The sequence below is a fragment of the Rhincodon typus genome, chromosome 9, assembly GCF_021869965.1.
Source record: "Rhincodon typus isolate 14 chromosome 9, sRhiTyp1.1, whole genome shotgun sequence".
NCBI classification, from domain to species: Eukaryota; Metazoa; Chordata; class Chondrichthyes; order Orectolobiformes; family Rhincodontidae; genus Rhincodon; species Rhincodon typus.
Window position 1 is genome coordinate 75,990,658 of NC_063340.1, and position 72,089 is coordinate 76,062,746.

Below are 72,089 nucleotides of genomic sequence, written 5' to 3' on the forward strand. Positions count from 1 at the left end.
CTCCTTTGTCAGGTACTGATGAGGTAGCAACACTCTGAATGTTTGTGATTTCAAAGTTGATGAGGAACAAGTGTTAGATGTGTTATTGACAGGCCTGAAATGGCAACTCTCCTGTTCCTCTGATACTGCCTGACCTGCTGTGTTCCTCCAGCTCCACACTATATGGACTCTGACTCCAGCATCTGCAGTTCTTGCTGTCTCCATATTGACAGTTAAAGTCAATTAGACACTAGGACTAGATGAGATAAAATCAAGGATATTGAGCAAAGTGAAAGGAGAAATTGTGGTGGTAGTGGCCATAATCTATCAGTCGTGCCCATACTCTGGAGAAGTGCCAGAGAATTGAAGAATTGCAGGCATTGTGCTCTTGTTCTAAAATGGTTGTCTGGATAACGCTAGTAATTGCAGACCAGTTTGACTGAGGAAGCTTTTAGAAACAATTAGTTGGGATAGAAGTAGTAGTCACTTGGGGTGGGGGGGGAAAAGATGGGTTGTTTAGCAAGAGCCAGCGTGGATTCTAAAGAGAAAAGTTTGACTAATTTTCTAGATCCTTTCTTGACAAGGAAACAGAAAGGACTGATGGGGGTAATGCTGTTGATGTCGTGTGCATGTGCTTTGGAAAGGCATTTGATACAGCAGAATTGTGAAAAAAGTTATAGCTCATGGATTAAAAGGGACAGTATCAACATTGAAACAAAATTGGCAAAGTAATAGGAAACAGTAGTGGTCAGTAGATATTTTTTAGGCTGTAGGAAAGCTTGTATTGGAGTTCTCCGGAGGTCTGTATTGGAATCCTGGCATTTTCTGATAAATATCCCTGATCTAGTGTGCTGGAGGCAATTTCAAAGTTTGTGGGTGACACAGAACTTAAGTGTTGTTAACTGTGCAGAGGATGGCGTAGAACTCCAAAAGGGCAAAGGCAAGTGGGTGAAATGGGCAGTTAGGTGGCAGATGAAGTTGAATGCACAGAAGTGCAAGGCCATGCATGTTGATCGGAAGAGCGTGAACAGAATTTAAAAAGGGAATACAGTACTTCAGGGAGAGTAAAAGCAGAAGGATCTGGGTGTACCATGCATAAATGATTTCAGGACTTGTGAAGAAAACAGTTAATAAAGCATATTAACAGAGTCTAAGAGTACAGGAGCAATGTGGTGATCCTGAACTTATTCATGACACTTGTTAAACCTTAAATGGAGTATTGGTGCCACATTGCAGGAAGCATATGAATGCATTGGAGAGAATGCAGATCGTTTTTACAAGAATAGTCTGGTGAGGATAGATTGTTGAGGCTGGGTCTGTTTTCCTTGGAGAAAAGAATGGTAAGAGAAGATATGATAGAAATTTCCAAAATCATGGGAGATCTGGATAGAATAATTGAGCAGAAAATGTACCAGCACGTGAAAGGTTGGAGAATGAGGGGTCACATATTTAAAGTGATTTGCAAATGTGGAAGTGCTGTCTCCCAACAAATGGAATGCACTGCCTGGAAGTGTGATGGAGGCAAAGTCAAATAAGACCTTCAAGGGGCAGTGGCTGATCATAGGAGTGGAAGCAATATTCAAAAGTGTGCGAAAAAGCCAGGTGAATGACATCAAGCAATAATGCTCTTTGAGGAGCCGATACCGACACAATGGGCTAAATGACCACCTCTTGCACTGCAACAATTCTGTGATTCAGTTAGGCTTGTGTCCCCTCCAGGGTCGGAAGCACATAATTTGGGTTGTCGCTTCAGTTCACTGCAGTGTTGAGAGGTGCTACCTTTAGGATGAGACATTGTCCACAGCACATCAACTTCTAAAGGGGCACAGAAGTTCCTGCCACTCTTTTCAGAGCAGGACAGCAGAGTCGTGCTGTGGTTTACTGAACAAAAATTGGCTCCCACATTTACCTACAGTGACTTGATTATGAAGAAATTTCAGGTGAGGAAGACTTTTTAGATAAATTGATTGCCAGATTGAACCCAAAGTCCTATCATCTACTTCACTTTTAAAATGATTCTGGTCTTGCCTCGTTCGTCCTCCAGGGATTCAGTGACATTGTTGATCACTGAAGAATTACTTTTTATCAATTCTAAGATTGCTTTTTAATAGCTTCAGCCTAGGATCCTTTTAGTTAAATGGCAAGAATGGGATAATTTTCAGAATTATCTGTCCCATACAGTTTGCTATCTTGTATATCTCTAAGATTGCTTCCTGGATGCATCTTGTGGAGCTGATGAACACTGGAATCTTCGGACTTTGTTTAATGCAGACCTTTAAGCCATGCCAGATCAACTGTTTTTATTGCTGTTTGCAATCCTGAATGCCTATCTTGTATCTGAGTGTCCATTGCTTAGCTGTGGTGTGACTAGAAATGTAGAGTTCAGTCACTACTTTCTCTTTTATTCTGTGTTTTGGGCTCTGTGGCAACATCCTATTGATTTTGCTGATTCTATCCTACACTGGTTAGCTATTTGAGTATTGAATTTGCGAAGATTCCCAGATCTCTCTCACTTCATTACTACCTGCTTCAACACCATTCATGAATGACATGTACTACTAATTTTTCCTTCCTTAAAGCAATCCTTTGTATGTCATATCAATTACCTATCTTTCAAACTGTGCAATTTCTAAATGGTTTCACTGATTACATTGCCCTTCTTACTAAGTTTATCTGAAAATTTGAGCAGTTTTTGGGTGGGTCATTCATCTAATTCATGGATGTTAACATCAATTATTGGACCACACCACTAATTTCCATGACTACTCTCACTAGCAGATATAGTTCCTTTGACGATTGCCTTCAACAGCGCATAGCTTCAACGAGATCACAGAGCCGCTTAATGCATGGTCTTACACAAGCATAATGTTTACATTACATTTTTATTGAGGTATAATCTCTCTGCATTTTGATTAGTTAACTTCTCAAAAAAAATTGACTGTCATAATGTAACACACAGTTGAATTGAGTTATTGGCTAATTTATCCATTTGAATTTTATCATATTGCCATTACTGACAAATTATAACCAGTTTAGCAGAGCACGGTGACTTGTCTGGAACAGTAAAATGTGCAAGATAAAATAATTTTGATGTTTTAGTACCATATTGGCATGTGATTTATAGATATTAAATATATTTTCAAAAAGTTGATTTTTTTTAACCATTTGCCTTGTCTTTATTTTGCTACTTTCGTTCCTCGTAACCAATTGCTGAGAATCCATGTATTGAAGACAAATTTTGAGAAATTATGTACATATTTCCTGTTTGGATGCCAAAGTTTATCTTAAACTGTGTTCTCAAGTTTCAAGCGATATATTCATTTTTATAGGTCATGCTGTTGTTTGTAGTTCCCCGACACTTTAGTATCAGACATTTTTTCACCTGCTAGTATTTTGTTTTGCACTTGCTGTGTGATAGGCAGCAATCAGTGTAATGCCCATTTACTGTATTAGTTTGTTATAAAATTCCTTTGACACAATTGAAAGCAGGTGTCACACATTCAGTGTAAGTTATTTAATCAGATGCCGAAATATTGATTTTTCTGAGGATAGATAACGCTTATTTGAGCATACCTTGTATTGAGCAGTTACATTCTGAAGAACTTTTTGGTAATAGCTTATTGCTTTCTCACCAGTTTGTGAGCTTTCAGAATGTCGTATAGATATATACAAAAATGATCACAAGCAGATTTAGAATTGTTCCTATTATTCCCAGCAGAGCAAGAACAGATTCTTCTCTGTCTTCTTTCTCTCCTTGGATTCTCACTTCCTCTACTTCGGTGATGGCAGAGATGCCCATTTTTGTTGTGAATGTTTTCAGCAGTATTCTGGCAGCTGTCTGCTGAAGAAAAGTATATAAAGCATAATTTTATTGCAGAATTTAATGAATGCTCAGTACTGTGTTAAGAGGACATAGTTCAAGGAGATGTGCGCCACATCTTCCCCACCCCATCCCCAGTCAATTGTATATGCTGTCCTTTTCAAAATGACAACTCCTGCAAGAATCTGCATGTTTCCATTGATAGTAGCTTACTCTTCTTGATTGTTAATCTTGCTGCAGGTTTGAAATGCTTAAGGATTTTATGGTATTTCTAGTGCTTATAAATTTTACAAGACAGTTATTAAGTAATCTTCACTCCTGCAGCAAATATATTATCTGTTCGTATTTGAGAATGCACAGATTGTAAATGTTACTAGCAATGAGGTTTCATTGTCCTGCAGAAAGATATTTAAAAGTGATCGTTGATCATTCAAATATTTCTTTCTTTTCCTCGTATCTTGCAGTATCTATTAAATTAGTCTCATCTGTAGTTTCCAATAGTTTGGTTTTATGAATACCCAAATCATATAAGGGAAAATCTAGCTAGTACTACATTACTTTTAAAACATCAGTTTAATAAAGACAGCATGTTGTCTTTGAGAATGGAGGCATATTCAGCATTTTGCTATTACAAGATGCAAGCCACAATAATTGATAATTTATAGATTTAAATGAACAACACAATGATCCTTTTAGAAAAAGGAAACCTTACCCGATACTTCATCAGGAACAAAAATGCATCAACATGCTCTCTGAGCTCCCTTTAGCTTCTTTGTAGAGGTAGGTGGAAAACAAATTGACTTGCCAATTGTAGAAACGGTTTAAAGGGCTTCAGAAACAGCATTAGGCATCGTTAATCCCCTTTTGAGGCCAAATGATGCAGAAAAGATGATGCCTTACTGCTTTGATTCTCAGCGCAATTTTTCTTCGAGTCAAGTTTTTTTACCATAGTCCAAACAGTTATTTAGTAGCAAGAAGCTGGTGGATCACACACAGCAGCTGCAGTCAGTGAGCAAAGTGCTGAGAGCTCTATCCATTTTTTTCATTAGTGTTCTGAAGAATTTCTTCCAAATGAGCATTCTGAAATTGTCTCTTGCCAGCCATCTGAAGGGAGGTCTGGGTTTCATGCTGTGACTTCAAATGCAGTAAACCATAGATTGAATTACAGCTGAACAGCAGAGCTTTTGCTCTGAAATGAAAAGGCATTTGCTGTTCTCTGAGCAGGGCACCTGAACACACATACTACAGAAAGCTATGCATCTAAGAACATTTTTCAGTACTCCCTAACATTGAATTGCATTCGATGATCATAAATGAGTGGCTTCGTTCCATACACTGGTGCGGTCTGACACTGATTACACTGATTACATAGATATACACTTGGCACTGAATGAACAAGAGCTGCAAACCACCATGGCAGACTCCATGCACAGCATTACAGTGAAAGCTGCTGTTTTCATGAAAAGCTCCCATTTGGTGAAGAAATAAATGTTAGTAATTTCTTAAATAAGTCTGAGGTAGCTATAGTTTTTTTTTTTGCTAATAAATGACTCCCTATAGGCACAAGCTGATGACTGTCCCTGAATATTTTTTTTTATTTGTTGTTTTCTAATTAACAGTCCGCTGAAATATTTCTGCAGATCTCTACAAGCGTGTGGCTTAACAAACCAAGTTTCTAACCTGCTTGAAAATGATTATACACTAATGATTTTTTTTTTTTTTGCTGTAATTTAGACATTTTAAGGGTTGACTTGCATTGAGGAAAGCAGTAAAGAAGGAATTATAAATTATTGACTAGATATCATGATGTTCCCTGGTGATCGTAGATTTGGTGGAAGGAAACTATTTCAGGGGCCAGGTTTATATTGGTAAAGACAGTCGAGGTAGGTACTTAGCCAGCATTGTCCAAAGGATGTGACAGTGAGAAAGTATTTGTTGAACAGTATGTTATATGATTAAGATCCTGTTACAGTAACCGTACATTTGATGGGAGAAATGCAGAGTTGAAATTGGTTACTCATTGCATGTAAGCATTATTCTTATCCAACTGAATAAAAACATAACTGTCAGATTTCAGGCAGATTTTTTTTTTGATTCAACCTATATAAACCTAGGTTGAAGCTGTATTTGTATTTTAAGAAGGAATACTCACATAGAAATAATGCAATCAATCAGAGGATTACATCCTAAAAGACAATTTCGTTGCCATTTCTGTAAATATCATAATTCAGTGGTAGGTGCACTAAATTTATAGTAAATACAAACTTTCTGACCATATTCAACACATCATTGTAATTTAGTAGGGTATTTAATCAAAGTTCAGGTGCATTCCGTACTCTTTTAGTGCCTGAGACTTGATAGCTTGATTTCTATTTGAGCCTAAACTTCATAGTTTTTCAAAGAAGTTTCTGTCTTCAGCATGCTTTATTATAACCAGTGGCAAACAAACTTGTAATGCGTTCTTTTAAGAGAAAGTTGTGTGCAGAGCGCAACTATTGGATTGTATCTTTTTAAAGCCACGTTCAGTTAGATACTTCATACTAAAAAGGCAAGAGAAAGCTGCTCCAAATGGATTGGGGTGTGGGTCTTGGGTAAAATGAGCATGTATTAATTGATCTCAATAAATGTTTCAAGTACTTCTCAATTTTAATGCAATTATCAGTGCGTTGTCTTGCAGGTTTTATGCAAAATTCAAGTACAGTAGATTTTCATGTTCAGTTTACAACATTTTTTTGTGGACTCCAAGTTGATTGAATATTGAAGTTTTATCTCAGCACACGGTGACATAGTGATGATGTCACTGAACTAGTAATCTAGAGGCCTAAGTTTAATGATCTGAAGGCATGGTTCAGATCCTAACACTAAATTTGGTGGAATTTAAATTTGAGTAATAACATTTGGAATTGATAGCTAGTGTCAGTTTTGTGACCACCATTACAATCATTGATTGTAAAAAGCTATTTGTATCAGTAATGTCCTTTTAGGAAGGAAATCTGCCACCCTCACTTGCTCTGGCGACATGTGACTCCAGATCCACAGAAATATGGTTAACACTTAAATATCCTCTGAGAGAGTTTACAAGCTGCTCAGTTCAAAGGCAGTTAGGGATAGAAGACAAAGACTGACCTTGCCAATGTAGTTCACGTTCCATGTCATAATATGGACAAAATGTTCAATTCAAAGTTTTGTATTCTAGCCATTAAAAGCATTATGAAGGTATTTTAAATACTTTTGAGTGATCCCTTTTCACTTTTTTAAACTTCTGAACCACTTATTATTTTGACTTTTAATTTAACAAATATGTTATAAAAATGATGTAAACTTCAAACAAGTGCTTGCTATTGGAATTCAAAATCGATTTTATAGTCTATAGAAAATAACTTGGGCAGCCAAAGAATAGTGGACAGCTGGACCAACAGTACCTGTTCATTACTGGTCGACTCAACTAGTTTCATTCCCCATGGGAGAAATGGACCTCCACATCATTTGGGAATTACACCTGCTCGAAACAACATGACATTAAAACAACAGCTGTTACTGTACAACTCCCCTGAAGAATACCATGGTGCAAACCGAAACTGACGTTACAGGACACTTGACAAAGGTCAAAAATGTCTTAAAAATCTTTAGTTATATTTTATATTGAAATATTGGACTGATTGCAACACATTGATTCATTTTGGGTCCATGAATTGCTTCATGTTGCAAAGGATAATGGTTTTGAAAGGTTTAGTGTTAGAAACTGCATCACCAAACCTGATGATATTATTTGTGTGGGGAAAAGACTCAGGGTAAGATCTTGTGCAGAGAAGACCTATGTCCCAGGGCTGCTTTGTAACAATGTCTTGTCTTACTAAAGTGTCTCTTACATGATTGCTATCATTGCAATAATCTACGTCATGTTTAAGACAAAAGCTTCGCCTTGTTAAGACTCAGTTGACAGTAAATTTCTTTACTCAAAGGATAAATAAACCTTTAGATTTTACAGGTATTGAGGGGTATGGGGAGAAAGTGGGAATATGACATTAAGACAGAGAATTAACCATGATCACCTTGAATAATGGAGCCAGCTCGAAGGGCCGAATGGCCTACTCCTGGTTTCTATGTTTTTACTGTAACCACAGGCTGGTAATACATCATATCGCAATGCTTACAACATTGCACTGAACTATTAATTGTGCTTGTGTGCAACTTTGAAATGTTGTGAGGATGTGAGACGGACAAATAAACTGAAAATGCTCGTAATGTTGAAGATGGTGTCTGGGTGAGTTAATAACTTTCAGGTGAGGATGTTAAAAGTTAATGACTCACTCCATGAATTTTCAACTCTACCATTCCTCTATTTTTGTCAGTACACTAATTTATACTGGGGATTGGTTAACTCAGTTGGCTGCATGGTTTGTTATCAATGCAGAGTAAAGCCAACAGCAGGGATTTGGTTTCCACACCAACTGAAGTTACCGTAAAAGACACTCCTTTTCGACCTCTTCCCTTGCCCCATGTGTGGTGATCCTCGGATTAAAAGTGACCAATTTCTCTGTCTAATGAGAGAACAGCCCTATGGTCCACTAAGACTACAGCAAGTTTACCTTTTTTTTTATTTGATATTTGCTGTTTAGGCACAAATTTCAAAGAAATCCTCAGGGATTTTGTTTGAGTGTTTTGGTTTTAAATGCCTAGCGTGAATATTTCTCGAACATTTGGATTAAAAAGGATTTGCAGGCAAAGACTGACAGAGAAAATTTGATATGACATTTGTACTAGATTGAACTGTAGCCATTTTAAAAAATACAGACTAGGGTCCATCAGCTAGGTCAACCCATAAACCTCTATCATCCATTGGCCAGGCTACCAAACTTACTGCATATCATTGTCAGTGGGCCAAATCTGAATGGAATGTGCCAAATTGCTCAACATTTCCATTCACCACTTAGAAGCCTTTTAAATGAGCACGTCAGAATAGAGTAGGCTTTTAGCCCCTCAAGCCTGTTTTTGGCATTTCTTCATATCTATGACCTAACTTCACATCCTCCCAACCCCAACCCCGTATCCATTAATACATTTGAACAAAAATCTGTCACTCCATTTTAACATGTACAATTGATATAACCACTTTCAGAAGAATTCTACAGTTCTATCTTTTTTTTTTAAGAAAGAGAAATGTAGAGAGATTTAACATGGGAATCTCAGTATGGGCTTGAACAGCTAAAGACAAGATACCAATAATAGAACAACAAAAATTGGGGATGCCAGCCAGACTGAGAACTGAGGAGATCTAAGAATGTTGAGGATCTAGAGGATATTGCGCAGATAAGAAGGGATGGAGGATGGAGGAATTTAAAAATGAAGTTGCCAGTTTAAAACTCAAGCCATCATTAGACCAGGAATCGACATAGATCAGCAAGCACACGTGATAGGTTACAGGGCCTTGGTATAGGTTAGAATAGGGGCCAGCAGAATTTAGAAAGGAAGGACTGTGGCGGTTCAAGATAAGTAAATGATTGCTGGTTACTGTGTAAATGCACTGTGGTCTTAATGAGTACCTCAGAAGGGGAACAAATTGGAGGAAAATAGAAAAATTTCCAAGTGTAAAATTCAGCATAGTTTCTAAGATGGTGATCCTTTAGGGGGAAATAATGTTATACCTCTGCTACTTCAAATACGGGTAAAGATGTTACTGGCTCATTGTAAACCTGCATTGGTCTGTAAAACCTGCAGTTAATGATGCACAATCATATTACTGCACCCAAGGGAAAGCGTTTGTTTATGGGAGGTCACTTATTGAAATAAACATCTGCAGAAGAACATCTTGCAATCTGTATCTTTGGTTTATATGATCTTGTTGGTTGGTACAACTTTTTTTGATTTTCTTGGTCTCATGCCTTGAGGTAATATAAGCAAAGTCTGCAGAGGCACGGTGAAAATCATTAACTTTTTATTTAAGGAAGTAATTTAACATTAACAGCATCTAACTGGGACTTCATCTTGTCACAAGAATGCAAGAGAACATGACCATTTCATGTGACACTGCATCACTTCATGTGACATAGTTATTTTAATTAACCTGTTTGGATATTTTGACATACTTCTGGGACAGGTGGAACTTGTTATGTCTTCTGGTCCAGAGGTAGGGGCACTAACACTGCACCACAAGACCCTAGTTCATGTGATGTGTGCTATGTCTCACTTGAATATCATGCAGTCACCCTTTAAATGACATTTTAGTGTAAATCAGAAATAATGTGTTAGGTTCAGACTTCACATTCATGTTTGCTGAGATTGAGGAGATATTTCCGCTAAACTGGAATGGATTGACAAAGGAAAATAATGGCAAAATTAGAACCTTTTAAGGGCATCCTTCCTGGTTTGGTTTGTGTAAAATAAGCAGGTTTAAAGCATCTTTAAGATTGATGCAGTGAAAGCTCAAAAGAAAAGACATGCTCAGCTATTGTGTTTGCATGTCTTCTGCATGTCCAATATTGATAAATTAGTGTTTAGCTTTTCATTACGCTATAGTTGTGGCAGAATAGCCATTTTCACTCAATTAAGTTGTATTGAAGGTGTTAAATGACTTGGAAAGGGAATTTAGTGCTGCTCAATATTACCTATTTAATGCGCCATTAGGTGTAGCTATTCTTGCATTGAGCATCTCTGTATATCAAAGGGGGAGAATTGGAAATATTAAGCAACATTAAATCGTGCCTGCTGCTCCTCACTTTGAAGAAAGTACATAAGAATCATATGAATTCATACCAGATTATGGGCAGTTGGTTCAACAACAGCCGGTATGATTTTGCAAGTATTCTGAAAGAATCCACATGTGATGCCATAAAGTATGTTCATGCCCACGTGAGATTAGCTGTGTAATGGTGCATAAAATGTTCTTGTAGCCTGCAATTATTCATTCATTTTGTAATGGCCCTCAGCGGCTTTCATGGAAATCCTTGCCTTTGTGAGCCAACCTGATCTACATATTAAATTGTCAGAATTTTTAAAAAATTCTCCTGGTTGTGGAAATGTCCCAAGACTAATTTAAAATCGATGTTTTTTTTTTCTGAAGAAAGTGTTTCGATGTCAGGAAGCAAACCCAAGGCTGATTTTGTAGTATACCAGGTGAATAGGGTCAGGAACACTGGAGAAAATAATATTGCAGTGTAGTGCAGTACATGTGTGTTTTTATACTTGCTTGCTTCACCGCTGTGCCTTGAGAAAAGTAATTAAATTTAACGCTGTTTGTAAATCCTATTTGCCTTTGTTATACATTATCAAGGGCGTTAAGCATAAGATGAGTGGGTGCAAGAACAAAAGGACAAAATTATAATGGTGTTAAAATAAGGAAGTCTTGCCAAATCAATTCAAGGCACCAGTCAGACCACACGAGAAATACTGAGAGCAGTTTTGGTCCCCTTGTCAAAGAAAGGTATACTGGCATTAGAGGCAGTCCAGAGAAGGATCAGTAGGTTGATCCTGGGCATGAAGGGATTTTCTCATGAGGGGAGGCTGAGCACATTGGGGTTCTGTATACTAGATGGAGTTTAGAAGAACAAGAGATGACTTTATCAAAACATGCAAGATTCTTAGAAGGCTTGAAAGGATAGAAGTGGAGAGGTTGTTTCCCCTATGGGAGAGTCCAGAGCCAGATAGCATTATTGATTAAATAATATCATCTATTTTTTTGAGTGTGTTCTGATATATTCTGTTCTAAGCTTTCAGCATTGGTACTAAATATTAGGATTGGAATAACTTTTGTTACTAAGTGGTAAAGGATGGTCATCGTACTACATGTCACATGAACAGAATCAGACAGCTTCATTCTAACTATTAATTCTTTGAGGTGGACTGACCAAATGAGAGAGGCATTTGAGATGGCATTATTTGAAAGGTTAATAATGACATCTTCTAGCATTGAAGCATGCTTTAGAAATAGCTCAACTCACCCATTATGTGTTTCAGACAATTCTTGACACTACTGCCAGATTATCTAGTTCAGACTATGAGTTATAATTTATCTGTTGAAAAGCAAATGTCATTCTTTGCTAACTTATGGCCATAAGTTCAGGATAAATAATTTTTAAATTCACTGGGTTCATTGATGTGCCACTAATGTGGGATTATAATGTAGGAAACTGAAGAGTCTGGTGCATCTCTTGATTCACCCGATTATGTGTCTCTTTCACTTGGCATAAGCTGGTATATATGATAGCTTTTAAGATACTTTGCATACTGAACCAGAGAGTGAGGGATAACTTCAAATTCTCAGTGGGTTATCAGAGATGTCCATGGACCTCCTTGTTAGAAACTTCCAGATGAGTTAATAATCAATTATTAATACTGGCTGGTATTCTTTCTTGTCAATCTGATAGGAATGCCTAAAATAAATTATAAAAAATAAATTTTTCTATGGGTGCATAACTTGGTTAGCAGAATGTGTATGGCTTCTGGCATCCTATCAGACTAGATAATTCAATGCAATTTTCAAGCTTTGGACAGAACAAGTTCTGGGAATTGCTCACTGGAGTTCATTTTAAAATTTTTTGCACTTTGCCTCTTTTAAATTATTAATGATACTTGTGATGAGAAGCAAGATGAAATCTGCCGTAGGTGAAGACTGGAAGGTCTGTCTTTTCTAAAAATAAACTTGATGACTTCTTTAAAAAAGACCCATCCTATTTTTCTCTCACTCCCCTTAATGATCTATGTCCGCAGGATTAAATAACAGAAGCATATAGGAAACAATGGTCACAATTACTTGATGTCATGTTTATAGTGAGCAGGGAAGGTGCTTCTGAAGTCAAATGACCCCCAAAAAAAAAAAGACAAGGCCCAAAAGTGGAGACACTGTTCAGTCTGATTGGCAGGACTTTAAAAGAATTTTGTAGTTCTGCTTCCCCCCTGGTCGGTGGCAAGTGAGCAGCTTGGTCAACAGGCAGAAAGTGGCCCACCTGTGGCAGGAGGCCATTGCTGGGGAGTCATGGGGACCTTGCCCGACAATCGGATGGGATTGTTGAAGGGATCTTGGCAATGTATTGTGTGGGAGAGAGACCGCTCTTCAGGCCAGGGGTTCATTGAAGACTTCCTGAGAAGAGCACACTGGTGCTCCTTCCAGTTCATGAGGAAAGGTGAAACATCCACTTACTTTGGGGAGCTCGCAATCCCCACTTCATAATGAAGTTTTCTCACTTGTGGAAATCTGTACAGCAATAGATAATGCCAAATCTGACTCCCAGTTATCGGAGCCAAGTTTAGTTATGTTCCACCTCTCCAACAGTTTGACATTTGGATGCTGTAATATTTGGTGCCATAAAAATGTTGACAACTATGTTGCATTCCAAGTATTTTACTGTTAAATGCCCCCAGCACACTCCAGTCTTTCTCTACCAAAGCCTTGATATCTGAAAATCCTTGTCACTTTTCTTCCTTTTCCTGTCTTTAAATGTGATGACCGAAACTATTTATGATGGTGATAGATCACAAAGAATCTGTATGCATTTTTGGTCTGCAGTACATTTCTATTCCACATCTGTCTTGCTCAGTAAGCACTCAGTAGATTTTGTAATGGACTGATGTAACTCTTTTTGTTTCAATGTTCAAGGTAGGATTATGTAAGCAGATTTTTTTAAATGAGAGGCAGGTAGTGATGAATGTTAACAACAAAGCTGCCAGGAAAAACTTAACTATACTAGATAGTGGTTTAATATCCACTGTATGCGCCTATCTCTATTCCTTTTAAAGTTATCTCAAACAAGACTGGTTTTATATTGTTTCATACCTATACATTCAGACAACAATGTGTATGATGCTGGCAGTAAATGGTGTGTAAGCAGATGTAGGCAAAAATATTGCAACATTAATCATAAATGTTAGTGCTGTTAAGTAATTGGAATTTTTCCAGATAATTGAAAGGACATGGCAGTTAGAGTACATTAAAGCACTACAATATAAATGCAGATAGTGTTCCATGCTGCACTATATCATTTATAAAAAAAATACGTTTATGTAATTAATTTGACTTTAGTGAAAATCTGAGTAGCCATAATTTTCTAGTTAGTGTACAAGAGAAGTGACCCAGTTAAAATTTAAAATTATTGCCTTTTAATCCCTCCCCAAAGGACCGTACAAGCAAAACTATTTCTGCTTCTTTTCTATTAGAAGTGAAAGTAGTCAGGGATAAATAAATTAGGGATGTAATGCAGAGTTTGATGAACAATATTTTTACAAACGCCTTCATTTAGAATTGACAACTTTCATAGAAGGACCTTGCAACTTTGAGAAAATGTTGATTAAAAATGTTGCTGTTATAGAGTCATAGAGATATGCAGCATGGAAGCAGACCCTTTGGTCCAACACGCTCATGCTGACCAGATATGCTAAATAAATCTAGTCCCATTTGTCAGCATTTAGCCCATATTTCTCTAAACCCCTCCTACTCATATACCCATCCAGATGCCTTTTAAATGTTATTGTACTAGCCTCCACTACTTCCAATGGCAGCTCATTCCAAACACGCACCACCCTCAGTGTGAAAACGTTGCCCCTCAGGTCCCTTTGTCCCTCTCACCTTAAACCTCTATAGGGTCACCCCCTCAGCCTCGAGGGAAAGTAGCCCCAGTAGCCTCTCCCTGTAGGTCAAACCCTCCAATCCTGGCAACATCCTTGTAAATCTTTTCTGAACTCTTTCAAGTTTCGTGCCATCCTTTCTATAGCAGGGAGACCCGAATTGCACGCAGTGTTCCAAAAGTGGCCTAACCAATGTCCCGTACAGCCGCAGCAGGACCTCCCAACTCCTATAGACAATGCACTGACCAATAAAAGCAAGCATACCAATGCCGCCTTCACTATCCTATCTACTTGCAAATCCACATTCAAGGAATTATGAACCTGCACTCCAGGGTCTCTTTGTTCAGCAACACTCTGCAGGACCTTCCTATTAAATTTATAAGTACTGTTTGAATACTTTAAGTATTTTTAGGTGCTAAATTGTGTAGCTTTTTTTTAACGAAATTTGAGGTTTCGTGTATGAGCAGTACTTTCAATGTTAGTGGTGACAAAGGAGTTGTTATCTGCCATATTTTGGGCAACCCCTTAGCACAGAACACTGCTCCTTGATTTGTATGCTGGATATTGACATTTCCATTAGCACTGTTAAAATTGGCGCAAACCTGTTGTTTTTTGTCAGAATGCAAAAATAAAGTAAAAATAGTTTCTATGGTGTTTTTTTTACAGACTTATTTGTTTCTGTCTAATTTCTGCCCTTATTATTAACTGACTTACATTACAATGAGAGTTAGGAACATCAGTCCAGTAAAATGGTTTAGCACTTGCAAGTCTGAATTTGAATCCATCCTGAACTATTGGGTTGGCAGCCTCATTTGTGATGGTCAAGCAATGTCCCCAACCTGGTAGGCCCACAAGTCAAAATTGTTTAAAAAACGTGCACAGTTTCTCAGATGCCATAGGGTGAGCAATATACAAAGTGAGGAAAGTTACATTTGTGTACTTGGGGGATCGCCTTCTAATACTGGGAGAGTTTAGAATGAACATTATATCTGGCCATATAATTTCCCACATTGGACTATAGCTGACACAAATTATCTCGGATGTAAAACTGAGAAATTCTTAGGGAAAGAAATTATATTATGTAAGATATATGTCAACTGATTTGTAATTTCTGATGGCTTATTTTGAAAGAAGACCCATGCTACAGTTTTGCATTGATGTGGGTTGCTTTTAATTTTAACATGTCCCTCATTTCCCTACAGTGCTTGACATGGCCAGGCATGTTCCTCTGTATAGATCTCTGCTGGAGTTGCTACGTGCCATTGCTTCATGCATATCCCTTGTGCCTCTTCTTCTGCCTTTGTCTGGTGATAACAGTGAGGAGGATGACGAGCATTCTGAAACACAGACTTCTGTTGGCACTTTACTAGCAAAGATGAAAACGTGTGTGGATACTTACACCAACAGATTAAGGTATGTTCTGGCAGTTGATGATAACTAATGTTTTGGTGGTCCAAACTGATGTCAACATGCTGTTTTAGGGACCCTACTGCCATAAATTTGTTTTACCTATTTCTCAATATGGCCAATCATATGCTTTCTTTATATTAATCAAAATATCAATCAACCAGATTGTGTTGTTAAATGCAAAGTTGTTAATATTTTTATTAAAAAACTGAATCAGTGAAGGTGCAAAACCAGTTAACACTAAGCTTGTAACATGAAAATATAATTGTTTACCCCTTTGAATAACTAAAAACACACACGTGCACACGCACACGCAAACGCACGCACTTGAAAAAGGGGAAAAGCAGATTTCTGTTTGGGAAGAAATGCTTGGCTAATGAGTCTTAGTTCTTGAAAGCAAAAAGGACAAGGTTTGAGCAAAAAAGAATCCCCCTCGTCCTCACGTAGAACCAAAAAAGAATCCCCCTCATCCTCACGTACCACCCCACCAACCTCCGGATCCAACGCATCATCCTCCGACACTTCCGCCATCTGCAATCCGACCCCACCAAAGACATCTTTCCCTCCCCACCCTTATCTGTTTTCCGGAGGGACCACTCTCTCTGTGACTCCCTTGTCTGCTCCACACTGCCCTCCAGCCCCACCACACCCGGCACTTTTCCCTGCAACCGCAGGAAGTGCTACACCTGCCCCCATACCTCCTCCCTCACCCCCATCCCAGGCCCCAAGAAGACTTTCCACATCAAGCAGATGTTCACCTGCACATCGGCCAATGTGGTATACTGCATCCGCTGTACCCGGTGTGGCTTCCTCTACATCGGGGAAACCAAGCGGAGGCTCGGGGACCGCTTTGCAGAACACCTACGCTCGGTTCGCAATAAACAACTGCACCTCCCAGTCGCGAACCATTTCAACTCCCCCTCCCGTTCCTCAGACGACGTGTCCATCCTGGGCCTCCTGCAGTGCCACAACGATGCCACCCAAAGGTTGCAGGAACAGCAACTCATATTCCGCTTGGGAACCCTGCAGCCCAATGGTATCAATGTGGATTTCACAAGCTTCAAAATCTCCCCTCCCCCTACCGCATCCCAAAACAAGTCCAGCTCGTCCCCGCCTCCCTAACCTGTTCTTCCTCCCACCTATCCCCTCCTCCCACCTCAAGATGCACCCCCATCTCCTACCGACTAACCTCATCCCGCCCCCTTGACCTGTCCGTCCTCCCTGGACTGACCTATCCCCTCCCTAACTCCCCACCTACACTCACCTTTACTGGCTCCATCCCCGCCTCTTCGATCTGTTTGTTTCCTCTCCTCTATCCATCTTCTTCTATCCGCCTCCCACTCTCTCCCTATTTATTTCAAAACCCCCTTCCCCTCCCCCTTTTCTGATGAAGGGTCTAGGCCCGAAACGTCAGCCTTTCTGCTCCTATGATGCTGCTTGGCCTGCTGTGTTCATCCAGCCCTGCACCTTGTTGTCTCGGATTCTCCAGCATCTGCAGTTCCTACTATCTCTGATTCAAGGTTTGAGATGTTCAGATGGCTTTTGGTCTGACATTCTGGCATGTGTAGATGATTGACACCAAACTTAAGCAGCTCTCTCTGGGATCTTGGCAGATACAGCTTGCTTGGAAAGCACAAGTATTAAGAAGTCTTACAGTTGCTCTTCTGCAGGAGAGTCAAGATTCATTGCAAGAGGTTTTTTTTCAGAAACAGGAGAGCTAAACTGGGAACTCTTTCCCTTCAACAGACTGATCATGTAACCATATCTTAAGCATGAGCTGCAACTTGATCGTCATAAACCCAATAGGGGGTCAACATTAAACAAGCAATATCAGAAGCACATGTGATGTCATTTTTTTTTTACTAAAAAAAAATTCCATTGTACATTGTTTGACCTCTTTAAAAGAAACCAATGCAGGCATCTCCAGTCCTTCAAACTCAGAACTTTACTCACAAAATATTAAATATGAAGCCATCATAACATTATCATAATCCTTCACCCCAAGGCCTTCATCCTTTGTCTACCCACACTCTGTTCTCCCTGCCAATTCAGCTAAGCAAAAGCCATCGTATTTATATTATCTGTTCCACTTCTCCTTAAAGAAACGGTACACACTTGCAAAATGAGGTCTATGTGTATTGTCCAACAGGAGAGAAGCAACCACTTAGCATCATGGCATCAGTACCTAATTGTTGCCGCCTGTCCCTCACTCCTTTTTCCTGCTCTTAAAGGACTGACTGTTTGTTTGTTGAATTTGAAGAGCATGCTAAACCAAACATCTTTTTCAAGTATGGTTTCAGAACGAATGCTGAGACGCTGCTTATAGATGAAGTAAGAATAAATTGTTATTGATACGACTTGCACTCTTCCCACCTCTGAATTTTACATGAATGGCTTTTTAAAACAAACCTAGTTGTCAGTATTCTAAGCCAATCAGGGAAGATTTAATTTCTTAATCTGACATTTTCCAAGACTAAATGTTGGACTGGAATGAAAATATTTTTCTTGTTTGACCTGCCATATCATGATGTTGCTTGTGTACCTATCCTATGTAACAAAACAAATTCATCATAAACTACAGGATGATTTGCTTGCTCTTTTCAGCAGATGTTGTTCGTATTTTAAGTCGTGTGTGATAAGAGTTTTTGTTTGACGATTGGACAACATGTTTATGAATATAGTGGTATGTTTCCTAACTTGGAGGGAAAAATAAATCTCGGATCACATTGTTTTGTTGTTGCTAGCTGGAAGCTATTGCATTTACTTACAATAAATTCTATTTTACGAAACTGTATTTTTGACATTTCATTTGAAATGTACACTCCAATGTACACTCATTACAGCTAATAACCACTAAGCTTTTATCTATTCATTAAGACCGATGAGAGTAGGAATATTAAAGTCATGACTTTATTCTTTTGCTCTGTACCATCATGCATAGCTCTGTAGGAGAGGTTTGTTTAATCAGTCTGCTGTTTAGGAGTTCTTGTTCAAGTGGCTAATTTTGCAAAGTGAGAGTACAACCTTTTAGAGCACCAATGAAAGGTGGGATTTGGGCTTGAGTCCTGTGGGAATCAACTGTCGCTCCTGACTTCACTTCCTATTTCATTTGTTTGTTCTTTTGCGTTAATATTGAGCTCTTATTTCCCATTATCTGCTGGCTGCACTTGACTCAAAAATGTAGCTTCTGACATCAGTCATGAAAATATCAGTGACATGTTGGTCCTCCTAGCAATTTTTCTAGCTGAATCTGTTTAAAACAGTTATGTATCACTACAGACTGGGGTAGTTGATTCATTTATAAAAGATGATTTTTTAAATAATTCCTCATGCAAATCGCATTGTAATGTTCACCTTAATGATAATTGTTCATAAATTGACTGTTTTAACTATAGAATGGTCTTGGTTTAAACAAGGATTTTCTAAATCGAATATTATATTTTTCCTCTGACTGCAAGATTGTCATAGTCTGGCTTTCCCATGCCCAACACCACACAAAATAACTTATTTTCTCCAGTGGTTGACATTTGGCAGAAAGTGCTCATGGATTTTTATATGACAAATCTTTTTACATGTAGAGAGGTTGTTAACCAGAACAGCGATCAAAATGTTACAAGAACAGAATATTAGTTATATTAGAAATTGTTTCTCATGGCAGAGCATTGATAACTGAAGTACACTCATTTAAGATGATTGGCACTGAACCAGAGAAACTTTTTATTGTAAACTCATCAAGTTGCAACCTGGAATGCTTTGCCTGAAAGGATGGTGGAATCAAATTTGATAGAGAATTGGATAAGTATGTGAGGGGGAAACAAAATTGCAGTGGTCTGGGTGAGTTCAAGGAAGTTGGATAAATTAGATTACAAAAAAACTGAGAGGCATAAGCCAAGTGGCCCCTGTGCTCTCTTTCTATTCCTTCACTTGTTTAAGATCATTTGCTCTATTTACAGAAATGATACACTTTTACAAACCACTTGCATTTGTAAAATTCAATTTCCATGTATGAATTCATTTCTTTTCACTTATAGTGCTTTAACCTATTGTTTGAATTCAGCAGTTGTGCTTTACAAAGATATTCAGGTGCAGGGAAGTTCTCTTGCACCACTGGCTTTGCTATAAGTTTGGGAATTGTATGCATTGCCCTATAGTCTCCTCCATTATGGTGAACCAGTCAGATATTCTAAAGTTTAATTTTAACTCATTCCATTCAGCTAAATAACTGTTAAACTGCAAGTATGCTTCTTAATTTTAGATTTAATAAATAAGCATAATATAACAACAATATTTGTGCAGTGAGCATTTATGATTTAAAGAAAACAACGAAACTCATGTTAAATCCTATGTTCTCAGCGCTGTAAGTGATATGTGACAATTATATGAACAAAAAAGCCCGCTCTATCCTGTAGCTTTTACATACATCATAGAACATTACTTCATGTTGTGGATAACCTCATTTAGTGTATCCCTTTGAGTTTGTCTTTTCAAGATGACTCATTGGCTTTTGCCCAATCTTGCAATGTGCAGGGTATTTCTGTCCAGTTTTCCCCAGCATCTGAATGAGTAGGCTCTTGCTGGGGCACAGTTCAGTCAGTGTTAACAACCTTTTGTACAGTGAATGATAAATCTTTGATTCACACTGAAGCTTGGAGGAATATGTAGAAATACATAAAAGCTGCTGGAAACACATCTGTGGTCCCAGCAATTCGAGGTGACATTTGATCTCCGTTCAACCAAATGATTTTAATTGCATCAGTGATTCTGTCCCCATAATCCTTCAACCCCTTTTTCTTTGTTTATCTGTGCAATCTATTTTTAAATGCTGCCATAACTTCTTCCTCAGCCACATTCACTGGAAGTGAATTCCAAAATTTTGCAACTATATGTGTAAAGAAGTTTCTCTTGCTTAAGCTAAATCTTATGTTTTTATTCTTGTATCTATGGCTGTTTGTGTTAGTTGATGAACTGCAAGAAAATGCTGTTTCTAACTATCCTAGCCCATTCTCTCAAAGTTTTAAACACCCAATTACGTTTTGTTATATTCTGCGCTGTTCCTCAAAACTGACGTAAATCTAGTGAACATGTACAGTGCCCTTTCTGAAACCTTGATATGCAAGCATAACAATTATTTAGGAATGGATTTGGAATGTCGACCTTTATTGTGAGGACTATGAAGTATAAAAATAGGAGAGTCTTTTTACACTTGGAAGGGTAGAGTACAATGTACAGTTTTGGTCTCCCTATTTAAGGAAAGATATATTTGCATTGGAAGCAGTTCAGAGAAGGTTCACCAGATTGATTTCTGGGATAAATGGGTCTTATGACGGAAGGTTGAGCAGGTTTGTTGTAAATTCATTAGAGTTTCGAAGAATGGGGAACTATCAAAAAAAGTAGGGTTCTGAAGGGGCTTGATTGGGAAGATGCTGAGAGGATGTTTCCTCTTGTGGGGAAGGCAGAACTGGTGAAAAAATTTCAGAGTAAGAGGTCTCCCATTTGACATGGAGGTGAAGAATTTCTCCTGAATGTCATTTGTTTTTAGCATTCTCATCCACAGGGAGCTTCAAGGCTCTGTCATTGTCTAACTTAGTCTTGAATATATTGAAAGTTTTTGATCAATAAGAGAGTCAAGGGTTATGGGGAACAGGCAGGAAACGTGAGTTATGGCCATAATCAGATTAGCTATGATCTTACTGAATGGCAGAGCTGGCTTGAGTGCCTGAAGTCTACTCCTGATCCTATTTGTATTTTATTCCTCCTCCATTGTGAATCACAGTATTGTACGTTGCGCTCCAACTATCTTAAGATTTTTTCCAGACTCTTGGCTTTGTCACAAGACAGAGTACATGAATTCCATTAGCGTTTTACAGTCTCACCCAATGCGAAATGCTCCCTTTAATGATATATCCACTTGTACTCTGCATTGATCCTCCTTCCATTGAGTATAATTATGGCTTCATCATAGCACACCTGACACAAATTCTTCTTTTTTTAAGTTCATTGCTCCTTACTGATGACTCTTTGATCTTCTGAAGTATTAACTATACCTCTTATTCTGACATTACCTGCATCTGTGACACAACCCCCTCTTTATACTATATTCACATATCCACATATTGAAATACACAGTGAACAGAAATGACACCTATACTGGACCCACAGCTGAGATTCTAGTAGTCTCATGTTCTTGAATTTAATTGGGAAAAAATCCACTTTCTTTAATACCTAATATCTTGCACTTTCCTGACAAAATTGATGATAAACTGCTGTCCACTCAGACTCTCTATATCGTCTATCCAATTAGTAATCCAATTTTCTAGCCTTCCTCTTGGCAGGTGATTCATTGTTCCTGTCCACTCAAGTGCACATTTGCCTTGCTTCAATTCTTCTCTCTAACTTTTGGGACCAGTCTTTGAAACTATCTTGTGAAGGGCTTAGTATGCTTTCTAAACTTCTGTCGGGCCCAAATAAGATTTGTTAAATAATGTTTTTGTTTAAATTGTTGGAAGAAGTAATATAAAAAGTTGTCTTCAGGCTGCACCTCAATTTTAACTCTTACTACTGGAGTTCCTGTATGTAAAAACCATGAAATATTTCCCCAAAACATTTCTTGATTGGTTTGTCTGTGTCAAACTGTAAATAATTGGATCACTTATTTTCTTAGATGTTCCCGTTACCAGTTGTGTTCTCTGGTCACGTTACCTGTGTGGCTCTAGCAGAGGAGGAAGAGACCTTCTGATAATAGTTCAGTGTAGAAATGTTGAACATTTGTCTGTATGTGCTGGTCTAATGGGTACCTTGAAACATTTAGGAGTTTTAATTTACCTTTTGAACTGTGGATGCTTTAATTTTAAATTAAAGTAGTAAAACTTCAAACCTACAAGATGCAAACTGGACTTAAAAAGTAATTTTAGCACACCTGGTTGTAAAAGGGACTGATAATGGTTCAATTTGGTTTAATTATTTTGAAGTTGCTTTAAGACTGTAATCTGGTTCAATTCATGGTGATGGCAGCCACATGCTCTTGTTTTAGAAAGGGTTAATGGAACATTATCTGAGTATTTCTAACTTAACAGAACTTGTTATAATTATATTCCTGTTTATAATTTATATTCTCCATAATGTGTCAAAGTTATTCTCGAGGTAACAGTCTTGATGTTTATATTGCAGGATTGTAACCTTTTATTCTGCTCTACTTTGCAAACCTAATTTCCTTTGCCTCTCTGGCAGCAATTAAGTTACTGAGATCCTCAAGTCTAGAATTCTCTCCTTAAGCCTTCGGCTTTCTATCCCTCTCTCCTCCTTAAAACCTGCTACTTTGACTAAAGCTTTGGCCATGTGCCTCTGTACTTCATTGACTGAGTTTTAAGTTGCTTTTAATAAAGGCACCTGCACAGCACCTTTTTTAATTCTTTAAGGTACCATATAAATATAAATTGTCAGTATAACTTCTTTGGTACGTGATCTGTCTGGAGTTACAGATGCAGAGAATGCTTAAAGTCATCATCATTCTTTCAGATACTTGTGTCTTGGCATATTTGGTCTACTATTGTCAGGAATCATGCTAATTGTCCTAATTAGAATTTTGCTGCTGAACTTGGTCATACTTCCCTGAGTAAAACAACCAAAATTTTCTCATTGGCAGAAGGGTCAAGAACTGGAGAATGTAGAATTAAGGTGCTGGGTACAAGAACCAAAGAATAAATGAGGACATTTATTTTAAAGCAGCAATGATCAAGATCTGGCCTGAAGGGCTAGTGAAAGCAGATTAAATTGTCACTTTCAGATTGGAGCTGGATAAACACCTAAAGAGAAATAAATTCTAGGGCTCTGACAAAAGGGGTAAAATTGGGTATGGTACTGGCACTAGATAAATTGCTGTTGCAGGGACTGACATGTTCTCACTGGGCCCAATTAACTTATTTTGTGCTGTAATAATTCTAAGATTCTATAAATTGGCTTTATCTTGTGGCAATTTAATACAGGGTCCTTGACTAAGAATTTGTTTTATAGAGTCATACAGCGCAGAAACAGACCTTTCAGTCCAACCCATCCACACCCACCAGGTATTCTAAACCGAACTAGTCTCATTTGGCTGCATTTGGTCCACACCCCTCTAAACCTTTCCTATTCGTGTACCTGGCCAAACATCTTTTAAATGTTGTAATTGTACCTGCCTCTACCACATCCTTTGGCATCTCATTCCATACACACACCACCCTCTGTGTGAAAATGTTGCCCCTCAGGTCCCTTTAAAATCTTTCCCCTCTCAACTTAAACCTATGCCCTCTAGTTTTGGAATCCCCTGCCCTGGGAAAAATACCTTGGTTCTTCACTTTATGTATGTACCTCCTGATTTTATAAACTTCTATAAGGTCACCCCTAAGCCTCTGACACTCCAGGGAAAAAAAAAAGTCCCAGTCTATCCAGACTCTCCTTAGAACTCAAACTCTCTGGTCCTGGAAACATCCTTGTAAAATGTTTTTTGTACTCTTTCTAGTTTAACAACGTACTTCCTGTAGTAGGGCGAACAGAATTGTGCACAGCTCTCCAAATGTGGCCTTACCAATGTCTTGAACAGCTGCAATGCAACATGACATCCCAGCTCCTATACTCAATGCTCTGACCAATGAAGGCAAGCTTGCTAAATGTTTTATTATAACTGGATTAATATTTCAGTTTGAACTCTGAAATCTTGAACCCTTGAAACCCAAGTTTTTTTTAATTCTGAGGACACTAGTATTAGCAAAAATGCAAAGACATGAAGTTGGCAACATTGTTTGCTGTGAACAAAAATCAGAAGTCAATTATGAATATTACTGCAAAAAAGGAGATGATGTCAAAGGTTTTTGTCTTGCATTCATTGGGACAGAATTGTAAGAATACTAAATTTCAAAAGAGATACTCGAGATTCAGACCACTGATTGGTTGGCATGTGGACTCTAGTTGAGGCATTGCTACAGAAGATGCACCAGAGAGCAGTTGCCCTAAAGTTTTTGTTTACATTTTAAAAGTGGCAGGCCAACACTAATTAGTCAAGACATGCCATGGTGAATGCACAGGAGAGCAGTGTTTCCCCAGCTTCCTTTATTTGTAAAGATGCAATAACTACACAAATTCCCTTTTCCTTCAGAGGACTGGGCTCTGCATATGAATATACAGGTAGTTCTGCTATAACATATGTTTAGTTAAAGAGAATTGGCTGTGACATGATTGATGAATAGTGGATGCTGTTTGGATAATGCAAGCTTTCTACTGTACAGTATAGCGATTTTTCTATAGCAATTTCCCTATAGCGTGATTTTCTATGACGATTTTCTATAGCGTGAAGTCTCACAAGAACACAATTATTGTGTTATAGGAGAACTACCTGTATCTATCTTCTACTTAGTCAAAGGGAGCCACATTGCAAGCCCAATGATTATCTCTAGATTAGCGAAAGAGAAGCTTACATACATCGGGTTTGTGCCACTGGAGATGATTTATTCAATTAAAATTGCATGAAACCCTTTATGAAGTTGAAGAATCTCCAAAGAGTGTAATTTTTTCAAAATACAGTGACTTATTATTTCATTTGACTGTAACCTATTTATATTCCCAACAGATTCATTGGAATTATCAAACAACCTGTCTCCTTGTTTTAATAAGTGTTGTTGCTTTCTGCCAGCTAAAATCTTTCTTCCAGAATTGATGGAAATTGATAATTTGGGAGCCAGGTTACCTGTGACTATTATACCACAGTTTTCAAAATGTAAGAAACTTGAAACAAGACACAATTCTTTTCTGGTTGATGAAAATCTTTTGAAGCTTCATTAGCTCAATTGTTATCAGACCTTTGTTAAATACAGAATATTATATAGCTCGGAATGATTATTACTGCATTGAAGTGAGTCTAATTTTACAACAGAAATATCTGTATGTTGGTCTTGCTAATTTTAGGTTTTGAGATAGACGTTATTATTGATGAGACGAGCAAAACGTGCATATTCAAAAATAAAATGGGCAGTTTTGTTATAAAGCCCACTAAAGATTACTCTTCACTTCTGACAGATCTAAGAAAGATAAAAGCAAAGCAGGGTCCAAGAGTGATACAGCAGAGGCGGAATCTGAAGGATTAACACTGCTTGTACCTGATATTCAGCAAACTGCTGAGATTGTCCAGTTGGCAACCACCAGCCTTCGTCAGGCAGCTCAAGGTATGACTATCAACTGTAATGGTGTACTTTTGAAAAAGTAATGTCTGGCATCAGCTGGAAGAACTTGACTTAAATAACCAAGATTTTAGAGTTTTAAAAGAATAAAATCCATGCAGAGTTTTTTTCCTTAAATATTAGCTCTTTTTCCAGGCGTTCTGATGGCATTGCCCTTTGTCAACCTGTCAATCTGAACAGGGAAATGTGCAAAATGTACTTTCACATTGATTTGATAGTTGTAATATAAAACTGCTCATATTGTACACTATCTTCAGATGAAACCTGTGTTTTTTCTCTCTCTCTCGCCCCACCTCCACAACCCAAAAAAAGATAGAGAATTTTTAATCCAAATTCTGTTAAGTTTCTGCTCGGAGTTGAACTCTGCAGGCATTCACATACAAAGAGATTATCGTACAACTGCAGTCCATTTACTTTTAACAGATTGCAATATTTTATAAGTCTCATTCTCTTCAATTCACTGTTCAGAGTAAATTTTTAAAGTAACTGACATTAGCCTTCTTAACTACTCATTTGTGTTTCCCTCGTTTCGTTGTAGGTTTTGACTTGCTAGCAAGCGTGCATTGTGGATCACTATGATCTAGCTAATGTGCAAGACTTAATTGTGTTTTCACAACAGAAGTATTTTATAGTCAGTGCAAAATACATTGCAGCTCAGCCAGATCCTTTCTTTGTGTCTGCATGCAATTACAGAAAAGGTACTGATTGGAAGTGATAAGTAGCAGGATTTCCAGTGAGTATTTCATGTTCCTAGCCCAAAAACACTGAACTGAAACTACCAATCTACTGTGCCAACTGATACCACTTAACTCCAAAATGAGATCGAACTAAAGAAAAAGAAATTGCATTTGTATAGTAACTAGGACAGTCTCTGGCTCTGTTTCAAAACTGTAAAGCCTATTTAGAAACATGGAATTTACAGCACCAACAGGTCATTCAGCTCAACTGACCTATGCCAGTGTTTATGCTTCACATCAGCCACCTTGTGCCCTCTGTTGTTCCAACCCTATTGTTATCTCTTTCTGCTCCCTTTATTGAAACCGTGAGCAAGGCCTCTTCAGAGATCTCAGCCCCATGTTGGATTTGCTGCCATAATCATTCCCTGGTCCTCTGTTTCAGAAAAGAAAATTGCTGAATCAACAAAGAAGGCAATGGCACGACCGAGGCCTTTAGCAGTCACACGTTCTCTGGAGGAAAAGTATGTCGCTGCAATGAAAAAGCTGCAATTCGGTAAGTTTCATTTAATGTACCATGTGTAAAAGAATCTGATTCAGAACACATGGGATTTCCTGTCTATAATGCTTTACATAATTAAATATCTATCTGTGTCATTCCTCAATAGCTTAGTGATCAATACAGTACATGACATTGATGTTACAGTTGTTGGCAGCATACTTTAGCTGGGAGGTCAAAGCCAGGGTTCCCTCTGTTAATGGCTATCGAACAGACTTGGAGTTGTGCACATAAATGTTGGGCCAAGTTTGAACTTAGCTGTTTCAGTTTTCCCCCATGAGTCTTTGAGCAAGCACCATAATGGCTATTGAAAACTGGAATTTTAACCTGAAAGATAGTTGTTGCTTTCTGGAAGATGATTAAACAGTGACAACAAAGGCCCAAAAAGTTTAATTATTTTTACTGCAAATGGATGTCTCCAAATCACTACACTTGGGGTTTGCATTTTAGATCTATTTTTGAATTTATAATTGGTTAAAATGTTAATGTTTGGAAACGTGGGCATGTCAGTGTCGCTTTCCTAGAAGTTGCCCTTTGACCATATACGTAACTGACAAATGTTCCCTGTAAGTACAGCAGTCTGGAACATATCTCAGTGCAACAAACAGGCTACATGCAACAAAGTAAAATTACAGGAAATTTGGATTTTTGCTTTAAATGGTAAGCTTTACAGTTTATTTAGGATTGAACTGTATTTGAGTGTAATATTTGCATTCATAGAGTACACAAGCATTTCAATTTTCAAATGAATAAACACTTGAGTATATACACACATATACTTGCAGCGGTGCATTTGTATAACAATTTTTAAAAATCAAAATAGGTAGATAGCTGTATTTGGGAATTAATTCTCCATTAGAAAATGCCAGATCATGAAATAAGTATGAAAACATCTGAATAATGAGAAAATAAAATGAAAACATTGAGAGTAGTTATAGAGAAGTGATTAACAGATTGCTCTAAAACAGTTGACGCAGACTTCCCCCACCACCAGGGAATTGAAATAATTGTTGCTATATCCCTATTGAACCCTGAGGAACATAGCACAAATAGTAAAAGACAGGCAATATTTAGAACATCTAGGTTGAGTATCTAGAACTCGCCTCCTTTTATGATTGTGCATTAAATGTTCTGTTCACTATTGTCTGCATAACCATATTCTATCTGTGGTCTATGTATGTTTTTTTGCAGCAGATCTGCTTGGTTCTTTATATGTTTCTGAGATCACCAGAACAGCTTCAAAATTCTGCAGCCTAATCTTTGCCAGTGCAGATCTGATACCATAAGCAAATTTGTGACAACATACTCATTTCTGAAAACTGATTAGTCTAACAAAAATGATGCACTGTATTGGTTAAAAGCTAGCATTTTGGATTTTTGTTCTCCTTGCCCCACTACCTCCAGATAAAGCTTGTTCCTCTGTTTCTAATGTTGTTTAGAGGATTCTGCTTAAAAAAAGCTTTTATTTATTTAATGCCTTGCTCAACCTCAGAATATCCTTGATGCTTTACAACCATTGAAGTACTTTTGAAGCATAGTAATTGCTATATTGTAGGAAACAGGTAGTCAGGGCAACTTGATGCTCATACCCTTGCTCTTTTAGAGTGCCAAAAATGAATTGGACTTTTTTTGTCTGGTCCTTAAATTCCTAGGTGACTTATTTAAGCTGCATTTCTAATTAGTTATTAAATGTGTTATGAAGATGCATATTATTATTGCTACATGAACATTTGAGTTCTGATATAGGGTAAAAAATGAATTTTAGACTTTCTGTGAAGATCAGACCTATGTTTTTCTAAAGGTCAGTAAGTAATTGTTAACATTGAGTTTGAAACAGCATCCAAAAGAAGTCATATTTCAGCTGAGTGACAAAGCAAGATAGTTGCTGAAGCATTGGCTGACTTCAAGTTTACAACTACCAGAGAGAAAAGGAGCCAGAAGCAGTTTCATGCAGGGGGAAAGAGGCCCATTACAGCAGAGGTGCTGTTATTAGCAGTTTCTAATAAGACAACACTGGAGAGAAGTCCCAGATCGCTGACAAGTCAGCGAGGAAAAGGTCTTCTGCTTCCAGGACTCTGTGTTGTCAGAGGAAAACATCCTACAAGGTTGTTGAAGACAGGAGTTTTGGGAACCCATGTTAAGTATTAGTGAGCTCTGTTCATAGTTTGTTTCAAGGGTCTCGGAGGCAGACATTAACTGAAGAAAATAATATCTAGTGAATATGCAGCAGTTTGCTGAAAGGAAATTGATAACAGCCATGCCAGCTCAGAAACGAGCCTTATCCTTGAGATAGGGATGACTGATCACTAACATTTTGAGTGATTGTAAAAGTGTTATTAGGGTAAAAGAGATGAATCTATTGGTCTAATGTTTGAAATGAGATTGTTCCAATTGTAATTACCTAGTTTTAATTTTTTTAAAATTCATTCATGAGATGTGGGCATTTGTTGGCTAGAGCAGCATTTATTGCACATCCCTGATTGTCCAGAGAGTAGTTAAAAGTCAGCCACATTGTAGGCAGACCAGATAAGGATAACATATTCCCTTCCTGAAAAGGCATTAGCGAATCAGGTGAGTTTTTACAATTATCAACAGTGGTTACATCGTCACCATTAGTCTCGCTTTCAATTCCCAATTTCATTGAATTCACATGTCACCAACTACAATGATGGGGTTCAAAACCCTTATGCTAGAACATAAGCCTAATTTTCTGGATTGCTAGTCCACTAACATTATCACTGCCTCCACCAAACGTATAATGTAATATAGCCTGTGTGTTTGACAACCAGAAAATCTATTCAACCTAAGTTCACTTTCCAGCTGTTGATCCATAACCCTGTAGGCTGTGGCACTTCAAGTTTTCCTGACCACCTTATTGGTTAATGATATTTTGCATATAAAGCGTCATCTCAAATTTTATACCTGTACTTAAAAATGGTTTTCTTTTTAGATACTGCTGAGATGGTCACAGAAGATGATGATGGAAAGTTGATCTTCAAAGTAAATTACCATTACATGTCTCAGGTGAAGAATGCCAGTGATGCTAACAGTGCTGCCAGAGCTAGACGCCTTGCACAGGAAGCTGTCACACTCTCAACATCACTGCCTCTTTCTTCTTCATCCAGTGTATTTGTGCGTTGCGATGAGGAGAGATTGGATATCATGAAAGTAAGTACAAAACAATGAAGCTGAAGTAGTTTTATTTTAATGCAACCTATTTTTCTAATCAACCTGTTAAGAGATGTTATTACATGCCTCTGGAGCAGGTGGAACTTGAACCCAGCCCTCGTGGTCCAGGTGCAGGGACACTACCACTCCCCCACAAGAGGGGTTCCGAAATAGTCTGTGCACATTCAAATATCCTTGATGTAAATCCCAAGGTTTCCTGCAAATTTGTTCAAAATGTTATTAGTTCATTACGAACCATCAAATGTCTCCTATTCAAAAATGTTGAATTATGGTTGTGCTATTGTAAGAGGCTTTGAACAAAGCTTTTGGGACAGAAGGAGAAAATATATCGCGTCAGGAAACCTGCACAATACTGACATCGTTGTCACCAGCTGCAGATGTGCAGTTACTTGCTAGTCACCTGGCCACTCTATTGGCCAGAGAGTTTGCAACATGTGACTTAAAACTAAAATGTGTTACCTTTTGTTCACATGGTAAGCCACTTAAATGTGTTTGAAAAGTTTGTTTTACTTTCTATCCATTCATGAATTGATGATAAGAATAAAAGCTAAGATGTTTGCATTAATTAAAAGGTGAACTTCTCGTTGTAAATGGACCATGATTTGTAGCCATCTAGTATTAGTACAGTTGAATCAGCACCATTTAAATTAAAATAGAGGTGGGGATACCACCACTATGCCACAGGGGTGTCATCTTGTTTATTCCTTTATAAAAATAAGTTAGACAGCCCTTAATGGGGCACTGTAACAAAAATCAAACTGCTAACGAAACTCACCAAAATTAAACCAAATTATTGTTATCGGGGTGAAGATGCACCCCAGCCCCTGCCATCCTCCTTTCTAGATACAGGTATTTTTAACTAACCTGTTCACACATCTAATGACATGTCTGAAGCAGGGAGGACTTGCATCTGAGCCTCCTGGCTCAGAGGTAGGGACATTACCACTGCACCATAAGCGCCTCTGATATTTTATAGTGTTAAATGTTAACCGTCAATGGGAAGACAATGGCCTAGTAGTATTATCACTGTACTGTTAATCCAGAGACCCAGGTAATGGGTTCGAATCCTGCTCTGACCGATGGTAGAATTTGAATTCAATAAAAAACTGGAATTAAGAGTCTGACGATGACCACAAAACAGTAGTCAATTGACGGAAAAAGAAAGCCCATCTGGTTCATTAATGTCCTTTTAGGGAAAAAAAAACTGCCATCCTTACCTGGTCTGAACTACATGTGACTCCATACCCACAGCAATGTGGTTGACTCTTAAGGGTCCTCTGGGAAGAGCAATAAATTGCCTGCATCTCATGAATGAATAAAAAAAATCCACCACTGGAGCAGGTAGGACTTGAACCCAGGCCATTTGGCTCAGAGGTGGGGTCAGTACCACTATATTCTAATCAACCTGTTCAGAGATGTTATTACACATCTCTAAAACAGGTGGGTCTTGAACCCAGGCCTACTGGCTCACAGATAGGGACACCTACCACTACACCACAAGCATCTTCATCCATCTTTTTATACTGCATCTAAGGGCCTATTTGGTTAATTCTGGTAAAGGATGAATCACCAGTGAATTTTAATGAGAAGAAATACTTGGTTTCATAAGTTGTAGTTTATTGCATGATAACAATAAGGCACATGTTACATTGGCTAAACGCTCATAATAAATAAAATGATCAGGAGGCAATGATGGTACATTTGGCCTCATCAGGACCAAAAGGAGCTGGACTCCTCTTTCTCCACCTGAGGCTATATGACCTCATTGGATTGTGTGGAGCTTAATCCAGTCTCCAACATGAACCCTTTCAGCAATATTACATTATATAACACTGAATGTGACAGAAGATCTGATTTTAGAAATTCCTGCATTATTGATTTTCGATGACAATTGGCCAGTTTTAAATCTGTTTCTGGAGATGTTATGTGTCAGATTTATGCAATAATTTCTTACTGTATGTCAGCTTTCTCTGAAAATTTAAATGGTAAAGTGAATATACTGGAATTATAGTTTGTTTTTAACCACTCATTCCTCCTTCCATCAGGTTCTAATCACAGGACCATCCGATACACCTTATGCAAATGGCTGTTTTGAATTTGATGTATATTTTCCTCAAGATTATCCAAATTCTCCTCCACTTGTAAACCTGGAAACCACAGGAGGACACAGCGTACGATTTAACCCAAACCTTTACAATGATGGAAAGGTAATGAATTAGATTGAAGGTTGTTTGTGTTCAAATAAAGCTGGATTTGTTCAGAAATCCTGAAAAATTATCTTCTGCTTTATACAGCAAAGATAAAAGTATAACATGTACATAGCTGATTGGCCCAGTGTAAGGTAATTTTGTGAAATCTACTTAAAGGTTGGGTTTTTGCGTAGATAAAACAAATAAGTTTCCATGTAGTTTGTAATGAGTAGAAGAGGCCATCGCTGCAGTCAACTTTTAGTCTTGGGTTTGTAGAAATTTGTGAAAGAAATGCACAGAATTATCCATTTTATAACCTATATTCTGAATTTAGAAATAGTTTATATTTTGTGGTATTTGGTTTTTTGCATTTCTGGTTCAATTTTTACTGCCAGCACTTGTTTATTAGTTTGAGTTAATTGTAATGGTAAAACAAGGGAAGAGTGGTCCAAACCACTGAAAGGCAAATTTTGGTTTGATGTCAGGATGTTCTGTTCACATACAGTGTGGAATTTAATCCAGACAAGGAAGGTCTTACCCACAGCTGGAGAGCCAGCCTCGTCACTTCCTTTAGCCATCCCCAAAGTGCTGATCAGACACATAACCGGGAAGCAGCAGGCTTTGCCCAGGATCAAGGGCCTGGGGGTGGAATCCAGCCTCCACCCCACACTTGTGACCTGTCAGCCAATCAGTCAGCATCTGCCCATTGCAGACAGAACCATCAGGAGTGGTGGCAGCTGCCAGCAATATGTCCACCAGAGACTCATAGGAAACTGCGTGCTGGATAGGGGTTATGGAGGAGCTGCGGACTTCAGGAGGTAGCTTTCGGCAGCAGCAGCACCCTCCATGATGCAGAGTTCCTCAATCTGGTGCTGAGTGCCTGACAATTTGCTCCTGTGCACCAAACATGCTGTAAAGGAGAGCATTAAATTCCACACTCAACACCCATTTAGATCTGGGTTACCTTGCTGACTCTCCACAGCTTTTTACTTTAAACTGGTTCTGCATTCTTTATCCATTCAGTTGGTTTATTCTTAATCATTTTAAATTCTCAGTTGTAACAACTCTTAAACTTGTGCCTTGTAGGAATTAACTCAAGATTACTTCCTCTCACAGCTAAGATCAGTAAGGTGGTCTTCCTTACGTCATGTGTCTCAAGTTTATTCTGTGCTGCTGATGCAAGATGACATTGAAACTGTAGGATTTAACAAATATTAAAAATAATTTGCACCTCAATGTTGGATAATTCAGTGGCCAATTATTCATAAAATCTGTTGGGATGAAGTCTTGCCAAGTCCCACAAAATCCTTGAGCAATGTGGCACAGTAATTGTGTGTGTCTCTGACTCTTGGCATGATTTTTTTCTCCAGGTCTGTTTAAGCATTCTCAACACCTGGCATGGAAGACCCGAGGAGAAGTGGAATCCTCAAACTTCTAGTTTTTTGCAAGTAAGCAGAAAGTGTTTGCTATTCATTTAGGGTGATGTGGTAAACAAAATTCCCTTAAATCTAATAGTGTTGTTCATCCAATCAGCATCAATTATTAATATTTCTAGCAATGCAAATTTTTTTTCCCAGTGTTGACAGGTGTTATCTATCCAGTGCTAGTTGAAAGATACTAAGCGTTTGTCCCCGCAGAGGTGCACAGAACTAAAATTTACGAGAGACGTTGTGTGTTTTTGGCACAAGAGACATCACTTTTAAAATCTAAGAATTTGTGTATTTTGAATATAGAATAAAATGCAAAAAAAAAGACCCTAGTATTTACTTGATTTTCCGTCTTGCAATTGTACAGGGTATTGTTTCTATAATGCGTTAGATAGTGAAATATCTTGTGCCTCAAATCTGGATCTGAGTCCATTCATTCGTATCATAGTAAGCAATGCTGTTGTCAGATGTGGTCTGCAACGCAGAACAAAAGCTTCGAGTGTCTAAATGTGCCACCCCTATTTTGACACCCTGCGAGAGACACTTAACAGATTTTACACTATGTACATGATTTTGATCTTGTAAAAGTTGTCAAGAACAATGATGCAGTCTAAATAAAAAGCAAAAGAACTGCGGATGCTGTAAATCAGGAACAAAAACAAAGTTGCTGGAAAAGCTCAGCAGGTCTGGCAGCATCTGTGAAGGAGAAAACCGAGTCTGCCTCATTTTGATGATATGGAGGAGTTGCCACTTTCTAATCCTGGAAAGTTGATGGTGGCTTATTGTTAGAGGAAAGTGGTTAAATATCAATGAAAAGTGACTGAAAATAATTCTTAAAACTGAGTAATAAACAATGGCAAAATCTGAAAACCCTTTTAACTTGTTAGATCCACATACTCACCCTCCACTCATGATTTACGTTAAATCTCGCTTATGATTTACTGTCCGCCTTTGTCCTATATTCATATAATTTTACTTGAATATTAACAACTCACCCACTCTGAGGGTAAAATCTCAAATTAAAAGTTTCTAGAGATATTGAAACCTATCTTTCGTGGAGTACTTGTACTTCATGAAGTACGTAGCAAGATGTTTTACCAAAGAAGTGCACACTCTTGACTCAGTTTCTGATCAGATTTAACCTCAGGAATACTGATTTAGGAACATTGGGTGTGATTTACACTGTGAAAGTCAGAAGTTTGCGTGCATCCTTTGCTCAAGCATAGTTTGTTTGTTCCACAAATTTGTAACCTGTGGAAATTTTTAATGAATACTTGGTGCAGGGGGCCTCAATTTTTTTGTTTTATTCCTGAGATCTGGACAGTACTAATGAGCTTTCATTTTACTAGCAGTTTAATACTTGTTCTTGACAACTCTTTCAAGGTCAATTAGCTAAAATTTAAGTCATGAAATTGAAGGCAAATAATTGACTTAGTTAGGCGATAGAAGACTGGGTAGGCATAGTGACTGTTTATCTGAATGAAGCATCCAGTGCTCTGTGTGTGTTGGGATCTCAAATATTTGGTTTACTGATGACTTGGATTACACAATAGAGAGATATAACTGTGCAAGATGCTATGGTTGCTGAAAATCTGAAGTAAAGGCAGGAAATGACATAAATATTGACGAAATCTGACTGCATCTGTGAATGGAGAAACAGATTGTTGATTTGTTGAAACAAATGTTTAAGCTTGGTGGTCCTTTGACAGAAAGGTTGGCAATATAGAAAGTACATTTGATGGGAACATAAAATTACAGATACGGATTGGACAAATGGGGCAACCTGTGGGAGATGGAGTTTAACACACAAGTTGATAATGCAGCAAGTAGTTAAGTAGGTGATTACTGCCGGGGTGGATACGAATCCTGACAAGCTGTGCTTGTAAATTGGTCATTTAATGAGTAACACAGATGATTTGGTAGTGGTTTAAAAAAAATCCAGGTAGATACGAAGGGGGAACGGGCATCTGGAAAGAGGAGGTAAGACTGAATAGTCAATAATGTGTCTTGGTTCTGTCTCACTGACTTGACTGGCTTGGATCCAGATTTAGATAAATGTGAGATCATCCATTATTGCCAAAAACTAATAGTTCTGAGTGTCATTTAAAGAGAAAAGCTAGAAGTTGTGGAAATCCATAAAGAACTAGCTACTTGTGTACATAGATCATAAAATGTAATTATCAATTACAAAAATATTCAAAGACGTCGGGGGTGTTAATTGCTAGAGATGGGATTCCTGTCCCCCTCACTGGAGTAAGTGCTGCCTCAGTGCACTGGCTTGCAACTCTGTGGACCCAGCAACAATGGCCAGGACTTGGATTATCAGCAGGTACATTGAAACTCTTGGAGTCCCAGGAGCATGTAGGTGAATAGGTCTCCTAACAGGCTGGGGACATTTGGAGAGATAAAGGGGCTCAATCAATAAAGCAGAGATGTTAACAAATGGCGCACCTTGCAGAAGGGGAGCCCAATGTGGAAAGGAGGCTGCTCCATCCATTCCCCTGATGCTTACTCAGGGGGTCTCGCTGGCCATCCCTACTTAGCTCCATCCCTGAAGTTGTCTTACTAGCCTCAAAATTTAATCCAGGTGGATAGTGATTGCTAATGTCCACCTAAAAGGCTTCAATTGGAGCAAGTATGTACAGGGTGGGGTAGGCCTCCCACTACCCTGTAAAATTGCAGATGGTTTGGGGTGGATGAGAGGGCAGTGGAAGGTCATCCAAGGAATTTTACGGCCTCCACCATGCCTGAAAAGTGCCAGCAGGAGACTCTGTAAAATTCTGGCTCTTTATTGCAATCCAGCAGCTTTCATGATTATTTTTTTGGTACTGGCTTGTAAATTGTGTGTTGGAAATTCAATTTCACAAATTTGCAGTCTTGGCTTTGAAATGTCAAACCCTGAGTTGCTGGTCTCCAATTATAACCACTACAAAATGTTTACTCCTTACATTCAGGTAAATACTTGATCAGTGGAATTTTCACCTTCATATCTCAAAGTATTTGTAAGAGCTGCTTTGTAGTAATCAGATATTAATTTGAACAAATCTGAATTATAACTATTTGGTCAATGATTATTGACTGGATGTCTCATTCCACAATATTTACAAGCCAAGCAATAGTTCATCTCCTGTACACTTTTCATCTGACTTTTTATCCAACCAATCATAACTCTCAATTAAAAGAAATGTATTTAGCAGTTGAATTGTTGCTTGCAAAGTGCAATATTTTGGGAATGACTTGAACTTGGATCCCTACAAAAAATGTAATTCAGTGTGAAGTGGAGCTTTTAGCGCACTTCATTTTCCATAATATTAGTGTCCACTTACGGTTTAATCACAGGGCTTCAAACATGTGACAGTGGTAGCCAGAGAGATTTGTGATTACACTGTAAAATAAATTGGCAGTTGTGCTGTTGTTGTACTACAAAAGCACCCTCCTTACCTTTTTAAACAGTTTTGTTTAACAATTGCAGTGTAGTAATTTTATTGCTGCGTTAAATGAATCAAAATTGAATAAAAATAGTCCAATTAGCCACTTTTTTCCTCCAATAAGCAATTTTCATAAACTGAAGAAATTGCTAAAATTTAGGATTTTTTTCTTTCTCTACACACAGCCAAGTTTGTTCTTGCCTAAACTCAATTGTCATCTCTGTAATCAAAATATGAAACCGGTTTTTTTTTCCCCAGGTGCTAGTGTCAATCCAGTCTTTGATACTGGTAGCAGAGCCTTATTTTAATGAACCTGGCTATGAGAGGTCAAGAGGAACACCCAGTGGCACTCAGAGTTCCAGAGAGTACGATGGAAATATAAGACAAGCAACTGTAAAATGGGCCATGCTTGAACAAATAAGAAATCCCTCGCCATGCTTTAAAGAGGTATGTTTCATTTAAACTTTGTGGACTGTTGATGTTTGAAGTTTCCGATGTTAAGAATCCAGTTAAAAAAGAAAATTTCTAAAATGGGAGCTTCCCAGTGTAATGCACTGTTGATCTGAAGATCATTTTCATCTCGAGCAGATGGATACCTTTATCATGGTACCATCATTCTGTAATTGGAAAGGATAAAGGAATAGAGGACATGTTACAAGTCTATTTAAAGTTCATTCTGCATAGTGGATCATAATTTTACCACAAGCCATCGTCGCCTAATGGATCTGTTTAGATCCCAATTTTTATTTGATGTAGGATTTCTGCAAGATACTGGAAATCAACTTGGAATCTTGGAATACATCAGAAAGGATATTTGTTTCTCACTTCTGTTTTTATTTTGTCAGTTACCTTAAGTCTGCCCATTCTGGTGAAATAAATCCTTTCTTTTGTAAGCATTAGTTGTGTTGAAAGCCAGCATTCTGTGAAAAATTGTAACATTCAGGGGTATAGCGATTTCTAAGAGTAGTTAGATGTCAGCACTCAGTTCTGCCTGGGTGATTTAGCTCCAGCCATTGCACAGGCAGACAAAGTTAGCTGTACTGACATTATTGATGTGTGTCTTGATTTGGAAGCCAAAGTCAACTCTCATCATATGATCATGCGCAATGCCGTTGATGCCCAGGCAATCCTCGCTTTACTCAACAGCTCTGCTCAGAATCCTGCTCTCTCATTCACCATTTTGCTCGGTTCCCTGCTCTTTTTAAAAGCAATAAAAGAACCTAGGTTCCCCAAGCAGTCAAGTGGATTTGAAACAAAATGTTTAAGCCTTAAAAGTATTCCTTTTGTTTGCAGAGGATGTGTCTCTGTCTGAATGCCTGTTACTTTTACCAAATGTAAATAAGCCATTTTACAAGTTTAATTGTATTGAACTGGATGTTAGAGTAACCCTATGTAAACCCAGGATTGTTCAGAAAGTGCTGCCCACACGCCACACATTTTGTTCTGGATTTTGCAAGCATTTGGTGATTGAGTGTATAAGCAGTCTTTTCTGAATAAGTGAAGTAATGTGCTGTTTGATTCAATTGGCCAATTGCTGGAACATACAGCTTTACATACCTGACATTACACAGGCATTGATGTTCATACATGACATGGAATTGTTTGGACTGATAGCAGCATTTTGTTAGTTAAAAATCTACTACCGGGCACTCCACTGTGGTAAATCTACCATTACTGGTCAGTACTCACATATGGATTCATACAGCTCCGCCACTTGCTTTGTGTTTGGCCTTGTCAACGATATCATAAATAGGGCCCTAGCATTTTGCTCATTGTGCAAGATTGATGCAGGAATACAATGTATCTATCCTGATCAGATCGTTGTTTGCTGTGTGTGGCTCAAACTCCCATATGGATGAAAAGCTAATGCCTTTACACGTGAAAAATGCTGGTCCACTGCAGATTACCCTGGAAAGGCAAGGTAGCTCAAATATTTGAACAATGGGTTAGGCAATCCTGTATTACGCTGCAACTATGCAATGCATGTAGCAGTGGTATTTTATACTAATGCTGCTGTCAGATGTTCTGACAAAAGAACAATCTGCTACCCCACATTTGAGCAATTTTGTGTATGAATTTCAGTACCAAAGTGATGTCTGATAATATGCCATACATCCCTGTGCTTAGTCAATAAATTCAAACTGTCTCTCTGATTGTTCATAACATGCAGAGTACAGACTGTTTCCAGCTCACATATGCAAAACCCAAAACAAAATACCTGCTGTTAGATGTTATTCCATGATTGGGCAGCACTTGCTGGAGAATTTTGAGTGTATTAATTCCCATACTAACAACCAGTTTAAGAATATCAATCAGGCTTGTAACGTGGCTCAGTTACACTTGCTCCAAGCAAACAACCTTCATGCACAGGGATCCCATTTTTGGCAAACAAAAGAAAAATGTTCAAGCCTTGTACCATTGTTGAACTACCCAGGAGCTCATGGAGTCTATGGTTCCCCGTTGCCTGTTACATGGCTATACGTCAGCCAATCAGAGTTGACCTGCTTAGCAATCTGCACCTTTTTGTCCTTTAATATAAATTGTCATAATATTAGAAATTTGAAATTATTGCATTTGTTTCAATGAATGCAAGATGAAAAGCTTCAGCATCATTTGTTTTCTTCAGCAATATTATAGGCAATTGTACATTCCAGAAGGATCTCCTGCAATTTTCATGTGTTGTCCAGGATACACAGTTTAGACATTAATCTTGTTAAATTGGATTTGCTTACATTTCTATTTGTAAGGACATGTACAGTGATGAAGTTAACACAAGTTTCATAATAGGAATGTGCTGACTGTGTTGGAGCATTGACATTGAACACAAAATGTCATAAAGTCTGGAATAGATCTTAAATTGACAAATGTCAATACTTATCAGTCATCCTGCTAAATATAGTTTTTCATACAAAAATTACTGGCTTCAACCAAATTAATAATTCATGCATATAATACAATTAATTTGCTATGCCTGTAAATTGATGCATATTATAATTTATATTGTGTTGAAGACTAGATTTTTGTACAGAAAAACTAAGATAATCTGAGAATTTGCTCAGTGTATTCTAAATCTGAGCCTGGTATTGATAAAGTTGTTATGTCGACTATGTTTGATATTTTTTCAAAGAGCCTTTAATATTTTTTGGAAGGTTGGCTGAACAGTTTATAGATCGGAACATCTTGCAGATAACAATAAATTATTTTTGTACTGATGAGTTCAAGTTTAAATTTAAGCTGAGGTGAAGATTGTTTATTATTATCACATATGTAGCTTGGGATGGTTCGTAGGTTACTTTGATTCTTGCATCTTAAAACAGCAAAAGGATAAGCACCAGAGAATTGTACCATTGAGATATTGTCACGCATGGTATTGTACCAAAATGATAAATCTGTGGGTGTATGCTCAACAATAAGCTAAATTACATTTGACGAAAAGCTTTGTAGAGATGATGTTGGGAAAGGCCATATATGTATTAGGTTTTCTTAATTGTCTTTGTAGTTAGTGACTTTCTTGCTAATGGAAGTGTATCTCCTGTTTTTGAAGTGGTTCATTCTCTTGCCTGTTAACTTGCTAAGCTTACTGAATGTAGATTGTCGTCTGCTCCAAGGATAGAATATTGTACAGTAGTAAACCCACAAAATGATGCTCAAGGTCTGATGTGTTTGCAGAAATAAATTACACTTGGCTTCGGTCAAAAATAATTTTAATTAATCATCGACAATGTTTTTGCACCCCTCTTTCCCACTTGTCCCACTCCTATTCACCCCACATACAGTAAGTTATCCCATCATGAAGTAGTATCTACATGCCTTGGCTTCATTCAAGGATTATCATTGATTTACAACATGCTGAAACTTAGCAGCTGCCCTAACCTAAAGCACTGAGCATTGCTTCTCACCATTGGGTCATAGTTGAGATTACCTTAGGAAGACCGAGTCTTGTCTTGAGCTTTACGTTACCAAATGTATAACGTGAATCGGCCATTTTTAGGTTACAGCCTAAGACTTTGTAATATGTTCCCACTTCTAGGGAAAGAGCTACTTTCAGTGGCTTTGTACAAGATTGTCCACACTTGTCTGAAAATTTAGAATTGATATAATTTATAGTTTGAAATTCCTCTAGGCTAGGAATTTGTCAATCAGGAAAAAGAAGAATGAAAAACTTATAGAAAGTTTTTCCTTTTAAAACTTTTATTTCTCTTCCTTCAAATTGGTATTTTAGAAAACAGTTGATTCTAATCTGTTAAAACTGACCTTTGGACAGCTATGTTTGGAAACAACGTTCTTCAAGCCTTTGATTTATTTCAAGATTGAAACTTTTTTTTGTAGAGGCACTGCAATAATGTCAAACAGAGTAACGTCACAGACTTGTACATTATAATCTTACTTCAAGGATCTTTCCTTTTCATTAACTGCAACTTATTCAACGTGCAAGATATGCTTTATTTGTTTATGGGATCTGGGTGTATCTACACCCCAAGGGCTGCAGTAGTTCAAGAAGACAGCTCACCATTAACTCTGGGGGTTAGGAAATAAATGCTGGCATACTCTGTCCACAACCCGTGAATGATAATATAACATCTTGCCTAAAACAAATCATATGTTCCAGAACTCACTGGATTCCAGGAGGATTCTGGTGGCTTGGAAAACTGCTACTATTATGTTCAGAAAGGGAGAGACAGAAAGCATGAAAATATAGGCCAGTTAGCATAATATTTCAGAAAATTTTAGAGACCCTGATCAAAAATGAAATAGCAGGACATTTTTAGAACAACTTAACACAGAGTCAGCATGATTTTTGCTAAATCTGATAAAGTGCCACGCACAACAATATAGGAGGATCTCATGAGCTGAAATAAAAGAAGGGTTGAGACCTGGGCAGATCAGCTATTGCCTTATTGAATGGCAGGACAAGCCTGAGGGGCTGAATGGCTTTGTACATGCCATGAGGTTATGCAGCTCTATAAAACTCTGGTTTGACCACACTCAGAATATTGTGTCCAATTCTGGTCACCTCATTATAGGAAAGATGTGGAAGCTTTAGAGAGGGTGCAGAGGAGATTTACCAGGATGCTGCCTGGACTGGAGGGCAGGTCTTATGAGGAAAGGTTGAGGGAGCTAGGGCTTTTTTCTTTGGAGCGAAGATGGATGAGAGGTGACTTGATAGAGGTGTAGAAGATGATGAGAGGCATAGATAGGGTGGATAGTCAGAGACTTTTTTGCCCACGGCAGAAATGACTATTACAAGGGGGCATAATTTTAAGGTGATTGGAGGATGGTATAAGGTAGATGCTCTTTGCACAGAGTGGCGGACGAGTGGAATGCACAGCCGGCAATGGTAGTGGAGTCCGATACTTTAGAGACTTTTAAGCAACTCTTGGATGGGCACATGGAGGATAGTAAAATGTTGGGTATGCAGGGTAGTTTGATCTTAGAGTAGGATAATAAGTCGGCACAACATCATGGGTCGAAGGGCCTGTACTGTGCAGTAGTGTTCTATGTTCTAATTTATATTATTAGTGAAATACAGGAAATTCAATTTATTAATGAGGCAGTGGTTCTGAGTTAGACCAGCAAAAGTTGAAGATTTGACTAACAGTAACATGTAAAGTGACACTAGGCAGGTACCAATATGCTGCAGTGCAACTAAAGATGTGCACTTTAATCAGAAGAGTGTGCAGGAGCCTCTGGGAAAATTGTGACAAGCTAATTCTGGTTTGCGAGATCTCTTGACCTTCTAATTGTCAGTGGAGGCCTCCATTCATACATCCAACAACTGAGGTATTTGGTCCCATATATTGTGCTAATAATTATAGCTGTCTTGGTTTGCTTGGAAAAAGCTGTATAGAGGTGTCATTGATGTGAATAGGCGAAAAGATTTTTGTTTTCCTCTGGCCAATGCAGCAGGCTGGTTGAGAAGAACTTGAGGCAATAAAAAACAGTTTTAAAAAATGCTTCCCAATGGGTGATGCGAGGCCTGGAAAACAGAAGGAACAATGCCTCGTTTTATGCTTAAGTACTTACAGGCCTCTAAGTCTTAATGTTGACTTTCATAACTTCTGAAAACTGACTGCATGATTTTTTTTTCTTGATTTTTCTTACATTCACGCTCCGCTCCACTCTGTCTCTCTGCTGCCAGCAAAAAAAATACTTGTCATGTTTGTGCCTTGATTTCTTTGCTTAGTTCTGACCTATTTTGCCTGCTTTCATACCTTAATTTACACCTATTTTATATCTTTTTTTCCCTCTTTCACTACCATTAACAACCCCTCCTCTTTTACAATGGGTCTCTACACTGACTGTCCCTTTCTGCTCCTCTATCTCTGTCAAAAGTTACTAAGTTACTAGTGGTGTACCTCAAGGATCTGTTTTGGGGCCACTGCTGTTTGTCATTTTTATAAATGACCTGGATGAGGGCGTAGAAGGATGGGTTAGTAAATTTGCGGATGACACCAAAGTCGGTGGAGTTGTGGATAGTGCAGAAGGATGTTGTAGGTTACAGAGAGACATAGATAAGCTGTAGAGCTGGGCTGAGAGGTGGCAAATGGGGTTTAATGCGGAAAAGTGTGAGGTGATTCACTTTGGAAGGAGTAACAGGAATACAGAGTACAGGGCTAATGGTAAGATTCTTGGTAGTGTGGATGAGCAGAAAGATCTCGGTGTCCACGTGCATAGATCACTGAAAGTTGCCACCCAGGTTGATAGCGTTGTTAAGAAGGCGTACGGTATGTTAGGTTTTATTGGTAGAGGGATTGAGTTTCGGAGCCATGAGGTCATGTTGCAGCTGTACAAAACTCTGGTGCGGCCGCACTTGGAGTATTGCGTACAGTTCTGGTCACCGCATTATAGGAAGGATGTGGAAGCATTGGAAAGGGTGCAGAGGAGATTTACCAGGATGTTGCCTGGTATGGAGGGAAGGTCTTATGAGGAAAGGCTGAGGGTTTTGAGGCTGTTTTCGTTAGAGAGAAGAAGGTTAAAAGGTGACTTCATAGAGACATACAAGATGATCAGAGGATTAGATAGGGTGGACAGTGGGAGCCCTTTTCCTCGGATGGTGATGGCTAGCACAAGGGGACATAGCTTTAAATTGAGGGGTGATAGATATAGGACAGATGCCAGAGGTAGGTTCTTTACTCAGAGAGTAGTAAGGGCGTGGAATGCCCTGCCTGCAAAAATAGTAGACTCACCCACTTTAAGGGCATTTAAATGGTCATTGGATAAACATATGGATGATAATGGAATAGTTTAGGTTAGATGGGCTTCAGATTGGTTTCACAGGTCGGCACAACATCGAGGGCCGAAGGGCCTGTACTGCGCTGTAATGTTCTATGTTCTATGTTCTAAAAGTATAAAGAAAGATGTTTAACACCTTAGAGTTCTGAAGAAGGGTCAGACTGGGTGTGAAACATTAGCTCAGTTTCTCTCAGTGCAGATGCTGCCAGACTTGCTTCGTTTCTCCAGCGTTCTGTGTGTATTTCTGGAAAACAGACCTTGCGTGTTAACCAAGCACTACACGGATATGACCCTGTAAATTGTACAGCAGGTGCTGGAGTAAGCCACTCAACCCATCAATCTACCCTACCGTTCAGTAAGATCATAGCTGATCTGATTATTTGCTTATCCCAATAACCTTCTACCTGTTTTTATTGTCCAAAATCTATGTACCTCTGCCTTTACCTTTAAAAATATTCAAAAAAATCTGCTTCTCAGCACCTTTCAAGGAAGAGAAATTCAAAGACAAATAGATTCTCTTCATCTCTAAATGGACAGGACCCTTAAAAGGATTCCTTTGATATAATTTATCCTCTATGTCAAGGCCATAGTTACAATTTCTGATGTCTTTGACAGGTGAGGTACATCCCTGCAAAACAGCTAGCCAGTTACCAGCATGGTGACGTGCAATTTATTCTTTATTTTCTTGTTAACTTCATTCTGAGAAAACACAAGGTCAAAGAAGAAAGCCAATAAACAGCTGGGGAAAGAGCAAGTCAATAATTATTTGACAAAGTTACCACCTTTTCATGAGTAACATTCTGATGTCTTTCTAAAATTTAAAAATAAATGACTCTATTAATATGGACCTTTTCAATTATAATTGGTATGGGGTGTAGTGTTAGTGTCACTGGACCAATAATCCAGAGGCCTAAACTAATGCCATGAGCCATGGGTTCAAATCCCATCATTGCAGCTGATGGAAATCAAATTCAATTAAGAAATTTTGGAATATAAAAAGTTTCATGCTCACCATTACTTAACCTGTCATTATTTTATAAAAAGCTATCTAGTTCACTAATTTCCTTTAGGGAAGGAAAACTGTCTTTAACCTGGTCTCACCTGCATTTGGATCCAGATCCGCAGCAGTGTTGAGATTCTTAACTGCCCCCTTAAGGGGAAATTTCGACAATCTTCGGATGGTCTACGATTGCTAGCAATGTCAACCTTGCATGAAATAATTTTCTTTTGTTTTATGAAGCAGTAAAATTTACGTTGTATGGTATGCCACTGGGATCGAATGGTGCCAGTAAGTCAAAACTATTGGTTTGTGCATTGCAGATAATGGTAGAAGTAGGAATTGAATGTAGACATGCCTTGACATATACTGCAACTTGGAGAACCTGTCAGCCTTTGACTCTTTTCACAATAATGCTGAGGGGAAAAATCCTTCAGTGGTTCTTTTGCAATCACTTCACACTGACAACATTGGTACTTTATATGGAAATAGTTGCACCTATGGAGGGACTTTGGAGATTTGATTTGGCAGAGTACTCTGATGCAGTGCCACAATACAAATTTTACTATAATAGAATGGTGGATCTTCCAATGCAAATATCATACATGAGATTGCCTGGTAAGTAGGAAAAAAAATCCATTGCGGCAGGTACACTGGTTATATCAATGGAATTCATGCACGTTTTCTGCTGCCGATGACAAATGTACTTGAGGGAACTGTCTTACTTGCCTCTCTTGAAGAGGTGATTCTGGTTAAGTTATATTTTGCTGCATCAATTGCCAGTGCAAACTTGTAACTGTACATTTTACCTTTCTTCTGAATCTTGTGGTTCTAGGTCATACACAAACATTTTTACTTGAAGAGAGCAGAGGTTATGGCCCAGTGCGAAGAGTGGATTGCAGATATTCAGCAGTATAGCAGTGACAAGAGGGTCGGCAGGACCATGTCTCATCACGCAGCTGCTTTGAAGGTAGGGTTGAGAAAACTGGTTACTTGTACATGGTTTAGCAAAACATTTCCTTCCTTATGCTCAGTGCATCATTTTGTTTTCTAGTCATTCTTGGGATGTGGGAATCTACAATATGGACTTCAGCAAGGCCTTCGACAATGTTCCACATGGTAGACTGGTTAGCAAAGTTAGATCACATGGAATCAGGGAACTAACCTATTGGAAACAAAATTGGATTGGAGATAGAGGGTGATGATGGAGGGTTGATTTTCAGACTTGTGCCTTTGTTGATCAGAACATTTGAGTATAGGAATTGGGATGTTATGTTGCGGCTGTACAGGACATTGGTTAGGCCACTTTTAGAATACTGTGTTCAGTTCTGGCCTCCTGCAATGGGAAGGGTGTTGTTAAACTTGAAAGGGTTCAGGCAAGATTTATAACAATGTTGCTGAGATTGGAGGGTTTGAGCTATAGGGAGAGGCTGAATAGGCTGGGGCTTTTTTCATAGAGCATCTGAGGCTGAGGGGTGACTTAGAGGTTTACAAAATCATGAGGGGCATGGATAAGGTAAATAACCAAGATCTTTTTCCCATGGGTAGAGGAGTCCAAAGCTAGCGGGCATAGGTAAGAGAAGAAAGATTTAGAAGGGATCCAAAGGGCTAATTTTTCACGCAGAGGGTGGTAGGTGTATGAAATGAGTTGCCAGAGAAAGTGGTAGACGCTAGTACAATTGCAACATTTAACAGACATTTGGATGGGTGCCTGAATAGGAAGGGTATAGAAGGATGTGAGCCAAATGCTGGCAAATGTGACCAGATCAGTTTAGGATATCTGGCTGGCAAGGATGAGTTAGCCCGAAGAGTCCGTTTCCCTGTTGTATAACTCTGCAATCCTATGACTGTATAACCAGGCCAGCATTATTTGTCCATCCCTAATTATCCTTGAAAAATGGCAGTCAGTTGCTGCCTTGAAATACTTCAGTCCATGTGTTAAGATTATAGCTACAGTATTGTCACGATCATCAAATCTCCTTCAGCAGCACCATCCCATTCTGTGACTTCTACCAATTAGACGGGCAAAGGCAGAAAAGAGTTTGACAAACCATGATCTGCAAGTTTCTCTCCAAGCCACATGTTATTTTGATTTGAAATAAATATTGCCTTTCCTTCATTGTGGTCATGTGAGAAAACCTGAATCTCCATTCCTAATTGCATTCTGTGTGTATCTACACTGGATGGATTTAAGGACTGAAGAAGACACATTACCACCACCCAAGGCAGTAGGGGAGAGGCAATAAATGCTGGCTTTGCTAGGGATGCCCACATCCTATGGAAGATCCAGTGATGATAAAGTTGAAATAATGAGCCATTAAGAATACATGGCAACGCAGGAAATAGAACCAGTGTAAACCATTCATCCCTCAAGCCTGCTCTGCCATTCAGCTAGATCATGCCAATTTTCTGTGTCGACACCATTTCGCTGCATTGACTGTATACGCTTTGATGTTTTCAATATCTAGAAGTCTATCAACCTCTCTCTTAAGCATAATCAGTGACTGGGCCTGCACAGCCTTCTGGGGTAGAGAATTCCAAAGATTCAGTACCCTCCATGTGAAGAAATTCCTCCTCCGCTCGGACCTAAACGTCGTCCTCGTTATTCTATGGCACTCTGTGTAGATTCTTGACTGACAGACTCATGCACGCACAACATCCTTCCTGCAACTGCCCTGTTGAGCCCTGCAACTGCCCTGTTGAGCCCTGAAACATCTTTTTTTTCTTTGAGATCTCTCATTCTTACAAACTCTATATGTTATAAATACTGTCTCTTAAATCTCTCCTCATGGTACAGGCCTGCCAACTCATGCATCAGTCTAATCTACCTTCATAGTCCCTCCTCTGGCAAGTATAACCTTCCTTAGGTAAGGAGATCAAACTGTACAGAATATTTCGGGTACTGTTTCACCAAACCTCCATGCAGTTGCCACAAGACAACTTTACTGCTGTTCTCAAATCCTCTTACAATAAAGGGTAGCATATCATTTGCCCTTCAAATGGCTTGCTGTGCCTGCATGTTAGCTTTCAGAACAAAGATGCCCAAGTCCCTTTTGCACAACAGTTCCCAATCTCTAGCCATTTAATATATACTCAGCACCTCTGTTCCTTCTACCAAAATGGAGAATCCGTACTATATAGCATTTGCTATGGTCTTGACCATTCACTCAACCTATCTAAATCCCCTTGAAGTGTCTTCGCATCCTCCTCACAATTTGCTTTCCCCCTGTTTTATATGATCAGCAAGCTTAGAAATACCCTATAGTACATTTAGTCACTGAGTCCAAATCATTGATACAAATTGTGAAAAATTGAGGCCCAAGTACAGATCCCTGCAGCATCCAGAAGCCATCTCCTGTTTATTCCTACTGTGCCATTTAGTCGATTCTCAATCCATGCTAGTATATTACCTCAATCTAATGCAACCTACATTTAACAAAAGCCTTCCAAAAATTCAAATAACACCACACTTACTGGTTCTCACATTTCATTTCTACTAGTTAATAATCAAAAACTCTCAACAAGACCTGTCAAATATGATTTCACTACAGATTAAATCTATGTTGACTCTGCCCAATCCTAGCATTACTTTCTAAGTATCAACTATCACATTCTTTATAATAGATTCCAGAGTTTTCCCTGTTACAAGTGTGCAGTTCCCAGTTTTCTCTTTCCTCCTTTCTTAAATAGAAGCATTTGCTACCTTGCAATCTGCAGGAACTCTTCCAGAATCTGTAGAATTCTGAAAGATGATCAATGTATCCATTGTCTCTATAGCCACTTCTTCCAACACACTGGGAACATTCAGGATTTACCAATTTTCAGTCCTCTAGTTTGCCACTGCTACATTTTTGTTAACACTAATTTCTTTCAATTTCTCATTCTTACTAGTCCCCTGGTTCTCTAGTACTTCTGATAGGCTTTCTGTAATTCCGTCTAAAGATGAACACCACGTTTTTAAAAAAAATTTCTTTGCTAATCTTTTCCTTTTAATATACTTTGAGAAGCTTTTGTAGTCCTCTGATTTTTTTTGATTTCCATCTGTTTACTTTAATATGCTATTTCCCTTTCCTCTTCAGTTTCTTGATCCTCTTTTATTAAATTCTAAAAGACGCCCAGTGTTCTAGCTTATTGCTTTTCTTATGGCAACTTTATAAACTGTCTCCTTCTCCCTAATGAAATAAGTGTTATTTTGTAGTATGACCACTCTCTGAATGTATTATTCATGTAGTTCTCAACCTAGCAGATGCTCCACATGACTCGAGCAGTTGTTTAGGTTCTGAAACCTGAAACTCCAGTTTCTGCAGCTGGTGACACTTCCTGCAACGTGGCTGGCTAAGCCATGCAAAACAGTCACAACATCACACATGCCACTGGATGCATTTCGATGAGACCAAGTTACCTACCTCACTTTACAGACTGTTATAAACTAGAGGCTGGAAAATGGAATGTAGAATTTCTCACCCAACTATTTGCAAATCATCTTCCCTTTTTTATTCTCGACATTACATTTTGAACTCTGCCTGTGCCCCGCAGCTGCCAGCAACTTTTTATGCCCTACTTATCTCTGTCAATCCTGCCACAATCTAGTTAGCTAATTAATTATTTCCTTAATTTTTTTTGCTTAATGCTTCTCTTCACTTTCACCTAAAGCTTTACTTCAAACCTGAGTGATGCAATAAACCTTCCAACTTAAAAATAAAACACATTCACCAACTTCTTGCTTCTGTAATTTTTTCATCCTTTAATTATAAGGTGCCATATCAAAAGTTATTACCAAATATAAGCAGGCAGGGTGGGGCATAACTTATTAATACGAATAAAGGATATAGCTAGCTAACAGAAAGAAGAGTGAGGATGAATAGGTCCTTTTTTTGAGTAGCTGTATCATGAGATGTACTGAATGGAGTTCCACAGAGATCAGTACTGGAGTCCTACTTTGCAGTCCTTCATGCTACGACAGTATTGTCAAGTCAAATTGGGAATGGTGATGAAGGGAAATTGGCCATGGTTTCTGTTAATTGATTGGTGGTGGGTGTAGGAAAAAACACATTGCACGTTTAATTCTGAGGCTGTTCACTTGATTCAGCAGGTACTGATCTTCGAAACATCTGTCATGTAATGGTTCTGATTGCTCATGCAGTATGTAGCTTCACCAATAAAAATGCAACACTAAAGAGTAATTGTACTATCTAAGCTCCGACTTTATAGTTAGAGATTTGTGAAAAAAAAATTCAGGGTGAACCAGGAGGAGAAGAAATCAGGGAAACGTAATTGGCATTGGGTAAGGACAGAATAGGAAAGCAAAACATAATAAGAGCAGTGGCAGCATGAACCTGTAGTGAGGGGGTTGGTGGTGGAGAAAAGGAGCTGAATTGTGAACTAATAGGGCAGGGGGAGAAGGAGGATTACAACTCAAGTGGCAAGGGAACTGAGGTATTGATCAATTTTTAAAAGAATTGTAGAATTTTTACAAAATTAGCAAGTTGGTTTAGTGACAGGAGACTACTAATGCATATCCATAATAGAATACAATTTCTCTGCAATTGCTATCATAGTATTCCACATTGTCCTTGTAATCCTGATTATGATCAATATCTAGCTTTACTTAAATAGCCGCCTTTTCTTTCAAACAAAGAAGTGGAATGGGCTACATTTATTACCGAGCTGTCCTTGTTTTAGAAGTACGATTTCAGAATTATATTAAATATTCAGCTTTTAAGAGAAGAGTGGTGTATAATGAATGTAAAATCCACTAAACAGACATCATATACTTTCTTTCCCTACTAAGTGCTGTCTAATTATCTTTCAGCGCCATACTGCGCAGCTACGTGAAGAGTTGCTGAAGCTTCCCTGCCCTGAAGGTCTTGAGCCAGAGTGTGACGAGGCAGTGGAAAAAACTGAAGATGCTGCAACGGGTGAAACAGAACCTGTATCAGAGGGTGAAGAAAAGCCCAGCAGCAGCAGAGACCCCTCCCCTAATGATGTCAAATTATGATCTGCAATGCGTGGACTTGAAAGACTCGAGGCTTTGGAGCACAAGCCAAACTTTGTCAATATTTGTATGTAAGAAGCTAATTATGTAATAGGTAATAAAATTGAACTATGTTATGCCCTTCAAAGTAAAACCGTTTAAATCAATATGATCTTTTATTTACCTGTAAAAGAGTGTAAACTTTTTTGTGCTTTTATTTTTCAATTGTGACACAACCACTACATGGTATGTTTGAAACAAATTGTTCATGTATACACTGATGACAAACGGATAAATCACTGATATAAGGGAAATCCATTAGAATGTTTACCGAATGTTAATTTTTCAGATTTCTCCATTAGAGGACAGTTGCAACCAGGAATATATTGTCATCCTTATAGGTACTTCGCTTATTTAAAAATACAGATCTTAGGCTGGTAGCCCCTATCCCCGTTCCCCTTCTTTATCTCTCCCTCCAAAACAATGTTTGGCCATATTCATTGCTAATAATAAATTTCTACAAACTCCTGTAACTTCAATAAAAAGATGAATGAACATTCTATACAGCTACGATTGATTACTGGTACGTTTACAGTACTGTTAATTACTGAATTCATGAACGTTTTTATGATGAGTCTTAAATACATTTTTAATAAATATAACTTGCTTTGGTTCACATAAATGCATATTGGCCTCTGGAGTTATGAAACACTGCAAGAATCAAATTTTGTTGCATTTTAGTACATAGCCTTACACTAACAACTTGAGGGCAAATAATTCATTTTTGTTGTTTTGAGGCAATGGGTGCATGTCGCTATTCTTCCATGTGTGGTAGGATGTAGGTATAAGCACATAGCTTCGTATAAAATTGGGCAGATTTTTCTGGGTGGTGATTGTGCATTTCCTGCTGGCTGGCTTCAGACTTCCCCAGAGGTCTGAGAGACTTTTGGTTTTAAAGCTGATTGACAAGTGTAAGAGAAGCTATTGATGAAGTAGATTTTGTGGAGCTGTCATTGGTAGGCACACAAAAAGAATGCTGGTTATTGTAATAAGACTTGGCCCACGAGTTTGAATGTATTGCTGCAAGTTCATTGTACTAGTACCTAACTGTTGACTACGTGACACTATTTTGCTGACTGTCAATTTTTATCTTTACATTTTTATAAATCAATCACATGGCTATAATTATTCAGTGTTTATTCTGAAGGTTGTCAGGGTACATGAGCATCAAGGTTGAGCAATCAATTTGTATTAAAGGAGCCCAGAAATGAACGATAGATAATCAACATTATTTTAATCTACAATAATGTTAAAGCTTCTTCTGAACAAAATCTTGGTTAGAGAAAGAGAAGACTAGGCAGATTCCCACCAGCTCCTGGAATCAAATCTATACTAAGTAAGCTCACTGAATAAGTCACAGAACATTATTGCCACCGAATCAGTGGATAAACGGAATTGGATTGCTAAACTACGCTGTCCGTTGAAACTCTGAGGTATTTCTCGTATGATTTGAACAGTTAATGTTTTTACAATGATTTAAAATTGCATAATATTCATAAATACTGACTTTAAAATTCATTATTCCAACAGAGATTGAGTCAGATGTATTGTGTCTTTACGTTATTGCTGATCATGTCCTGTATGTGTTCAAATATGATTTCAATTTTCCCACTCGTGTTTTCTGAAGATTATCTGTTGTATCATTAATTTGGATCTTAGAGGTGTTGTCTGTCTCCTGGAAGACAACTTACATGGTCTCCCATCACATTATGTGAAATTGTACAAAACACTAGTGCAGGCTGGTTTAAGTGCATACACTAAGAAGACACAGTCCATTATCCTCATTTGATTCCATCACAGGCAACAAATAATGTTGGTGCCTAGAAACAGGGGTAAGTCATTTGATATAAACATAGCTTATTCACGTAGTTGCTACCCTCTGAACAGATCTTACTATGAGGTGCATGCAAACTAAGAATCTGAGAATGAATATCTAGAAATTGATTCCACTTAAGAGTTCGCCCTTGCATAAGCTGAGTTCAGCATCTGCTTATTTGTGGTGAGGTTTGCCCATATTGTTGCAGTACATAACAATTAGCGCTATGTGGGGACAAAGAAGTTGTGCTCTATTTGACAAAAGTCTCTTTGCCCAAGCATTAGCCAGGGTCCAGTTTAACTTTAAGTCTACATGCTAAAAAGGACTGAGTTTGCTCGGCTCAGTTCCCTCTAATCTTTGAAGGCATTTGGGTTTAATACATTGCAAAAGGAGTTCACCTGAGTCTCCCATTTGATTGGATGTAGTGACACATTCTACAGTTGAACCAGTAGTTTCCACTATGATTCATTCAAAATACAAGTTGAATGATACGCAAGATACTGTCACACGAGGGCATTGCTACACTGGCAGTTGCCAGTCTACACTTGCACTCTTACTATTGTTGGACTGGCTTTAAATTTATGATTAGATGGTGGAGTGAGTTTTGTATGGCAAGTGTGAGGGATTTACAATTTTCCCTCCTATTGCATGATAGAGTAACAGCACAAAATAAAAGGGGGATGTACAGATAAATAACATGAAAAAGGAATTATTTGAAAAATAGCAAATGATCTTGCATCTATAATATTGAGAATTTCTTCAGTATTGAAATGTCAGAAAATTGGTATTCTACATTTTGACTACTTCTGTAGTTACCAACTCAATACTACACTTTTGTACATGATGTAGATTATCAAATGTTTTTAATAAATGCTATTGTATTGCAAAGCACAATGATGGCAGTGTGTCTGCAAATAAACAAAGTGCACAGTGGATGGATCAGTTTGTGCTGTTATCCCTGGTCAGAGCTGAGTGTCTCAGGGGAGCTTTATCTGTGACATGTAAGATTTCATACGAGAAAGCAATAAGAAATTTATGCTGCATATTCAGAATGGGATTTGAGATTTTAATGTAAATATATCCACCAGTTCTTTGCCTAAAAGCAAGTTGAAATGGACGCATCAAGTCTGCTGTGTAACTTGTGAAGGTGCATTTAATAGCAAAAGAAGTAACAGAACTTAAAATCCTTTGTTAAATTAATAAATCACAGGGGAAACAGTGGTGTAGTGGTAATATTATTGGACGAGTAATCCAGAACACCAGGCTAATGTTCTGGTCATGTGAGTTCAAATTCCACTATGGCAGGTGGTGAAATTTGAATTCAATAAATATTTGGAATAAAAAGCTGGTCTAATGGTGACAATGTAACCACTGTTGATGTAAAGACCCATCTGGTTCAATAATGTCCTTTCAGGGAAGAAAATCTGCCTTCCTTACCTGGTCTGGCCTAAATGTGATTCGAGACTCTGTGATATGATTGACTCTTAACTGCTCTCTGGTCAGTTGGGGATGGGCAGTAGATGCTGACCTAACCAGAACCTCTTCCCATTAACAATAAAGAAAAACATGTTTTTAGGGCTGGGGTTTAGTGGTAGTTTATGAAGGATATGTCAGGAAATCCTGATATGTAATTAATATTAGTGATGTTTGTCCATCAGCTGGATATTCACTAATCCATTTCTTGAAAGTTCTTTACCTTTTGTATCAGGAACTTGTTCTTATTTAAAGATTTTCTTTGGTTCAGTCAGGGTCCTTAAGCAGATGGTGTTTGCTTCTGAGTGTCTTTCTTGTTATTATCATGACGGCATATATCATGTTTACTGAGTGTTCAAAGGTGGAGTTTAACTCAACTTAATTTTCTGTTGACTTTACATTTTAGAAAAGAATTACATAGGGGAAGTATTAAGGTGATGTCACAAACCAGTTAGTATGATTTGGAAATCAGCCGATGCTTATGGCTGCAATAAAACTACCTTCAGGTTGGATAAGTTTACTTGTGAGGTAAATTTACTTGTAAGTGAAAAACTCGATTTACACAAAAAGGGAGACGCAGTTTATATTACATTTTTTTAAAAAGTACATAGAATGTACAGCACTGAAATGGGCCAAATCATCTGGTCAGTCCACACTAGAATTTGTGCTGTGCTTCAACCCTATCAGCATAAGGCTACATTCCCTTCTCCCTCAGATATTTGCATCCCCTTAAATGCATTGATATGCTTCATCTGATCTACTGCCATTGCTAATGCGTTTCAAATTCTTACCATTCTGTGGGTAAAGATTTTTCTCCTAAATTGACTATTTAACTACTTGATGATTATTTTATTATGAAGGCCTGTAGTTTTGATTCTCAAGTGGAAGTAGATGAACACTGTCAAAAATGTTCATAATTTTAAAAGATCTCTTTCAGATAGTCCCAAAGCTTTCTGTTTTATGAGAAATTAGACACCATAATGTCATTTTGTATCGGTTCTTTCATCAATCATAGAACATAGAACAGTACAGCACAGTACAGGCCCTTCGGCCCACGATGTTGTGCCAAACTTTTACCCTAAACCTAAGGTCTATCTAACCTCCATCTCTACCTTATACTATCATCCATCTCTACCTTATACTATCATCCATATGCCTATCTAATAGCCGCTTAAATGCCCCTAATGAGGCCGACTCCACTACCCTCCCCGGCAATGCATTCCACGCCCCTACCACTCTGAGTAAAGAACCTACCTCTGAAGTCTCCCCTATATCTACCTCCACTCACTTTAAAACTATGCCCCCTTGTAATAGCTACCTCCACCCTTTGAAAAAGTCTCTGGCTGTCTACTCTATCTATACCTCTGATCATTTTTGTACACCGCTATCAAGTCACCTCTCATCCTTTGTCGTTCTAAAGAGAAAAGCCCTAGCTCTCTCAACCTTTCCTCGTAAGACGTTCCCTCCATTCCAGGCAACATCCTGGTAAATCTCCTCTGCACCTTTTCCAACGCATCCACATCTTTCTTGTAATGAGGCGACCAGAACTGGACACAATGCTCCAGATGTGGCCGAACCAGGCTTTTGTATAGCTGGAGCATAACTTCACGGCTCTTGAACTCAATTCCTCTATTAATGAAAGCTAACACACCATATGCCTTCTTAACAACTCTATCCACCTGGGTGGCAGCTCTCTGGGAACTGTGAGCATGAACCCCAAGATCCCTCTGCTCCTCCACACTGCTAAGAATCTTTCCGTTAACCCTGTATTCTGCTTTCAAGTTTGTCCTTCCAAAATGAATCACCTCACACTTTTCAGGGTTAAACTCCATCTGCCACTTCTCAGCCCAGCTCTGCATCCTATCAATGTCCCTTTGTAACCTAGAACAACCCTCCGCACTGTCCACAACACGACCCATCTTCGTATCGTCCGCGAACTTGCTAATCCACCCTTCCACTCCTTCATCCAACTCATTACAAAAATCACAAATAGAAGAGGACCCAGGACAGATCCTTGTGGTACACTACTCGTAACTGAACACCATGTTGAATATTTTCTGTCCACTACCACCCTTTGTCTCCTAAGGGTCAGCCAATTCTGAATCCAATCTGCCACATTTCCCCCTATCCCATGCCTGCTTACCTTATGCATGAGCCTACCATGGGGAACCTTATCAAATGCCTTACTTAAATCCATGTATACCACAGCCACTGCTCCACCTTCATCCACGTGTTTGATCACCTCTTCAAAGAATTCAGTAAGGTTATTCAATAAGGTATTCATTAAATCCATGCTGACTATCACGAATCAAACTGTGCCTTTCCAAGCGATCATAAATCCTATCTTTCAGAGCCCTTTCCAATAATTTGCCCACCACTGATGTAAGACTAACTGGCCTGTAATTTCTGGGGTTATCCCTAGTCCCTTTTTTGAACAAGGGAATGATATTTGCCTCTCTCCAATCTTCTGGCACTATACCCGTGGACAGTGAGGACGAAAAGATCATCGCCAAAGGCCCTGCAATCTCTTCCCTCGCTTCCCATAGAATCCTTGGATAAATCCCATCAGGCCCGGGGGACTTATCGATCTTCAACTTCCTCAAAATTCCTAGCACATCTTCCTTACTAACATCGACCTCCTCTAGCTGACCAGCCTGTTTCACACTGTCCTCCTCTACAACTAGGTCCCTCTGAGTTGTGAATACAGAAGTATTCATTAAGGACCTCTCCTATCTCTTTAGGCTCCATGCACAAATTCCCTTTACAATCCTTGATCGGCCCTACCGTTTCTCTGGTCAAATGCCTTGGTAAAATCCATATACACCACATCCACTGCTCTACCTTCATCAATGTGTTTTATCACATCCTCAAAGAATTCAATACGGCTTGTGAGGCATGACCGGCCCACCTCAAAGCCATGCTGACTATTTCTAATCAAACTGTGCTTTTCCAAATAATCATAAATGCTATCTCTCACAATCCTCTCCAATAATTTGCCCACCACAGAAGTAAGACTGACTGGTCTATAATTCCCAGGATTATCCCTATTCCCTTTCTTGAACAAGTGAATAACATTTGCCACCCTCCAATCATCTGGTACTACTCCAGTGGACAGTGAGGACGCAAAGATCATTGCCAATGGCGCAGCAGTCTCTTCCCTCGCTTCCGCTAGTAACCTTGGGTATATCCTGTCTGGCCCGGGGACTTATCTATCCTCATGCTTTTCAAAATTTCTAGCACATCCTCCTTCCTAACATCAACGTGTTCGGGCAAGGTCCCTCTCACTGGTGAATACTGAAGCAAAGTATTCATTTAAGGACCTCCCCTACCTTCTCTGACTCCGCGCATAAGTTCCCTCCAGTATCCTTGATCAGCCCTACTCTCTCACTGGCCATCCTCTTGTTCCTCACATAAGTATAGAACGCCTTGGGGTTTTCCTTAATCCTACCCGTCAAGGCTTTTCATACCCACTTCTAGCTCTCCTAAGTCCATTCTTTAATTCGTTCCTGGCTACTTTGTAGCCCTCTAGAACTCTGTGTGATCCTTGCTTCCTGAACCTTAAGTAAGCTTCCTTCTTCCTCTTGACTAGATGTTCCACATGTCTTGTCATTTAAGGTTCCTTCACCTTACCATCCCTTCTTTGCCTCAGTGGGACAAACCTATCCTGTACTCGTAGCAAGTGCTCCCTAAACAACCTCCACATTTCTGTCGTGCATTTCCCTGAGAACATCTGATCCCAATTTATGCGCCGCAGTTCTTGCCTAATAGCATTGTAATTCCCCCTCCCCCATTCCGTCTGCTCCTATCCCTCTCCATGACTATAGTAAAGGTCAGGGAGTTCTGATCACTATCACCGAAACGCTCTCCCACCAAGATATCTGACACCTGGCCTGGCTCATTGCCAAGCACCAAATCCAGTATGGCCTCCCCTCTTGTCGGCCTATCTATATATTGAGTCAGAAATCCTTCCTGGACACACCTGACAAAATTTGTTCCATCCAAACTATTTGCACTTAGGAGGGTTCAGTCTATATTAGGGAAGTTGAAGTCGCCCATGACAACAACCTATTACTTCTGCACCTTTCCAAAATCTGCCTCCTAATCTGTTCCTCAGTGTCTCTATTGCTATTGGGGTGTCAACAGAAAACTCCCAATAAAGTGACTGCTCCTTTCCTGTTTCTGACTTCCACCCATACTGACTATCGCTTTCCCAACAAATGGGTCAGTAATTGATCAAATTGGACTTGACCTGGATTTTGTGTAAAGGACATACTACAAACTCTCCTCAACGACCTCCCTTTCTGCAGCTGTGATACCATCCCTGATTAGCAATGCTACTCCCCCACTTGTTTTCCCTCCCTCCCTGTAATTTCTGATTTTCCAATCATTTTTCTAGTGCTGACATTATGACTCTGATCGCTATGTATTCTTTTCATCCACTTTAAACAAATGGACACTGTTTGCTGTCCTATCAAGACAGGATTGGAAAATAAATCTGGTATTGTTTCCTTCCTTTTAAAAGCCTCCAATGTATTTCATCTGGGTTTGGGGATTTATTATTTTCATCAATTGTTAATAATTTCCTGTCACTGTGAATTTCACCTAACGTTCCTCTTCCTTAATTATCATGTCTGTATCATCCCTCCATTGTTAAAACAAGCAAAATATTAATTAACATACCAAAACTTTGTCTCTACACAAAGGCAATTCTATGGTCCATAATAGGCCCCATATTTTATAAAAGTTCTTTTGTGCTTTTTCTGCTACACCCTCTCAAATTTCTTCTCCTGTCTCTTTCAGAATACTCTGTTGCATTGCTCTTGTGTGGTCTCTCTGTTGATCGGTCTTTTACTCATTCATGTCGTATCTCTCTGTTGCACTGCTACTCTCTCATGTTTTCTCACTTAGCTACAACACTGGCATCTTCCAACAGTGTAGTAAACTGCCCAGGTATGTCCTTTACACAAAAACCAAGTCAAGTCCAATTTGGTCAATTACTGACCCATTTGTCGGGAAAGTGATGGAGAGGCTGAACAACAGAACAACAGCACTTGCCCCTGGCCACACCCCTCCCATGGCCTCACCTACTGCCTCTCCCCAGGATATCAACACTCCTCCCCATCTACATATACCTCTCCCCTCCAGGGCCCTCACCTGGAACGAAACTCTTCTGACCCCATACCCAAACCCCCAATGGCCCTACCCTCTCCTTCAGGCCCCACACTCTCCATACACCCAACAACTACAGGCCCCACCCTCTCCTTCATGTAACCCCCCCCGCCCCCCCCCTTTCCCCCCCCCCCCCCCCCCCCGGCTCCCGTCCTCCTCCTCCCCCCCCCCACTCCAGGCCCCACCCTCTTTGCCAGGCCCCACCACACTCCAAACCCTGCCCTGCCATGCCCCCACCCCCTCATTCATGCTCCCACCTCCAGGCCCCACCCCTACACGTGACCCCGCCTCCCCCTTAGGCCCCGCCCCCTCCGCGGCCTGCCCTGAGCCGCTGTCATGGCCGCGCTGTAGTTTGTCTGAGCGAGAGCACATGGAGCAGGGCTGAGGGAGACTGAGAGACCAGCTCCGGGACACCATGGTCGCCGCGTTCGAGCTGTCGCTGTTGCGGGGCTTCCGGAGCGAAGTGGAGGCCAGCCGCTGGGAGCAGGAAGCGGCCGGAGGAAGAGGTAAAACCCGGGGAAAGAGACGGAGGGGCCGGGGCCCGGACGTGGACAGGACTCCTTTACCCGCCGCCCCCATCCTGTTCCCCCCGGGCCCCCCCCCCGACGCTGTCACGTTTCTCCCCTTGCCCCCTCCCCCACGCTGTCACGTTCCTCCCCTTGCCCCCTCCTCCCACGCTGTCACGTTTCTCCCCTTGCCCCCTCCCCCACGCTGTCACGTTCCTCCCCTTGCCCCCTCGCCCACGCTGTCACGTTCCTCCCCTTGCCCCCTCGCCCACGCTGTCACGTTCCTCCCCTTGCCCCCTCGCCCACCCTGTCACGTTCCTCCCCTTGCCCCCCCCCCCCCCGCTGTCACCCCCCCCCCCCCCCCCCCCGAGCCCAAGTCACGTCCCAGCCCCACATCATGAACAGGACCCCCTTTATCTCTGGGGGTGCAGTGAGTCATGATGGTGGGCTGGGGCCCTGATGGGATTGGAGGCAACATGATGGAGATGCCGAGGGGGCATGATGGGTAGCTGATGTCACTCCAGTATTCAAAAAGGGAGTTAGACAGAAAACCAGGAAGCCTAGCATCGGAGACAACAAGGTGCAGAGCTGGCTGAACACGGCAGGCCAAGCAGCATCACAGGAGCAAAAAGGCTGACGTTTCGGGCCAACATCGGTTGTGGGAAAAATTCTCAAATCCATTATCAAGGACTTTATAGCAGAGCAATTAGAAAGCAGTGGCGGGAACAGACAGGGTCACCATGGATTTATGAAGGGGAAATCATGCTTGACAAATCTGTTGGAATTCTATGAAGATGTAACTAGTAGAGTTGACAAGAGGGAGCCAGTCAATGTGGTCTATTTGGACTTTAAGAAAGCGTTTGATGAAGTGCCGCATAAGAGATTATTTTGCAAGATTAAAGCACATGGGATTGGAGGAGATGGATAGGAAACTGGTTGGCAGAGAGGAAACAAAGAGTAGGAATTAATGGGTCCTTTTCAAATTATCATGTAATAACTAGTGGGGTGCCACAGGGATCGGTGCTGGGACCCTAGCTATTCACAGTATATGTTAATGATTTGAATGAGGGAACAAAATGTAACATCTAAAAGTTTGCAGATGATACAAAGTTGGGTGGGAGGGTAAACTGCAACAAAGATGCAGAGATCCTTCAGCATGATCTGGACAGGTTGGGTGAGTGGGCAAATCAATGGCAGGTGCAGTGTAATTTAGATAAATGTGAGGTTAATCACTTTGAAAGCAAACACAAGAAGGCAGATTACTACCTGAATGGCTGTACATTGGGAGAGGGGAGTGTGCAGTGGGACCTGGGGGTCCTTGTGCACCAGTTGCTGAAGGTAAGCATGTAGGTGCAGCAGGCGGTAAAGAAGGCAAATGGTATGTTGGCCTTCATTGCGAGAGGTTTTGAGTACAATAGCAGGATTGTGTTGTTGCAGTTGTACAGGGCCTTGGTGAGGCCACACCTAGAATATTGTGTGCAGTTCTGGTTTCCTTTTGTGAGGAAGGGTGCTGTTGCTCTTGAAAGAGAGAGAGCACAACGAAGCATACCATGTATGATTCCGGGGATGGTGGGTCTGACGTATGAGGAGAGAATGGCTAAGTTAGGATTGTTTTCGCTGGAGTTCAGACAAATGAGCGGGCATCTCATAGAGACTTACAAAATTCTAACAGGACTGGACAGGGTAGATGCAGGGAGCATGTTTCCGATGGTGGGTGTGTCCAGAACCAGGGGTCACAGTATGAGGATTCGGGGTAGATGATTTAGGACGGAGATGAGGAGACATTTCTTCACCCAAAGAATGGTGAGTCTGTGAAATTCATTACCACAGGAAGAAGTTGATGCCAAAACATTGAATGTATTCAGGAGGCAGCTAGATATAGCACATGGGGCGAATGGGATCAAAGGTTATGGGGAGAAAGCAAGATTAGGCTACTGAGTTGGATGGTCTGCCATGATCGTGATGAATAGTGGAGCAGGTTTAAAGGGCTAAACGGCCTCTTCCTGCTCCTATCTTCTATGTTTCTATGTCCCCCTGTCCCCGCAACATGTCGTTTCCCATTGCCAACATCCCCTCCCCCTCCCCCTCAGCTGCTTCTGCATCCCCATCCCCTCTTGGCTCCTAACACACTGTGGCATCCCCCAAACACAGCCACTGCGTTTCACTCCGTCCTCTCTGATATTGGAGCCCTTATTCTGCCATTGGATATATGGGGTTTTATGAGGATTGCTGGTGATTGTTCCCAAGAGATTTGAGGTGTCTGCTCTGCATTGCTTATGTTGCCAGTACACACACACAAAAGGAATGATAACGTTGCTGCTCTATAGACAATGGGCCTGATTCTGGGTTTGAGGTGTTTGACTCTGGAGGCAATAATGAGTTTCTTGTACCTCATTAAGGTACCGGAATTAATCCACATTGTCCAGTAGCTCATTGTGGATCTTGATAGTTGGGACTAGAGTTGTGTTGGTGGGAGCAGGCTGGTAGAGAACCTTTGTTTTCCAGATTTTTAACCAAAGACCCATTTACTCATACGACAGTGGTCTGAAGCTTGGCCTGTGCCCACATGAAATTGTCATATCTATACTGTAGCTCAACAGATATTGAGGTGGTCTTGGTTCTACATTGAGGCAATGTAGGTTGAGAACAGTTTCCCGCCTGTCCTATAGAGGTGCTTCACTCCACTGAAAAGCTTCGAGGATATGGGGTGGACTACCATACTGAGGAAGAGGGAGAAGAGCATTGGTACAATGGCACACTCTTCTTTGACCCCATTTTGCACTTGGATCTGCAGTGGATCCATTGGGGAGGATCTTTGGTTGCATTCTGTCATTCAGCATGTGGAAGATTTCTGTGGGCAGCCAAAAGTGGGATGCTCCATCGTCCCTCCTTGTCTCCTGGGCTTTAAGTCTATCAACAATGTAGAGGCTGCTACTATTCCTCTGCATTTTTCTTGGAATTGTCTCACCGTGAAGAACATGTCCATCGTGCCTATTGATAGATGGAGTTTGCATTGTGACTGCACGGGAAGCTCTTCAGCCATTCGAAGAAGGCGATTGAGGAGGATACTTGCAGTGACCTTTCCTATAGCACTCAGTGGGGATACTCTCTGTAGTTGCTGCAGTCACTGTTATGCCCTTCCCCTGAAGATAGACACAATTACAGCATTGCAGAAGTCCCCTGGCATGCTTCCCTCCTTCCAAATGAGGTTGTGTTTTAATGCCAAATGTGCTTCCAAATCATATTTTAATATTTTGGTGGGGATTCCATCTGCATCGGTGGCTTTGTTGGTTTCCAACCATTGCGTGGCCTTTTCAACATCATGTCTGATTGGGGTTGTACAGACGGTACTGGGCAGCATGCAGTGAGATGTGGTCAAGAGTACCCATGTTGATAACTGAGTCTCAGATAAGGACATCTTTGAGTGCTGTTTTCAGTGAGCACCCGCAGCCACTCAGTCCTTGTTGAACACAACTCCATTCATACCATGCTTGGGCCAAAGAAGGTCTTGACTGTGAATGGGTACATCTTCTGCAAAGTTAAACCAGAAGAAGGACATTTATTCCATGGGGTTGGCTCATTTTGACAATTTATTTCTATTAGATGGTCTGCAGAACCTGCAACAGAGTGCTGCCATAGAATGTATAGAGAAAGGTACAGTGCATAAAAGTAAAGTAACTGTTGTTATCCCAGCCCAATTAAAAATCTTTTGTTAAATTAAATCAGAACAGAGTGGACTGTTATTTTTAAAAAAATCAGATTTGTACATCAGCCTTGTTGTGAAATACATTTCCTGTATTGCATGCTATTGGCAATGGAATACATACATTGGCATCTGTAGGTCGAAGACCTCAATCTCACTGTTCCTGTGGCACTTTGTATTTATGTATGTACAAAGTCTGATGAGAAAGTGAAGCTATCCTCATAGAATCTGCAGACAAAGGTAGACATTTCGTCAGATAATAGTACAGGCCAGATATCATTGAAATACTGTGGGTAGCACATGAAGTTCTTACGGCAGGAGATGTAGGAACACCACAAAAAAGTGCCAGCTATATTCCAGATTTATGAACCTGTTGAAACCAGTATGTACCCAATTATGTGGCTCACTTGGATGATGTAGCAATGCACGACACTCCCGGGGAAGACCATGTGACCATATGAAGCCTTCCATAGATCGTTGCAGTTGGTTGATTTTAGTAACATTTTGCTAAGACTAAATTATGTAAAGTGAAGGTAACTTAGCTTGGACACTGCAGGGCAAGGTTAAGCATTGCCAAGGACAGCAAAAGGTGTAAAGGCTTTGATAGAATTCCCTATTGCATACTGAGAAATCATCAGATTTTTGGAGATGCATGGTTTCTGTGGAAATTTGTGTCAAACTTTAGGACAATGGCTGTAGATCTAACAAATTTGTTACCAAACACAGACAGAGTAACATGGCCAAAAGAGTGCCAAACAGCTTCTGAGATGCCGAGGATGATCCTAACAAATGAACAGGCGGCTGACTTCACTAAATCTGTAAAATGGCAGTTGGTGCTAATGACTGACGGTTGGGTGCAATCTTCTGCAAGATGAATTGGGTTAAGAGAAGCTGGTAGGGTACTTTTCTAAGAACTTGAATCAGCCTCAAAATAAATATTCAGAAGAAAGAAACAACTCTGGAAACTCTGGTTGTTAAACATTTTGACGTTTATGGCTGTCACAACCACAAAGAAACACAATATACAATGACTGTACCCCTTGGTTTTCGTGGAAAAATTTAAAGCTTAAAATAGTAGACTACTTTGAAGGAGTTTACTAATTCAACCTTATGCTGTATGATTTATTCATACTACTGTAAAAGATAATATTGCATTATGAAGAATGTAATGTGCTGGAATATTTTGGAGAGTAAGAAAGTGACCAGAAGTTGCATGAATCTTGTGTAATGAGTGAACAAAGATGAATGTATGCAAGCCTAGTTATTATTTTTTAATATATCTTCATGTTTGCATCATATTTGAAAATGGCTTTTCATTTCCTAAGAATGGAGGCATGTTGGGACTATGCATTTATATTTAAGGACTTTGAAGAACTGGAACACTGTATTGAAAAGGGTTTTTCCATTTGATTTCTTAGAGTTGGTGTTAAGCAATAATTACTGAAAAGTGAAAAACTGGAGTGTGTTCACTTACTGTTTATGAAAGGTCAGATGATTTTGTGGAAAGTATGCAAACTAAAGCTTTTAAGAGAGACGAGAGATGTGGTTTGCGGCCTATACTTGTTGAATAGACTGAGTTTGGAAGGCTTTGTGCTTAAGGTTGCCTAGCACCAGCCTCTGACCTAACATTTCGGTACACACCTATATGTTAATTGATGGGAAAAATTCCAAAAAGCTCACTGTCTGCTGAAAAAGAAGGAACTGTACAGTGAGATAAGTTGCAGAGATCTCTTTTAATAAGAAAAGTAAGTATCTTCTGGGAACCAGAGAAATTCCCAGAAATCAGCATCTTTAACTTCTTAAACTCTGAAAGCTGATCTGTTACTTCTATTCTAAGTTTGTCTGAATCTCATCTGAACTGAAGTCTGATCTGAAGATTACAATAGTTCTACAGCTGTCAACATTGCAATTTTGATGACAGGAAGTTGAATGAAAAGTCTCCCTTTTTTCAATCCTTTGAGTTTGGACCTTTGGATCCACTGAGTTGTTTTCGCATTTGGTTTTTGTTTAAAACCCTTATCATTGCTGCAGAGTTATATTGTTGGACTGTGTGTGTGTTGCGACTAAGTGGATTTGGTTTAATTCCCATAGTAGTTTGGTTGATAACTGGCTTTTGCCATTTGTTGCCAGAATAAAGTTTGTTTATAAGAAACACGTTTATAAATTTATTGAAGAAACCTGGTGAAATTCTCTTCTGTTCGGGTTAAAAGCAATGCAGAGAAATAACTTGACCATTTTGGTGATTAAATAAAACATTTGCACTTTTGGTACATCTGATGGACTAGTGACGCTTGATTAGCAGAATAGTCCTCGTATTAGAATAGTAACAGTATTAAAGCACTAGGGGTGCTCCGTTAAGGTTAAAACTGGAGGAGATTCTTGATAAGGCATTTCATTATCTGCTGCTGGACTGGCTTGATCTGGAAGCATTTAACTGTCCAAAAATACGAATGCAATTTTCTTCCCAGCAGTGACCTTTCTCCATCTTGATGTCCATGCAATAACATAATAGATGAAGGAAATAAGACTTCATTAGTTCTTCCCTGAACCATAAATGTAGACTTGACAGCAAAAGAGCTGTATGCTATAAATGAAGTCCAACTGAGGCACACTTTAAATGTAGGATTAGCTGAAGTGCTTACCTATTGAATTTTCTGGCAGCAGGATCCAGTTTTAGCAACCTTATCAATCAGTATGTAATAAAAAAAAGTAGGTAGCTGAATTTCCAAGGGTGAATTGTAGAAGATGTTGAAGCTATTTCCTTTTTGAAAAAAATGACAGATGGTAAAGTGAATTGAGGTGGAGCTGTGTTTTTACTGTGAGGCACAAAGAATAATGTTAGTCTTCCTACTAAAATAAAGTGACCTTCATCGGAAGTAAGGCTACAGGTCTGAGATCGACTAATGCACCATGAAATATCCTCAGCACTTGGGAATCCTTGGGTTGAAATCTAACTGGACGATATGAGCACAGTAGCAAGTACTCTTATGACTGGATCTCCAACAACACTCAACGAATCTTGGCATCATGTGAGGCAAAGTAGCCCCCTTGATTGGACCCTATCCATTATCAGCAGTGTTCATTCCTTCCAGCGCCAGGGAGATGTGACAACACTGTCTACCACCTAGAAAATGCTCTACAGCAACTTGCTAAGGCTTTTGAATTAGCTCCTTCCAAACCCTCCACTTCTATCACCTAGAAGATAGTATCAAGTTACTGTATATACTCATGTAAAAGTAGAATTTTTTAGACTATTTTTTAAGGTTAAATTTATGGGGTCAACTGTTACATGCATACTACTTTTGAGGGGCTGAAATTCATGCTACAGTCCAAAATACCATACCATTAGCAGAAGCCCAATCAATCTCTAAACGAATGAAAAAAGAAAAGCACAATGAATTATGGTAATTATTGGATAAAGACAATGGAAACAAAAATGAATTAGTAAGCTTTTATTTGTACATACAAAAAGTGAAGTAGAAATATAATACGGCTTTAAATTACATGATGCATCTTGAATTAAACATGTCAAATATAAAGGCTCATTAAAATCCTGCAAAATCATGCTTCCTGTTCAGCACAAAATTAAGCTTCATAATCATCAGGATGAATGATATTGTCGTATGGATCCTCTTCATTTTCGCTGTCCGTAGTTAGAGGTAGCACATCATCTGCTTCTTCTTCATCCCATAGATAATCAGCCTATGTACCATCCAATACATGTTAAATTCCACATTTCTTGAATGATTTGAAAGTAGTGTCAGCTTTCATTTCCTTCCATGAATCAACGATCCAATCACAGATCAGTGGCAGTGATGGAGCCCACGTACTGCTTCCTTCCATGTATGTTTTTTCTCCATCGCGCATCCAGTTATTCCACTTCATTCTCATCATGTCCTTAAACGGCTTATTGATACCAACATCTGTTGGTTGCAAAATGCTTATAAGTCTGCGGGGAAATACAGTTACATCAATGTTATGTGATCAGATGTTATCAACAACATTCTTCACTAGATGTGATCTAAACGGGTCCCAGAGCAAACTCTCTTTTCCTTGCGTACTCCACCAGGTTGTAAATTCCAAACTTCCTTTATCCATTTTCTACATCCACCTTCAACCATCAAGCCTTGTGGATGAATATGGATGATGATTCCTTTTGGAAATTTTTCCTTTGGCAAAGTGTTTTTCTTGAAAACAGCCATCGGTGTTTACTTAGTGCCATCAACCATACAAGAAAGAACTAGAGTAAACCTACTTTTCACATGGCCAGTGGTTTTGACCAATACAGTTTTTGTTTTTCCTTTTTGGTTCGCAGTTTGATGCTCCGGCATGTTGAGAGTAATAGACGTTTTGCCATGTTTCCAATGCATCATAACTTGTAGCCTTCCTTCTGCGATTTCTCATTACAAACTGTTGAAACTGTAGTATCTTAACCTTCAAGTTCAGCAGGCAGCTTTTATGCAATCTTATTTTTCTGCCGAAGTACTAAGTCATGCCTTCTCATGAACCTTGTGCACCATCCAGCACTTGCCTTAAAATGTAAAATTCCATCCTCCTTTGATTCATTTAATGCACGGATTTGGTTGCCTTCATGATTAACACATATTTCATTTTTCAAGTACCCACTCAGCAACTTTTTTCTCCAGTTGTGGCCACCTGCCAGGTTTACCTCTGTTGGCATACTTCTGTTTTGGCGTTGTCTGAAATTGATTCGATATCTTTCTCCAGTCTCTCTCAAGTTCCTCTGAAACACAAAATTTTCTTGCTGCTACACAGATATTTGTTGTCTCTTCAACTTCAATAACTTTCAGTTTAAATGCTGCTGTATATTTTTCCTTTTCTGGAGGGCATTTTTACACAAAATGATGAAGAAATTTCAAAACCTCAACTAGGTATATGACTGTATTCCACGAATGCCTGACTCTGACCTGATGCATCTTAAACTTTTGTGTTAAATTCTTCCATTTCCCTCCATTTTCTGTCATCTGCTGTTTTAGTTTTTCAAACAAACATTTTAAGCTTTTATTTCTGATAAAAATGTTATCAGAAATTTGACTCTCATACAGTTCCACCAATCATTTCATCATGGTCACAATTATGTACAGAATAATACCTCTCAAGTGTTAATCTATTATCTGTGAAGTACTAGGAACGACTTTTACATGAGATACATGGAGCATTCAAAATTTTTTGGCCAAAAAAAGGGGGTCAACTTTTACTCAAGTATATACGGTAATTTGCCCACTGTTTTATAAGACCATAAGAAATAAGAGCAAGAGAGGTGTGTGTTAACTTGTTCAAACTAAAATACTGTACCAAAAATTGAATGGGACACTTTGGTTGTCCCAGTTTTAGAATTTCATATTTTTCAGCTGCGACAGTGTAAGTCCTGACAATGTTGGAAAGAGATACTTTTAATGAAGAGTTTGTGTTTGTAAACTATTGATCGCTTATTTAGGGTCAGGGTAAAATCTTTTATTTTTTCACAGAATGTGAGCATCTCTGGAAAGATCAAACATTTGATGCCTTGAAAGGTGATAATGGAACCACTGTCTTGAATCGGTGGCATTCATGTGGTTCCTGTGGTACTATTAGGAAGGAAGTTCCAGGATTTTCACTTGTGACGATAAATGGAATGGCAGTATAGATCCAAGTCAGGGTGTTATGTGGTTTGAAGGGCAATTTGCAAATGGTGGTGTTTCTATGCACCTGCTGCCTTTGTCCTTCTAGGCAGGGCACATGTTTGGAAGGTGCTGTTGAAGGAGCCTGATTGAGATGCTGCAGTACATCTCGTCGATAGAGGACATCACCGTCACTCTGTATTGGTGTTGAAAGGAATGAATATTGTGGTGGTGCATTGGGTAACAATCAAAAAAGCTACTTTGTCCTAAATGCATATAGGGTTCATGGCTGTTATTGGAACTGAAATCATCCAGGCAAGTGGAGAATATTGCATCGCATTCTTGGTTTGTTCCTTGTGGATGGTGGACAGACTTTGAGGGAGTGAATTATCACAGAATTCCCAGTCTTTTGCTTCTGTAACCACAGTATTTATGTGGCTGGACTGGTCAAGTTTTCAATCGGTGGTAACTTCCCATGATCACATTGATTTGCATGTTTAAAAAGTCCTTATGGGTCAAGGATATGGGAGATTGTGCTCAGGTGCTAAAATGATTGAATTTGATGTTGAGCCCAGAAGGTTGCAAGATTCTCAAGCGGGAAATGAGGTGTTGTTCTTCCAGTTTACCCTAACCCCATATGCCAGGCCTTGTCATCAGATGGTCTGCTACCACTAGTAACCCATTGTCAGCCACTAATGGTCCCCATTAGCAGCTATTCATTCTCCCATGCTGACCTTTACCCATTCCTTTGTCTGCCCAACTGTTTTTCTCTTTCTCTGGGCTTCATCTCCATTTACTCCTTCCCTCCTTCCTCCTTCCTCCTTTCCCCCCTCCCTACCTTCAGCATACATACCAACCCTCTTGCCAGCTACAGTCAGTTCCGAAGAAGGGTCAGTGGACCTGAAACGTTAACTCTGCTTTCTCTGCACAGATCCTGCCAGATATGCTGAGTTTTTCCAGCAATTCTCATTTTGTTTCTGGTTTCCATCATCCGCAATTCTTTTTTTTAAGTTTCTGCACATTGCAGAAGAATAAAATTTCCTTGTGTGTATATATAATATTTTTAAACTCTCCAAATGAAATAATATGCTGCTGTTTTAAATATCTACTTGCCTATGATTGTTGGTTTAGGGAAGCTAAGTACGTTCTATGGCAGCTGTCTTATTGAGAAATGCTATGAATTTTAAACCAGCGTAATGTTTCATTATCAGGTGCAAATAAGAATTAGCTACAGCAGAAATTGTTTCACCTTTTGAAGTTTCTTTGTCTACTCGTTACTTACCTGGGTTGGATTGAAGCACCTGTCTATTTGAGTCTCTTATTTTTATTTTGGCTTGATGGGTTAATGGGGTGGGGTGGGAGGGTGCTGTATGATTATAATGGTATGACTCGAGGACTGCTGCATTGCCATCATTACCAACGCAAACAGACCTGTCTGTGAGACTTTGCTATGCATAAATTGACTTCAAGTGTAATTTGTTGCTGTAGGAAACACTGTGGAACAGGTTGAGGCAGCATTCGACCAAGATAAGTTGGAGCAGTTTATATGACATTGATGTTTTTATATCTGGGACTGGATATTTACCTTTGTTACTGCTCCTCTGTGTTGCTTATTGTGGTTTGTGGTTCATTAGAAATTTAAAAACAAATTCCATTCACTTATTTAAAAAAAAAACTGCTGGGTACTTGTGGTGCAGTTAGTCATGTAGAACTGAAGGAGCCCAGATTGATTCCTATTCTGGGCTGAATGTGCTGAAATCACAGATTTTAACTCAGTTTCTGTTTTTGCAGATGCTGTCAAACCTGAGTTTCTCCAGCATTCTGTGTTTGTTCCCGATTGCCAAAATCAGCAGTATCTTGCCTTTGTTAGGTAAAGTGGCTTTATGGACTCAGGAGTGAGCCACTTATCTCAGAGTACCCAACCTTGCCCCTGCTGCTGTGGCCAGTTAAGATTCTGACCTATGGTGACTTCTTTTCTCCCCTCAGGAGTTTGATGATTCCAGTCATTCCGGTGCCCCTTGAAGGGGAGGAGGTTGATGGTGTCGTAGTGTTGGTGTGGTACAGGAGGGGAAAAGGCTAGAGTTTCTGCTCCAGATCATT

At 39.4% G+C, this 72,089-nt stretch overlaps 2 protein-coding genes across 3 annotated transcripts in view; both read left to right on the plus strand.

Moving 5' to 3' along the window:
* Positions 1 to 15,563: 15,563 nt before the first annotated feature.
* On the plus strand, positions 15,564 to 52,201 carry LOC109921936 (baculoviral IAP repeat-containing protein 6-like). Of its 2 annotated transcripts, none has more exons than XM_048601460.1 (9): positions 15,564 to 15,769; positions 25,790 to 25,956; positions 27,091 to 27,201; positions 30,155 to 30,372; positions 32,439 to 32,600; positions 33,953 to 34,030; positions 37,696 to 37,884; positions 46,503 to 46,637; positions 51,480 to 52,201. In XM_048601460.1, the coding sequence occupies exons 1-9, from the start codon at positions 15,567 to 15,569 to the stop codon at positions 51,663 to 51,665; spliced, it is 1,449 nt and encodes a 482-aa protein (XP_048457417.1). In that variant the 5' UTR covers positions 15,564 to 15,566; the 3' UTR covers positions 51,666 to 52,201. The 2 variants fall into 2 exon arrangements, with proteins under 2 accessions (XP_048457417.1, XP_020377561.2); XM_020521972.2 differs by having other exon boundaries at positions 25,811 to 25,956.
* An 8,245-nt stretch (positions 52,202 to 60,446) lies between these two features.
* LOC125484082 (tetratricopeptide repeat protein 27-like) overlaps positions 60,447 to 72,089 on the plus strand; it is a 12,288-nt gene continuing 645 nt past the window's right edge. The window contains exon 1 of the mRNA XM_048601359.1: positions 60,447 to 60,665. Coding sequence (XP_048457316.1) covers positions 60,575 to 60,665 — 91 coding nt within the window. The 5' untranslated portion in view covers positions 60,447 to 60,574. The remainder of the gene's footprint in view (positions 60,666 to 72,089) is intronic.

Bases quoted from the DNA above. Each gene is read 5' to 3' on its own strand.
- LOC109921936 (XM_048601460.1), top strand. From the start codon at position 15,567: ATGGCCAGGCATGTTCCTCTGTATAGATCTCTGCTGGAGTTGCTACGT. The intron at 30,373-32,438 runs GTAAGTACAAAA...TCCTTCCATCAG, and splicing joins AGAGATTGGATATCATGAAA to GTTCTAATCACAGGACCATC. The intron at 46,638-51,479 runs GTAGGGTTGAGA...ATTATCTTTCAG, and splicing joins ATCACGCAGCTGCTTTGAAG to CGCCATACTGCGCAGCTACG.